The sequence below is a fragment of the Palaemon carinicauda genome, chromosome 18, assembly GCF_036898095.1.
Source record: "Palaemon carinicauda isolate YSFRI2023 chromosome 18, ASM3689809v2, whole genome shotgun sequence".
Taxonomy (NCBI): domain Eukaryota; kingdom Metazoa; phylum Arthropoda; class Malacostraca; order Decapoda; family Palaemonidae; genus Palaemon; species Palaemon carinicauda.
The window spans coordinates 1,329,824-1,398,109 of NC_090742.1; the positions used below are offsets into that span (position 1 = coordinate 1,329,824).

Sequence of the window (68,286 nt, forward strand, 5' to 3'; positions counted from 1 at the left end):
AATTTCTGTTGAAATAATTGATTTTATTTTTTCCCAGTTAACTATGCAGTTTTTCTTTGTTTGACTAAGAGTGCCAACGAAGCAGAGCTGTTCTGTTCATGCCTGGGGAATCTGCTATCACTGCCGTCCCTCAGAGGACGTCTTCATGGGCGTCATTCCTTCGCTTAGAAATACTCCCGTGACAACATGACCAGCACTTCAGATCATCTTAGAATGCTAAAGGAGGTTCGCCCTCAGGGGTTGGACAACTTCCCTTCTGAGGGAAAGTTTCCTCCCCAGGTGTGAGGTTGTTTCATCCTTCAGAGGGAGAACTTCCCACCTCTTAATAAACTCATTGTCTCCGACTGCTATTGCTCCCTTCGCTCAGACTTCTCTCCCCCCTTGCTGAGTTTCTCTTCCTTCAGGGGTGGAGCACGGTCTTGGCAAGTCTCTTCTACGAAGTGCTTACCCCTCTCGTTCGCGAGAGAGGCCACTCGTAGAGACTCCTCTTCGGAGGATCACTACTGTTTAAGGTCAGCTTGCTGATCCACAGGCCCTCAATGGGCGTCATCATGGGCGTCTTCTAGTCTCTTCTATGAAGTGTTCACCTCTCTCGTTCGCGAGAGAGGCCACTCGTAGAGACTCCCCTTTGGAGGATCGCTACTGTTAAAGGTCAGCTTGCTGATCCACCGGCCCTCATGGGCGTCATCACGGGTGTCTTCAAGTCTCTTCTACGAAGTATTCACCTCTCTTGTTTGCGAGAGAGGCCACTCATAGAGACACCTCTCTGGAGGATCAAGTAGACCTACCAGCGCAGCAGACCTACCAGCGCAACCTTGCGCTGCAACTTAGTCCGTGGACTATGGACCTTTCACGGTTGCCATCAGTGGATGTTCGCCCTTCCAAAGGTCACATCCCAGTTCCTGATCGTCCTACCAGCTGACCTGCCGATCTACCAACACATCCTTACGTAGCTGGTAGTCCTTGGACGTTGGTCCTGGACTCTTAACGCGGACCTTTTTACGGTCCCCATCGGTGGATGCTCGCCCTTCCAAAGGGCACATCCCAGTTCCTGATCGTCCTACCAGCTGACCTACCAATCTACCAGCGCAACCTTGCGCTGCAACGTAGTCCTTTGGACTTCGGTCCTGGACTCTAACGCAGACCTTTTTACGGTCCCCATTAGTGGATGCTTGCCCCTTCCAAAGGGCACATCCCAGTTCCTCATCGTCCTGCCACTGGTCTTCCTGCCAGCTGACCTGCCAACCTACTAGCGTTACCTTCGCGCGCGCATGCCAACAGTCTTTCGTGAGCATGCGTGAACCCCCTGACAATCTCCCGCGCGCGGACACCGATGATTTTCTATGCGTGCGAGCGCCAATGCTCTTGCGTGCGTGCCATTAGTCTTGCGCGTGCAAACGGCCTTCGGGCGCCGACGGCCTTCCGCGCGCCAATGGTCTCCCGCGTGAGCGCTCGATGGCTTTCCGTGCGCACGCGCGCCAATGCTCTTCCGCTCGCGACAACGGTCTCCTGCGCGCGGGCGCCGATGGTCTCCCGTGCCAATGGTCTTCCACATGTGCTCGCCAGCAGTCTCCACATAGTACTCTCACGCACGCGCCAATGCATCCACCCCTGCGCAACCAGTCACACGCTTCGGCGCATTCTAGGGAGAATGCACAGAACTACACAGTGCCTTACTGCGCGCCAGCGCTCTTCCGTACTTTCCTGCACCCTCCTGCTCAGTTACGGTCTCAGATTCAATGCGCCAGCTCTTGCCAAAGAGTCGGGGTTCGCAGATCCAATGCACCAGCTCTTGCCTAAGAGTCAGTGCTTGCCTGCTCTCCAGGCAGAAATTGAGCACCAGCATCATCCTGTGTGCCATCGCTCCAGTACTCTCCTACACACTCGCGCAATAGGCAGTAAAAATGAATAAAACTTTTTGGACAGGTCACCATTGCCCCATTCCTCCCCGCAAACCCATAAACATTGCCACCTGGAAAAGAGTAATAAGGCTTCACAGAAGGATTCAAGATCCCGAAGATTCCATCTTACAAGAGAAATCGAAACTGAGAATCCTTGGTCCCTGTCTCTTCTGAAATTTCTTTTTTCCTTGACAGACCACTGTCAGCAAACAGGAAAGCATCAACAGTCTGATCTCTAGATCAGTGTTTGCTGATGGCTACTTCACAGTTTACTGATCGCTGGGTCGCCGATCACCAGATCGCCAATTGCTAGCTCAGTGCTGATCTTTGACCTCTAGTCCCTCCAATGACTAAAACGATCTCCAATTGCTAGCGTTGCTAGCTAGTCAATAACCAGTCATCAGCTTGCTGATCACTAGATCACAAATGGGCAGCTCATCTTTCTTCGATCATTGAAATCAGCTCACTGATCTCTGACCAGCCCATCTTCAGCTTGCTCATCTCTGACCAACCAGGGGGGACCATAATCAGCTTGCTGATCTCTAACTCACCATCGGCTCACAGACCACCGATTCGTCGGTCATCAGCAATTTGCCAGCAGTTCGGGACTCGAACTTACTAGTCAACCTCTTCCTGTAGTTTCCTAGATCAGAAGGTGTACAACATACTTCTCGCTACTGGGTGTTCGCCATCACACTAAAGTGATTGGCAAACGTTCGACAACCCTCATCAACGGCTTGTCAACAGGGAACTACTTGCGAGCACGCTCCAACTGCACAGTAACCACGATACCCAACGGTTAACCATTGATTAACATTTGCCAGATTGATTCTATTCTAAGGAATAGCATCAATTCCATCAGGGCGCATGGTAAGGCTAAGCGTTACCTTCCTTCTGTTAGTTAAAGGAATTTTCTCTCAGAGAATAATTCTTACACTGGGTATCGCGCCTGATCCTTTACGACACGAGTCAAGACTCCAGCGTCGACAATCTTCCATGCAAAAGGATCCGCAAGGAGCTGTCCCTTTGGGTCGATGTCCATACCATGTTGGAGTTCGAACAAGGGCTAAGACCTCAGGTCTTCATTTGCACACTGTACCTAAAGGACACTTACTCCCAGGTCCAAACCATCCATCTAGGAAGGTTCTTCCCTACTTCCCTCCCAGAAGACTGGTGTATCTGGGAATGATTCTAGACACCAATCTCCACAAAACCTTCTCGAAATGAGACTGACTCCCATTCCAAAGGGACTTGAGTCAGAAAAAGAAGAGAGGAGGGACCATAGTGCTGCACCACACGACCTCCACCCTCTGGACAGAGTCCGAAAGTACCTTCACTTAAATCTCTTAAGAGATGAAGGCCAACTTTCTGGTCCTTCAGCAGCCTCATCGGTTTCTAACAGGCCTCTAAGTGATGTGATGGACGACACACCACACACCACATAGAGACTCGCATTGACAAGCAAGAAGGAACTTGCTCATAGCCTCTTCCCATCTAACAGTATAAACACTAAGATGGGCCAAAGTCCGTTCGGTACCACTATCAGCCTGCTTCATTCCAGACTAGAAGAACGTGCTTGCCGACAATATGTGCACAGCATCTCAGATAAGGTATACCGAATGGAATTTGGATCGCCTTGTAGCCGACAAAGTCCCGACTTTACGAGGTCCTCCAACTACGGGTCTGTTCGCAACGCTCCTGAATCTCAGGCTGCCGTTGCTCTCCAGCCCTAGACCCCAAGGCTCTCTGGCAACAACGGTGGGTACAACAATACGTTTATGTCTTGTCCCTGTTTCATCTGGAGAAGGGCACTCAAGAAGGCTAGAACATCGGTCAACCTCTCAAGGACTCTCCTAGCTCCACTATGGCATTATGTAGAACGGTTTCCAAACCTTTTGCAACTCCTGATAGTCTCCAAGAGAACCCTCTCCACATCACAGACAACCCACTTCGACACCTACCACAGGCTATAGCTTTGCTATGATTGTACGCCTGGAGACTACCCAATACCTCTTTACGAAAAGGTTGTCTAGATATCTGAGGAATTCCTCAGCATCAGTCTACCAGGCAGTATAACGTCTTGTGTGGTTGGTGTCATGTGAAAGTGTGTCTCTCCACTCGATACCTCGGTTCCAGCAATAGCGGAATCCTCGAGTATATACAGTACAAGAGGAAAAGACTCCTTATTCAGTTTTGACAGGTAAAGATGATCACTCAACCTTAATCCTTCACCTTCAAACTGAAAGAAAGGGACACCCTCTCATCGATAGACTTTTCCTAACTCATACGGACGTACAACTTGCCTTTCCCCTGTCGGAATTGAGACCTTCCTCTCGGAACATGGTTCAAATTCTCCGATCCCCTCCTCATGTTCCACTTCACCAGGCAACAAATTTTCTCCTGATTTAAGAACACAATGTTCCTACACACTCGGACAGCAACCATACGAGTCAAGGAACTTCGTGGTCTCTCTTTCGACATCGCCCATTATTGAGAAGGGCGAAAGACAATGTTCAGTTTTGTCCCTGAGTATGTTGCCAGACACCGTCTCCAGAGGTGACGGATCCTACACGTCTCCACTCGGTAACGGACGATCCAAAACATTATCTTGACATGACAACTCACAGTGTCGGGCATAACTATGTCCCTGGTCCTTCTTAGCAGATTACTTTGTGATGCAGGTTTTACAAGAAAGGATGTGAATGCTCCAGGTGACTTTCACAACCTTTCTCCTGCAAGACGTGACCCACAGGAACTCCATATAATCTCTTATCAGTCTGATGGTGGCTGCACAACAGCTGGTTGTATACCTCAAGCTCCTTATTGGACAAGTAGCAGAAGGTTGAGGGCACTGTTACCCGGTTTTAATCTGCGTGAATGAAAAGATTTGACTGGCTCTTGTTCTTTTCTTCATCCTACCCTCTCGTGCGGAAAGCAGCATCTGGGGTTGTCTGCATAAGCTGAACTCAAACCACTGCAGGTAAACCATGCTCCCTTGTGTACAGTACCTAGTATTCAGCTAATATTGTTCCGTCCCCATACCCTGGCGAGGTGGTACTGGGAAAGTCTTGGTTACATCAGGTTTTTCCTACATAGACTCGGAATAACTTTACCTAGACAGTCACACTTCTGCACGTCTCAACACACAGCTTGCGTAGGCCGCGGACCTTGCGTAGCAAGGTTTTAGCGAGGGCAGTGACTCCTTATTTTTGAGAACTAACATACTCAGATAAGGAGCCCCCGGGCAAAGCCAAAAGCCAGATTGGCAGGGACGTCCACCCTTCCTAATGGGTGAGTCACCCCTAATAAATAGCGTGGTTTGTATTCCAGTTACGGAACAAATGATAAATCTTAGATACCTGTAATTTGTATTTGTCTTAACTATACAAACCTTAGCTATTTATACAAACTTGCCCGCCATCCCTATCTCCCTTGAAGTCCTACCTCCAAGCAAAGTGACTAAATCACAGGTGTGTGAACGGGAGTGATAGCAAGCTAACCCCCCACCCCCGCTAACTAGCGGTGTGGGTAGTTAATCTTCACTAAATTTTAATGGCTCGTCATTTCAGCTTCCGCCAAAAGTATAACCCCTAATAAATAGCTACGGTTTATATACTGTAGTTAGGAAAAATACAAATTATCTACAAATTTGTCATATTTTTTAAAATGTTTTATTTAAATTTTTCATTACTTCTAAATTGTTTATTTCCTTGTTTCCTTTCCTCACTGGGCTATTTCTGGGTCGATCTGTGACGGCCGGTGAAAAGTCCTTCTTTTCTAATATAAATCTTCCAAATATACTAGAGAAAGATAAAAGCATGGAATGCAGAGGTTACAACCCTCGCGCGAGCACCTTGTTGGTGTCGTATATCTAACAAGGGCGTGTGTAAACCACTATTCACAGGCTGTCTTCCATTTAGATAATCCCTTCATCAAAGGGGAGGGCCGTGATAGGCCCTAGAGAATACAGTTGGGCTACCCTACTGACACCTACTACTCGCACTCTCCAGGTCATCCTTCTGTTTTGGACTTGCCCGCTAAGTCGTTTTTTATTTTGTTAGGTGTTTCGCAAGTGATTGTCGTTAATTCAACATGACTGACGTTGCTACTTCACCTTTACCAATGTTAAGTACCATAGTTTGTTTTGACAGTTTTTTTTCAGTACTGGGCATTTGTTCTCGTTCCAGTAATGTGGATTTTAATTTTGGAAGAGGATTGGCCGTCCTCGGTATCGGCAGCCATTTTGGTTTTGTTCGATTCGGTAGTTTTTCAAGTTAATATTGCCCTTCTGGTACTCTGTCATCTAGGTTATATCACTTACGTTTTATGACCAATATTATTATCATTATTTATTATTGTTTTTTACTATGGTATTTATTTGCTAGCAAGTCCAATTTGGACGAAGAATATCGATCTGTCTTTGTTATAGTTATGTTCACGCCTCAGGAAGGTGCTCGATTCAGACTATATCTTTATGTTTGTTACGTTGTCGTTATTCTTCGTTCTTGGTTATTACAATTTTATCATTATTCTTATCATATTATTGTGAGATTTTGGTTTTTTATTATGTAACCTTGAGAGCGTGAGCATAGAGTGCTCGTATTCTGTTTCTACTGATACGAGTTACCCCTTCTCTCGTTTTCTTTATTAAGCTCGAGTAGAGGAGGTGGATTTCCCGTTTTCCGTTATACGATCACGAGTTATTACTGCCTCCTCTTATTCTCCGAGTTGATGATATTACGTTTATTGATATTCACGTTTTACTGTATTGATGTGGTTACTGTTAATAGAGCTAGCGCTATTAATAGGTTACGTTAGTGTATGAGTCATTATTTGGGATCGCTTTATGACGACACCCTTAGCTCCGCCTTGAGTTATACTCCGCTATAATGGATACTCATTGGGTGAGAACTAGTCATATATTTGGAGTGCAACGGTGAAATCCGCCACTCAGACTCCGGCTGAGGCCTTTTGCACACGAACCTTTGTCATGATTGATCACAATTACATTATAACGGTCCCTTTTTTCATCGAATCTCCGGCTTCACTGGAGATAACACAGACATTCGGTATGGAGGAATGTTATCGTACCGATGAGGGTCACGATTTCACGATGACGGACCTTTGTCACCGCCCGGATCTCCGGTACAAACAGAGATCAATCAGACGATCAGAACCAGGGTACGAACCCCTTTTCATGAATAATCACCATTTCATTATTACGGTCCTTTTTATCGAATCTCCGGCTTAACCGGATATCACACAGATGTTCAGAATTGAGGTTAATATTATCTTACCTCTGATGTTCATGTTTTCACTATGACGGACCTTTGTCACAGGATCTCCGGTGGCAACAGAGACCACTCAGACCACGGGTGGCCAATCTTTTGTTTTAGATGTAAAGGAAAGGATTTAACATGAATACAAAGTAAACTGTACTTACTTTAATGACACTTTGAATTTGCATTGATAATATTCATTAGTTATTCTTGAAAATCCTAATGAAAATATATGAACATATTTAGCAATTTTAAAGAAAAGTCATTCAATTTACTATCTACGGGGTATAGTGCTCCGCTTGTAATCGTACAATGCGACACTGTTGGCGCATGAGTCATAGGTTGGCCACCTCTGACTCAGACGTTCAGAACCGGGGTTAATATTATTTTACCGATGAGGTTTATAATTACATGTTACGTGGTTACTGGATATTAGTATACTATTGATTCATCTGTTCACTGACCGGAGTCTCAAGGAACAGTAGATAGCCTCTCATGGCATGGTTGGTTTCGACCTGGCTTTTCATTAGAAGGGGCTAGCGTTCGATCCCAAGTACTGAGTAGAAATTTATTTCTATTTTGAACACGATGTTGTATGGATATTTATCCATTTTTGTACATATTTATACATATTTATAATTAAATATATGCATAAATATAACCGTTATTTTTAGTTATACTTCATATTTATAATTAAATATATGCATAAAAATAGCCATTATTTTTAGTTATACTGATTTGGTTGATCCCAGCCTGTGAATGGGATCACTAACCAGAGTTTCAAGGAACATCCAGACTTATGTCTCCTTTCTATTACAGAAGGTCCGCCTACATGGTATGGTTCCCGGAGTCATGCACGATCTGCTACGAGCTGTCCTCCCTACTCCTGACCCATGAGGTAAGTTGGTTCTAATGTTTCTATTTGGTATACTTGGGCGATGATTGAATTTGATCCAGATTTATGTATGCATTACTTTATTGAGAACAGTCTTCTCCTTCATCACTAATCCCCTCACTTCTTTCAGGACGATGGTGAATCTCTCCGGCCTGCGAGAGCGGCTCCCCGCCCTTGGGTATCAAGGTTTGGAAGGAATGCTCCTCTCTAGGGTTGGACATCGACCCCATGGATGGGCAGGTAGGTGGTGATGAGTTTGGAGCCTTCAGCTTTGCAATTACCTGCGGCACCGACCTAGGACCCTCAAAGGATCCTGATGTTCATATTCCTTGCATAAAACCGTGACTGCTAAAAGCCAAGGGTAGGGTTAAAGAGCAGATACAACACATTCTAGGGGGCTATGACGGAGCTCAAAGATATGGTGGTGAGTCGGATCCGTTCAGGAACTCGGATGTCTCCCCCTACAGCCCCAGGAGTATCGAAGTAACCTCCTTCGATAAAAACAACACATAGAAATTTGCCTTACATGTCCCATATATGGATGGTACCATAACTCTGGATGGCATAGACGTCCGCCCTCTGGAGGACCTAGAACTTACTCTCAGGGACTAGAATACCCATTCAACGGATTCGTTCGATTGAAAGAGCATGACTTGGTTAGGTTAGGCAAGGTACTGAAGGTAACGGTATTATTTCCTAAAGGGCAGGCCCGATCTGTCTGGACCAGGATGTTGTCGGTCTGGGGGGGTACGATAATTCCAAGATCACCCCACACAATGGGGAATACGCCATATCTACAACGGCTATCATTGTTGCCTTGCCTATTACGGATAATTGGACAGGTCTTACTATTCAAGCTGATAAGAGCCGAACCCCACCTCGGGGAGACCCTAGCCTCGGTTTATCCCACTGAGACTTTGTTTCGGATATTCATTTAGAACCAATCTCTGCCCTGCCAATTCGACCTACACGTTTGGTGGTCTGATCGGGTTAGTTGTAGGAAATACGTTCTGTCTGTGGCCTCTATCAGACAGGAATCGAGCAGGCTGATAGTTTCCCCCTGATGGGGTAAAACCCTCTTCCCTCAGGAGGAGGTGAACAAGGTTCTGCAAGATGATACGAGAAAAACCCAAAATTGCAGGAAAGGCGGGGCCTCACTGCCAGAAAGAAGGTCGAACACCAAAAGCAAGCTTTCTTCAAGAAGAAGCAGAGAGTTGCCCTCTACAAAACGAACCGGGGTCACTGCCATCAATAGTCGGTTACCCACTCGACATCACAGTCTTCCTCTGATTCGACGACTATGCATCCGGATCCCCCCTCATCAGGTGGGATACCTCACTGGTTCCCCAGGTACACAGCCCAACCCCGTTTGGATGCCCTCGCCTGCATTCAGCCCTAGTTCTGAACCCTCAGGTTCCTTTCGTGGACATCAGAGAGTAAGGTACAGGAGTAGAAGACAGTTCCGCCATCAAGGCGGACCTAGGAAAAGGGGGCTCGGGGAAGGAAAGGACCTAGGTTCACTCCTTCACAACGAGGTAGTCCCGGTAGGGGAGAGACTTTACCACTTTCAAGACCATTGGACCTTCAGTCCGTGGGCTCACAGCATAATCTCTAAAGGTTTGAGGTGGAAATGGCCACAAGGTCCTCCTCCTCCACCAGTGACCCTCTCCCAGAAATCCACTCCCATCCTGAAAGAGTACACCACAGAGTTACTCAAGAAGGAAGCAATCAAACGGGACCGATCACCGAAGTTCCAAGGCCGCCTGTTCACAATTCCGAAGAAAGGCTTGTCGGCATTGAGAGTGGACCTGGACTTGTCAAAGCTAAACTCTTACATTCTCTGCGGCAAGTTCCGGATGATGACTATCTCTCAGGTACGGACCTTACTTCCTCGTGGGGCCGTCACCACCTCTGTCGGTCTTACCGACGACGGTTAGCATGTGCCTATAGCTCGAAACTTCTCTTCTTATCTGGGTTTCCGCCTAAGCAGGAAAGCCTTTGCGTTCAAGACAGGCTCTTCAGCCTCAACATTGATCCCAGGATATTCACGAAACTGGGAGAGACAGTGTTAGAACAACTCAGGAACCAAGAGATACAGTTCATGGCTTATCTGGACGGTTGGCTCACTTGGGCCCGGTCGGCCATAGAAGGCAACAGAGCTACGAAGGAAGTACATCGATTTCTCGACAACCTGTGATTTCGGGTCAATCTCCAAAAGTCTCGCCTGCAACCATCAGGCCACTTAGAATGGTTAGACATTCAGTGGCACCTTTCGAAGCACACGTTGTCTCTCCCTTCCAAAAAGGTAAGAGGAATAGCTTCCAAGATCAAGAATTTTTTCAAACACAAACGGATGTCCAGAAGAACCTAAGAAAGTATCATCGGCCTTCTCCAATTCACTTCAATAACAAAAATTCAAAGACATCAATCGAGTTTGGAGAAAGAGAGCTACAGTACCGTTAAGAGACAAGGTCTCGAAGATCCCCTCTGTCTTGAAAATGAGACTACGCCCATGGTCCGAACCGAAGAACCTCTCCAAATCGGTTCCTCTACAATTCCCACCTCCACAAGAGACATTCCATACAGCCGCGCCTCTAAGTGGATGGGGGGATTACTCCGAACATCAGATGTTTCAGGGGTCTTGGTCACCCGCCATGATACAGACCCATATCAATGTTCTCGAAGTCATGGCAGTGTTCTTGACCCTGAAGAGACTCTCTCCTTCGAGGTCGAGCCACATCAGAGTAGTGTCAGACAGCACAGACGTGGTACAGTACACTGCGTCAACAGGGGAGGATCCAAGTCACCCAACCTGAATCGGATCCTGGTCACTATCTTCGCCTGGCCAACAGAAAAGAACTGGATCCTGTCAGTAACTCACCTTGCGGGAGTCCAGAATGTGAGAGCAGACTCACTAGCCAGGACGAAACCACTGGAGTCAGAATGGTCTCTAGACAATTTCATTCCGGTGGATACTCAGGAACCATTAGAAGAAGGTTTACCTATTTCCCCCAGTGAATCTTCTAATGAGACTTTTACACAAACTACGCTCCTTCCAGGGGGCAGTGGTTTTAGTACCACCTCACTGGCCAAGAACAGTTGGTTTCCTCTCATCCTCGAGTTGAAACTCCGTCCCTTCCGCATTCCGTTCCCCAAACTGACTCGAGTAATCCAAACTCACTATGTCAGATTGCTCAAGGGTAGCCGAAACTCTGACTTTGTGGACTACAGGAAGGTTGCAGCTCGTAGAGACGCGAAGATTGAACCGGAAATCGATCTCTTCATCGAATCAGACAAAAGGGACTCGACAATTCGCCAATATGATTCGGCCGTTAACAACTAGCAGATTCCCTAAGAGTTCAGACCATACTCGTATGTCTCCGAATATAGACATCTCTTTCTTGAGGTTCTTATTTGGCAAAGGCCTAACAGTTAGCACTTTAACCACCATCAAGAAAGCTTTGAAGATCTTCCTTGTTGGGTTTAACATTAACCTAGCTGATTCATATTTCTCATCTATTCCAAAAACATGTGCTAGGCTTTGACCTTCGGTTTGGCCACAAAAGGACTCTGATCTATGAACGGTGTCCTCAAAACTTGCGCCTGACACGACAATGAACCCTGCTTTGATCACTCTTCTTAGGAAGACTTTATTTCTAACGGCTTTGGCCTCAGGTGATGGAATATCAGAACTAGCAGCTCTCTCACGAATCTGGAAAACATAGATTTCCTCCCTACAGCCGAAGAACTCCTTTCTCCAGACAATGATTTCCTAGCTAAGAAATGAGGATCCGCAAAATAGATTATTCTTCTTCCGCAGGATCTTTTCTCTGTGTTCAGTCACTACTCTCAAGGCCCTTTTTAGCTAGAACTGCCACCCGCTCGTCTGGCCCCTTGGTTATCGGGGAACAAGGAGTTACTATTTCCATTCACGGCATCAGGCAACAAATCCTCTACTTCTTTAAACATACTAATCCGGAATCATTTCCCCAGGCTCATGATATACGGACAGTAGATACCTACATCAATTACTTCCAGAACAGGGACTTTGATGATTTTTAAACAAAAATATACGGGTTGGAAATCCCCTATGGTTGACTTATGCCACTATCTAAAGATTTTACAGGCCATTAATTCCCGACGATGGCAGCGGGGAGCCTATTCCCTCTCCATTAATCTCTGCTTCTTCCTTTCTTCCATCTCTTCTCTTCTCCCTCCTACCCGCCACTCACACCACGTCGTCGCTCTCCTGGGTAGTTCGTTAGCCCTATGATATTTGCCATGTTTAATTCCTATGGTTTAACTGTTATTGTAGTTACCATTCCTTTAAGGTTTAGATATGCTTAGACATGTAAGGTTTGATGCCTTTTGCGATTTGACACTCAGTTGATTCCTTGTCGTCTTAGTTATTTAGCCTTACGCTCCCGGTGTCATTTGGCTAGTTGGTAATTGGACGTTTCTTACATTATTATATTATATTATTGTCGAACATGGTGATTGTATTCTCCACATTATGTTATTACTTTGTTGGGCTTGGAAGGCATTCTCTGGTACATTTTCACCGGCCGTCACAGATCGACCCAGAAAAGGGATTTTGACGAAGGAAAAATCTATTTCTGGGGAGAGACCTGTGACGCCCGGTGAAACCCTTCCCGGTTATTTTTGTACGGACCCACCCTTTCCTTGCCAAGCCATATGTTCTTGCAGAAGGATGACCTGGAGAGCGCGAGTAGTAGGTGTCGGTAGGGTAGCCCAACTGTATTCTCTAGGGCCTGTCACAGCCCTCCCCTTTGATGAAGGGATTATCTAAATGGAAGACAGCCTGTGAATAGTGGTTTACACACGCCCTTGTTAGATATACGACATCAACAAGGTGCTCGCGTGAGGGTTGTAACCTCTGCATTCCATGCTTTTATCTTTCTCTAGTATATTTGGAAGATTTATATTAGAAAAGAAGGACTTTTCACCGGGCGTCACAGGTCTCTTCCCAGTAATAGATTTTTCCTTCGTCAAAATCCCTTTTTTCCTTGTTCAAGCCTTTGGGCTTATAACCTCTTGCTTTTCCAACTGGGGTTGTAGCTTGGCTAGTAATAATAATAATAAATGGAAGAATTTTAAGTGAAGAAATTAATACATACATACATATACCAAAGGCACTTCCCCCAATTTTGGGGGGTAGCCGACATCAACAAGAAACAAAAAAAAAAAAAAAGGGGACCTCTACTCTCTACGTTCCTCCAGCCTAACCAGGGACTCAGCCGAGTTCAGCTGGTACTGCTAGGGTGCCACAGCCCAACCTCCCACATTTCCACCACAGATGAAGCTTCATACTGCTGAGTCCCCTACTGCTGCTACCTCCGCGGTCATCTAAGGCACCGGAGGAAGCAGCAGGGCCTACAGGAACTGCGTCACAATCGCTCGCCATTCATTCCTATTTCTAGCACGCTCTCTTGCCTCTCTCACATCTATCCTCCTATCACCCAGAGCTTTCTTCACACCATCCATCCACCCAAACCTTGGCCTTCCTCTTGTACTTCTCCCATCAACTCTTGCATTCATCACCTTCTTTAGCAGACAGTTCGTTCCTAACCCTATCTACTCGAGATACACCAGCCATACTCCTCAGACACTTCATCTCAAACACATTCAATTTCTGTCTCTCCATCACTTTCATTCCCCACAACTCCGATCCATACATCACAGTTGGTACAATCACTTTCTCATATAGAACTCTCTTTACATTCATGCCCAACCCTCTATTTTTTACTACTCCCTTAACTGCCCCCAACACTTTGCAACCTTCATTCACTCTCTGACGTACATCTGCTTCCACTCCACCATTTGCTGCAACAACAGACCCCAAGTACTCAAACTGATCCACCTCCTCAAGTAACTCTCCATTCAACATGACATTCAACCTTGCACCACCTTCCCTTCTCGTACATCTCATAACCTTACTCTTACCCACATTAACTCTCAACTTCCTTCTCTCACACACCCTTCCAAATTCTGTCACTAGTCGGTCAAGCTTCTCTTCTGTGTCTGCTACCAGTACAGTATCATCCGCAAACAACAACTGATTTACCTCCCATTCATGATCATTCTCGCCTACCAGTTTTAATCCTCGTCCAAGCACTCGAGCATTCACCTCTCTCACCACTCCATCAACATACAAGTTAAACAACCACGGCGACATCACACATCCCTGTCTCAGCCCCACTCACACCGGAAACCAATCGCTCACTTCATTTCCTATTTTAACACATGCTTTATTACCTTTGTAGAAACTTTTCACTGCTTGCAACAACCTTCCACCAACTCCATATAACCTCATCACATTCCACATTGCTTCCCTATCAACTCTTATCATATGCTTTCTCCAGATCCATAAACGCAACATACACCTCCTTACCTTTTGCTAAATATTTCTCGCATATCTGCCTAACTAAAAATCTGATTCATACAACCCTACCTCTTCTAAAACCACCCTGTACTTCCAAGATTGCATTCTCTGTTTTATCCTTAATCCTATTAATCAGTACTCTACCATACACTTTTCCAACTACACTCAACAAACTAATACCTCTTGAATTACAACACTCATGCACATCTCCCTTACCCTTATATAGTGGTACAATACATGCACAGACCCAATCTACTGGTACCATTGACAACACAAAACACACATTAAACAATCTCACCAACCATTCAAGTACAGTCACACCCCCTTCCTTCAACATCTCAGCTTTCACACCATCCATACCAGATGCTTTTCCTACTCTCGTTTCATCTAGTGCTCTCCTCACTTCATCTATTGTAATCTCTCTCATTCTCATCTCCCATCACTGGCACCTCAACACCTGCAACAGCAATTATTTCTGCCTCCCTATTATCCTCAACATTCAGTAAACTTTCAAAATATTTCACCAACCTTTTCCTTGCCTCCTCTCCTTTTAACAACCTTCCATTTCCATCTTTCACTGTCTCTTCAATTATTGCGCCGGCCTTCCTTACTCTCTTCACTTCTTTCCAAAACTTCTTCTTATTCTCTTCATATGACTGACCCAGTCCCTGACCCCACCTCAGGTCAGCTGCCCTCTTTGCCTCACATACCTTGCGCTTTACTTCCACCTTTTTCTCTCTATATTTTTCATACTTCTCTATACTATTACTCTGCAGCCATTCTTCAAAAGCCCTCTTTTTCTCTTCCACTTTTACCTTCACTCCTTCATTCCACCATTCACTGCCCTTCCTCATGCTGCCTCCAACAACCTTCTTGCCACACACATCACTTGCAATCCCAACAAAATTTTCTTTTGCTAACTTCCACTCCTCCTCTAAATTACCAATTTCTCTTACTCTCACCTCGTCATATGCCATTTTCAACCTTTCCTGATATTTACATTTTACCCCTGGTTTTATTAGCTCTTCAACCCTCACTAGCTCCCTTTTACATCCACCTACTCTATTCCCCCACTCTTTTGCTACAACTAATTTTCCTTCCACCAAAAAATTATCAGACATACCGTTAGCCATACCCCTAAACACGTGCACGTCTTTCAATCTTCCAAACATTCTTTTAGTTATCAACACATAATCCATTAATGCCCTTTCTACTACTCTTCCATTTGCCACTCTTACCCATGTATACTTATTTTTATCTTTCTTTTAAAAAAAGCTAGCACTTATTACCATCTCTTGTTCAACACACATATCTACCAGTCTCTCACCACTCTCATTTTCACCTGGTACGCCATACTTCCCAATGACACCTTCTACCTCTCCAGCGCCCACTCTAGCATTTAAGTCACCCATAACAACTACATAATTCCTTCTACCCAGTCCTTCTACACACCTAGTTAATTCATTCCAGAACTCATTCCGTTCTTCTTCACTTTTCTCACTACCTGGCCCATACGCACTGACAAAAGCCCAACATTCCCTACCCATCCTAACCCTTACCCACAATAACCTAGATGATATCTCCTTCCATTCCACTACTTTACCTGTTATCCATTCACTCAGCAATAAAGCCAGACCCTCTCTCGCTCTTCCCCTTTCCATCCCAGACACTCTACCAGACATTTCACCAAACATCACTTCACCCTTTCCTTTCATCTTTGTCTCACACAAGGCCAATACATCCATCCTTCTGCTTCTAAACATACTTCCAATCTCACATCTTTTACTCTCTATCGTACTACATCCACGCACATTCAAACACCCCAAAACTAGAGTGCGGGGAGCAGTCACTCTCCCCCCAGCTCCATCTCTTTGTTGCTGTTTCACAGGATTTTTTTATACAGGAGAGGGGGTTCCCAGCCCCCTCGTCCCGTCCCTTTTAGTCGCCTCTTACGACACGCAGGGATAACGTTGGCACTATTCTAATTGTTTTATGCCCCCGCGGCCACGGGGCAAATTAATATGGAGAGCAAATAACTTTTTAAAAGCATTTTACGTATTAAGAACAAATAGGAATGGTTTAGTGTCTATTAGTACAGTCTATGTATAGACATCTGCTAGAGCTAGGGTGGTAAGCTGAAAACTTGATGAAGAAAAGAATTTGAAGTTGTTGGTTAGTAAAATGTGAAGAAACTCGTTAAATAGATTGTAGAGTACCAATTCAATTGATATCTAAATACAGGAATTCTTATATGCATAGCCTAGTTAGCCATCAATAGCAGGATCAACAGATGGAAAACAGGCCGTTTCCATTTTTCTAACCCTAATGATGTTGGACTGGCAAATTTTCCTCTTTCTGAACTCTCTCTCGCAATGCATCTGGTTTGTATGGTGGTGCATGACAGCTGTATATACTGTACAGTACTTCATAGACATCCTAAAATTAATAAGTCATAGTAACAGAAGGGGAACCTTTTATTTCAGGAATTGCAGTAAAGTACTGTACACGTTGGCATACTCTGTATTTAGTATGAATAATGTGACTTATAATTACTAAATAGTGAATAATTTTTGGAAATGTCTTAGGCTTAGGCTCAATTCTACTACAGTACTGTACAGCTGTAATTTTTTACTACAGTAAATCGATATACAGTGTACAGCAAGATCTGGGATGAAGTGTGTGGAGAGAGGGAAGTGGCGCAAAGTAAGCCCAGTGCAAATGAAAGTGGGCTATTTGAAATAATCGCGCTGGGAAATTTTTATCGTGAATATTTGATCTTTTATGTAATAGGTATTGCAGTTCTCTCTACTGTATCACATACTGGTGAAATCTCAAGATATAAACTCTCTTCAAGCGCGGGCTGACTTTATTACATCAGCACCAATATGTTACAAGACATCAGTTTTCATCCAGTTCGTTTAGAGCCATTATACATTCTATTTCTTTGTGTATTGGTGGTTCATTTTTAATCTTCATACAGTATTTAATTTAAATTATTAAGTCTTCATATTTCTTTAGACATCATTTTTTAATTGTGATTTATTAAAGCATGCGCTGTGAAATGAACTTGACAAAGAATGACATTCGAATTATGCAAAATCATTCTATTTTTCTTGCAAGAAAAGGTACTAACCTAGCCAGGAAAAGCATTTCATTTTTATAATGTAAAATTAAATATATTTAAGAAAATATTTGTCCTATTCATGTACTTTTATTAGATAAAAATCTTCCTAGTTGTAGTGTCAAATTTACGCTACGTAGTGCTCGTAACAGTTGGTAGACACGTGGAGTGATTTGTATTGTTACCCGATATTTCGAGTATGGGAATACTAACATTAACCGAAAGCCCTTTGAAAGGAAATTGTTATTTCCACACTCGTTTTCCTCGGCTTTGCCAGAAATATGTCAACAAACATGCAGAATGAACTCTTACAGCTATTAAAACTTTTAATATATATTTTATTTAAAATGGATACTGTATATTAATAAAAAGAAATTACTAACTTATAATTTTTTACAAGAAAGATTATTTCTTAGGAAATATCTGTCCTATTAGTGCATTACTTCCGACAGACTTGTGACGTCATCATAGTGAAAAAGCGGTTGTAAAGTCGAACAGTCATAAGTCTTAAGTTAGCGACTACCTGTATACCATTTCTATGCCATTCTTTGATAAAAGAGAATAGTGAGTTTGTTACTTATGAGTTTGTAAGAGCACTCATTTGAATGGCTTATCTACATCTGACATACAAGCTAATTTAACTGTTGGAAGACGAGGATTAAAAAAAAACCCAGTTATTCTGTTTCCATGCGAGTTTTATGTCAGACATTACCTATATAAGATGCTTGTCTGTCCAAAGAGGAGGCTTGAATAACAACTTGAGAAGCCACCACCACAGGACCAATGGAAAAAATGTTCAAGGACATGTCTGGTTATCAAGGTTGTCAAGTCACTAAAATGTGAACAAACTAAAGTGCATTCCTGGATATCATCATATTAACAGTACATTACTAAAAAAGTACAAATATAACTGTTTTAATAATAATTTCTAATGATGTTAAACATATTAATGATAAATGTCATTTTAGATAAGAAGTAAATTACATAAAGTTACTTGCTCCCTTATTTGAGTATAACCCCTATCTTTACAGCATGAACAATTAACACTTGAATGCTCTGCTGTTCTTGATACAAAAACTTTTTCAACCTATACTTGGATACAAATTTCACACAACCATAAAAACATGGTCAGAAATCCAGATAGAATATAAAGTAACTATCACATACAACAAACTATTCATAACAACCATGCCCAGAAAACAACATGAAAAATACAACTAAAAATTTTAAATGCGGTAGCAAAAAGACAAAACATTGAGGACATTTTTGAATCACCTGAGAAAAATACTATACTGTATATTGTTCATAATACAGGATTTAAAATCAAAACTATGCATATCATTGAAATAGAACTTATATCATACAATATTGCTAAGTTTTTATATTGATTTTTTCAATGAAAACTAACAATATAATTGCAATGCTAACAGGAAATACATAAAATTAAATATATTACTTGGAATGAGAATACAAAGAAAATACAAGGTGGTTATACAGTAATTTAAATCTCAGAATTTTTTTTATATTGCAATGAACTTTGTCCTATGATGAATGCATTATTTTTTGGGCAATAAAGGAATAATCATATGAATGTAAGGGCAATGCACAGAAACTTAAAATAATATTTGGGGTTTGAATCAACAAAATAGGAAAATCCTATATACTGTATGTAATTTCAGAGCTTAGTAAGCATATACAGTATATATGTTACGGTCATTTTACAAAATGCACGGCCATTATGCAAACCAAATTCATGGTCACTTTGCAAAATTATAGAAATATTCCAACATTTTGCAAAAGGGCCAAGATTTTGGTCCTCTTACAAAATCTTCGGTATCATCGTTGGGAAGGTTACAAGATGTCCAATCAGCAAGTAGTTAAACTAACCTAACCTATTTGCTGACTGGACATTTTGTAACCTTACCAACGATGATACTGATGATTTTGTAAATGGACCAAAATCTTTGCTCTTTTGCAAAATGTCGAGATATTTAGGTCATTTTGCAAAGTGACCACGAATTTGGTCTTTTTGCATAATGGCTGGGCATTTTGTAAAATTACCAATTTTCCAAAATGACTAATTTTTGGGCTCGGCCATGTCGTCCTGATGGAAGCTGCCTTTAGGTAGCTTTCTAAGGGATATTTGCTACAGTAATACTCCCAGAGAAATAAACCGAAGGTTTCCAGGATTCTAACTCCTGGCGTGAGTATCCAGTTAAGGATATCGCTAGGGATCAGGGACATATTTTTTAGATACGACACATAGCAATCTTCACCCCAAAGAGATTTAACTCTTTGATGTAAGGGGGAAGAGTGTGGAAGAGTGGCGAAAGAGAGGGGGTGCCGTTCTACGTACCCGGTGCACCTCCTATCCGTACAACTACCGGCCGCTATTCCTTTACTTGTAGCGTATAAGCTAGGTGCTTTCCCAAAGTTTTCCCGGTGTTTTGTTGCAAGTTTTCAGAATAATCATGCAATCTCCATCCTTTCAAAAGTGGAGTATTAATTCTTTCCTGTGTATAATTATAGGCTCCCTTCTTAGTTAAATTCCAATAATTCAAGTGGTTGGTTGAGCGTTGCCATGACCGGAGGCGGCCATTTTACGACCGCTGTCGCCGATTACCATTACATTTTATTTAGTTAGTAAGGCGACTTTTCCCGGTATTTAGCTATAATATTAGCTAGTTAGGCAAATTATACAAGTGAAGATTGTGCATACAGAAAAATTATTATTCCTCTTCCAATTATGTAACTTTACTTTTTGTATTCGGCGGGAGCCCCGGCCCTACCAACCATGCCGGGAATCCCGGCGGTATCAACATGGCCGTGGTTCCTACCAAAGCTAGGTTAGCCTCGCTCATATATACGTTAGTAAAGTAATTCCCCACGTTTAGCCTCACCCTATCGTTCATTATTAATTCAGGAGGGGACTTATATACTCTGGAATTACGAATAATGTTCGATATATATTCTCTTTTAGAGAATAGAGGCTAAACCCTTCCTCCCTCCCTGAGTACCGCCGCCATTACAGGCGGAAACTACTGTCTTTCCTCATTGCCGTCGAGTAGAACTCCGGCTTTGGGTTAGAAAGTAACTAAACACCGTCTTTCTTCATTACTGTCGAGTAGAACTCTGGCTTTGGGATAGATGGTAATTAATTCAGGGTGCCCTTGTCTTGCCGCCGACGATGTCGCCAGTGAAGGAATCCTGTTTCCTCTGCCACTGACGACATCATCGGCACAGGAAGCCGCGCTTCCCTAGTCTACTGTCGGAGGTAGGCGGCATACCTGCCGCTACCTCTCCTCCAGTGAACTATTAGACTCTTTCCCTTCCCCCTTCTGTCCTTTAGTACAACATTCTTTTGCCAGTATTTTGACAATCATCCTGGCTTGCCAGGTTGTCTGCGTTGCCGGCTAGCACCCTACCGGCGGCACTTAGGGCAGCCACCTCAGTCACATTCCTCCTTATGTCCTTCCTTCACCGGAAGTGAATGTCACAGGGGGAAGATTGAGCCGTCCCCGATGGCTGCCGATGGGAAACCCAACATACTTTTGAGAAGTCTTCAGCTCTCCCTTGGTCTGCCATCCACAATTATTGCCGTCGGATGGATGGAAGCTAGAATCAGAAAGATTCCTACCCCTTCCATTCGAATTAGAATTCTGGCAAGGAGACAGTTGGCATCCTGATAGTCCTCCTACACTTCCAATTGTTGTGCTAAACCATAATAATAGGAAACCACCTTCCATAATGCTTTCTCTCTCTCTCTATCAGTTAGTGCCGCCAGGTACTAACCTAACCCCGGTAGTACATCGGCTGAACTACAGTATATATATATATATATATATATATATTAAAAAAAAAAAAAAAAAAAAAAAAAAAAAAAAAAAAAAAAAAACAGTAGTACAATTATTTTCTAACATACTGTGTTTCCTTTCACAGTCTATTGTTGTGACCACAATATAATGTTGAGGTTGAGTAATCCCTCAACACCCAGATGAATCCTTTGATCATCGGGACCCTAATAAATCACCGATCAGTATTAATATACTACAGGTGGATAAGTTAGTATAAACACTTACTATCCCTAACTCTAAGTACTAGAGTTTCTTCCGACCGTAGTCTCCCTAACAGGGAATCTAAAATATTATTACTGACGGAGGTCTCAGCAATTGCCTGGGAGAGGAAACACAGATATGGGTCTTTCCTATTTCCTTTCCAGCTTACTATCCTAAGCTACCATTTACAATAGTGATTACTATTGCTAGTAAAATGTATGCATTTATATCAATGATATAAAAACCTTATACTCATTGAAACCATTTCTTTTGCAGGAGGAGCCAATGGTGAAGTGCGTGGCTATGTTCTGCAACCACAAGAGTAGGAATTCTTGTGGGCATACGAAGTGCAGGTCTCATGCACCCTGCTGCATCGTATCCGGATCCCTGAAGTATTGGGACCCGAAAGGTTGCTCTAGCTGCTCAACCCTGCTGACCAACAGTTTTGGAGAAGCCATCCCAGTTACTGTGGAGACTAGGGACACAGCAAGGGAAACACTTCGTAAATGGGTAAGAGGGTTCCAAAAGAACTCTCCGGGACCTTACCTACTTAATGAATCTTTAAGGTGCCTTCTGTTCCCCAAGGTGCTAGCAAACGCAGTAGTGCCCCAGGAACAGGTCCAGCCTCCTCTCATACAGCTGAAGATTGATGCGTACATCCATAAGGTTCTAGAAGGCATGGACATCCACCAAGAACGGATGTCAGAAGTGTCCACCGACACAGAACAGGACCTACTGCAAGAAGTCCCTGAGGAAGACGTGGATCTACCATGCACAGAGTAAGAAGGATCCGTTTCGACGGTAACTGAGGACTCTCAGTTCACCGTGACGGCATACCAACCTATGCTGTCAACCTCTTCAAACCCAACTCCTCAACCAACTACACAGGTCGACAAGAGCGAAGCACTCCTCACATTGATCCAGCAGATGTTGGAATTGTTCTGGATGGAACAGAAAGCGATGAAGCAATCCATCCAACAGAACAAGAGACAGATACAGGAAAGGGACCGCCCTGGAACTTCCAGGGGCTCTGTTAAGCCCCTTAGAGTATCAGACCTCCCTCACTGCTCCGAAACCAACCCCTGGAGGTACGTAGAGCACATGCCCATGATGAATGGGAAGCTATTTGTCTCAGAGAAGTTGGGGGCGAAACTGTTTGAAGATCTTGAGTTCTGGCTCAGCTTTTCAGCCTATCCAGACTTACGTGAGACTGCGGGATGAACTTGGGTCCCGTGAGGAAACGGTACCGAAGGAAGTCATTGTCTTGGAAACATGACAAGGCACAAGCCATCCTGGTAAAGTCTTTGAAAGGAGCCGGATACACCAACTCCAAAGTCTCAGCACTGAGCAAGAAGCATCCCACCTTTGTTGCTCCTTCCTCCATCTCTTTCCCCCTTTCGGAGAAAGCTCTTGAATTTGTCATTTAGGCAATCCAAGAGGGCAAACCCTGCCCATATCTAGAGGAATGCAAACCATTCTCTCTAGCAATGCCTACTTGCAAGAAGTTGAAAGACGTCCATCTAACTTTCTCCGTCTCGAAATTGAATCCAAAGATAGCAGGCTAGCAGTTCAATGAGAACCTCCCGAAGTTGCCAGACCATCTTCTGAGGAGAGAACAGGAGACGAAAGAGAGACTAGCGGCCTCCCTTTCTCATCAGAACTGCCTGCAAATGTGCGCAGGCCTACATAATGCCCCAGAAATGTACATTTTCCTCGTTAAGTCTCACATGGGTACCCTTGTGAAGAACTTATATGCTTTCATCAAGTCAAAAAGGACCTGTAGAGAGCACGTGTTTGCCTCGGCAACAGTGAAACATGAACCCAGTTAACTGATTTTATCGTGCATCTGGGGCAAGGACCTTTTCCCACAGGAAGCGGTCCAGAGAAGTCGTAGCCAAAGCAGCCACAGAGAATAGGAACCTTCTTCAAAAGTGGGGCATGATATCAAAGAGGAAATCCTCCTCAGACGGTCCTCAACCTAAGAACAAAAAGGTAAGGAAACCACGTAAACCTGCGTAACTTCCGGCCGTGACCATAGCCACGGTGCCTCAACTGGTAGCACAGCCTCAAACCACCTTCCAGATGGTCCCTCAACAGCTGGTAGCCCAGTTGCCAGCATTTAATCCTGGCTTTGAGAGGCAGTCGACCACCTTTCGTCCTTATAAAGGAAAAGGCCAAAGAAGAGGTTCCACCGGAAACCCCTCACGGGGCAGAGGAGGACACGGTCATGGACACAAGTCCTCAGGACCCCCCAAGCACTGAAGGGTTCCAGGTAGGAGGCAGATTATACCACTTTCGGGATCGCTGGACCTTCGATCCCTGGGCCCACAGCCTAATCACGAGTGGACTCGGGTGGAGATGGAACAGAATTCCACCCCGTTTTCCAGAATTCTTCCAACACTCCACCCCCTTGCTAGAAGAATATACCTCAGAACTCTTGAACAAGAAGGTAATAAGGAAAGCGAAGTCCATCAAATTCCAGGGAAGGCTGTTTTGTGTTCCCAAGAAAGACTCGGACGTACTCAGAGTCATTCTAGACTTGTCTCCACCTAAGTTCATCGAGAACAAGAAGTTCCGGATACTTACTTGGCAACACATAAGGACCCTTCTACCAAAGGGAGCAAACACAGCCTCAATAGACCCAACAGATGCTCACTGGCATCTTCTATTGAGCCACCCTTTCTCCTCCTACCTAGGATTCATGCTACAGAAGTGATTCTTCAGAGGAATGCTCTTCGGACTGAATACAGCCCCAAGGATATTCACGAAACCAGCAGACACAATCATCCAACAGCTAAACTCCGAAGGAGTTCAATTACTAGCATATCTAGAAGATTGACTGGTATGGGCAGCATCCAAGACTACTTGTCAGCAGGCAGTCAACAAGGTGATTCAGTTTCTGGAACACCTGGACTTCAACATCAATCGCAAGAAGTCTCCCCTTCCTCCAGCTCAGAAGTTCCAATGGCTAGGAATCCAATGGGACTTGAAGTCACACCATCTCTCCATTCTATTCAAGAGGAGGAGAGAGATAGAGGGATCTGTCAAGAGACTAATCCGTCACAAGAGAATTTCAGAACCCCAACAGTTAAGAGTATTGGACTCTCTCCAATTTGCGGCAGTGACAGACCCGGTGCTAAGAGCAAGACTAAAAGATGCGCATCAAAAGCTCTAAGAGATCAACCAAGGTTGACCCCGACCCTATTGCGCACGCAGTTAAGGCCATGGTCAACAGCCAAGAGCCTAGCACGAACAATTCCCCTACAACCACCACAACCTTTCATATCAAGGTTTTGGAAGCTCTGGCAGTTTTCTTGACGTTGAAGTAACTATCCCCTCGCAGAACAATCCACATCAGATTGACTCTGAACAACGAAGGGATAGCAAAATGTCTAAATCGACAAGGTGGCCATTCTCACAAGAGAAAAGTGCAAAGGAATTGGTCGCACCAGTTCAACAACAAAGGGATAGCAAAATGTCTGAATCGACAAGGCTCGAGATCATCTCACATAGGACATGTGATATTAGCCACTTTCCACCTGACAAGGAAGGAGGGATGGCACCTATCAGCAGTTCACCTACAAGGGTCCTGCAATGTGACGACGGATGCTCTATACAGGCGAAAGCCCATAGAGACAGAATGGTCCCTATACGCAGACCCATTCTCCTTCACCTCGGAAAAAGTCCTGGAACTGCAGACTGACCGCTTTGCAACGAGCGACAAGAAACTACCTCGTTACGTAGCCCCTTCTACGGACCCTCAAGCAGAAGCGATAGACGCCATGTCCCTTGACTGGAACAGGTGGAATCGCACTTACTTGTTTCCACCAACCAATCTCCTGCTAAGAGTCCTCGATAACCTAAGATCCTTCAGAGGGACAGCAGCAGTAGTGGCCCCCAAAATGGCCCAAAAGCAATTGGTTCCCTCTAGCTCTAGAGTTGAAACTGAAGCAGTTTCCTCTGCCGAACCCAGTTTTATCCCACCTGGTCCAGAAGTCGACTGTCTACGTTCATCCTCGAGAACCAACAAACCTACATCTCATGATTTTCTTGCCCTAGTAGCAAACTTTAAAGTTTGGAATCTCAAAGGATAAAGTTGACTTCATTGAAGAGTATGTCAAATTTGACGAGGAGACAATATGAATCATCTTGGAAGAATTGGGTGTCCTTTGTGAAAACAAGGAAACCAACAGAAATAACGATAGATATCTGGCTCGCTTTCTTCATACACCTACACGAACAAGGCCTGGCTTCCACCACGATTACCATGTGTAAGTCGGCCCTGACTAAACCACTTCTGTACGCTTTTGAGGTGGACCTCGCTAGTGAAATCTTCAATAAGATCCCAAAAGCATGCGCTAGACTCAAGCCGGCAACCCCTCCAAAGCCCATCACGTGGTCTTTGGACAAAGTCTTGCACTATGCTTCGAACCTAAACAATGATGATTATACTCTAAAGGATCTAACACAAAGTCATCTTTCTGTTTGCAATAGCCTCAGGGGCTAGAGTTAGTGAAATAGTGGCCTTATCCAGAGACAAAGGCTATATTCAGTTCCTAGACACAGGAGAACTGAACCTCTTCCTGATCCCGCCTTTCTTGCCAAGAATGAGCTACCCACTAAGAGGTGGAGTCCTTGGAGAATCTGCCCACTGAAGGAAGATGTGTCTATGCCCAGTAGTGTGTCTAAAGGTCTATCTTCGAAGAACTTCAGACTTCAAAGGATGACAACTCTTCAGAGGTGAGACTTCAGGATCAAACCTATCCCTAAGAAAACAGAGCAAAGCTCACCTACTTCATTCGCAGGGTGGATCCTGACAGTACACCCGCAGGTCACGATCCAAGGAAAGTTGCTTCTTCGTTGAATTTCTTTCAACACACGGAGTTTGGAAGACTCCGTTCATACACTGGGTGGAGATCATCCCGGGTCTTTTACAAACACTATGCGAAGCAAGTACATGAAATAAAACATTTTTTGGTGGCGGCGGGTAGTTATAAAACCTGTCATCTAGTGTTGCGATGAACAGTGAACTGCTTTGGGACTTTCCAGTGCATCGGGTGCATGGGTACACTTACCCTCAAGTGCAAATCACAACGATGATTAACACACTGTTCCATATAGGTGCCTATCTCACCAATAACACCAGTGCCGAGTGTGTTTGCGTCACAGGGTTTAGGCATTCCCAAAGTCTGTACAAGTCAGTCAGATTTGGTTTCACATTTCCAATGAGTGGCATTACTCCGATAATGAAATTACATATTTACAAGAGAAAATATGGACCCTGATGTGTTTTCAATGCTGGATCAGATTTTATACCCTATCATAACTACATTTGATAATATAGTTGCAAGGTAAAAATTCTAAACATTTTCGTCTTATTGCTGCTATCTCAGTTGCAGACAAATAAAACATGCTAGAGTTTTAATTAAACCCTAGAAGGGCCCAACCCTAAATCAGGATACAGATTTCCAAGATATGTGAAATGTAATCTTTTAAAGTTTTACGTTCTGTTCCTAAGGAAATTCAAGCCTTGAATCCTTATCATCGATGTTGACACTTTCCCTGCAGGGGGCAGGAAGCACTAAACCAGTTCCAGGTTTAGTGGAAATGACAGTTAATTGGAATTTCATATACAGGTCTAGGAGACCAAATAAGGAATCGATTCAAGGTAGAAGGCGCACACACAAATCCCCACATATAGTACTTTCAAGTTATTTCTCTAGTATGCTTCCATCAGCACGACATGGCCGAGCCCAAAAAACGGATTTTGAGCAAAGCGAAAAATCTATTTTTGGGGGAGTGCCATGTCGTCTTGATGGACCCACCCTTTTGCTGACCCCACCCGAAACTACTCTATCTGTGGCTATTCCTGCTTAAAGACAAGTAAAGGAATGGCGGCCGGTAGTTGTACGGATAGGAGGTCCAATGGGTACCTAGAACGGTACCCCCTCTCTTTCGCCACTCTTCCCCCTTACATCAAAGAGTAAAATCTATTCGGGGTGAAGATTGCTATGTGTCGTATCTAAAAAAATACATCCCTGATCCCTAGTGATATCCTTAACTGGATATTCGCGCCAGGAGTTAGAATCCTGGAAACCTTCGGTTTATCTCTCTGGGAGTATCACTGTAGCAAATAATCCCTTAGAAAGCTACCTAAAGGAAGCTTCCATCAGGACGACATGGCACTCTCACCCAAAAAGAGATTTTTCGCTTTGTTTAAAACCCAATATATACACAAAGTCCTCAACTTACACACTTAATAGGTTCCAAGAAGGTGTTTGTTGTCCTAGGGTAGGCTTCATCTTGCTCACATGCCTATAATTTCCAGCTGCAAAGGTCAACAAATAGTCCCGTTTCATATTGCAAATGCCGTCCTGCTTATTGCATTGAATTATATAATGTGTTATTACAGTATTTCATTATAAGCTTTTGATACAATATCTCAGATTTATGATTTCAATTGGATTTATGTTTACCTCCAAATGTTTGTAAATTGAGGACCTTCTGCATGTAATTGTGAGCAACACAAATACAGTATACAGTATGAATATAGGTACTTTACAAAAGGTATGAAGTCACAGCCTGTAAAATTACCTTGGCACCTTATTTTTCTAATTTCTTAAAGGTAAATTTAAATGTATAGAGGCCAGGTAACCACTGTACGTAACATCACAGAAGTAGCATTTAAAACTATTGTACCTCAGAATACAGAGCATTATTAAGTAATAACAGTAAATTTTTGTCATTTAGTAACATTATTTAGTTGAATAATATACAGTAACAGTTTAAATTGTATAATATACAGTAATATAAAATTTACTGATCATAGTTTGAAATTAAAACATCACAAACTTTTTAACAGCATAAACATAACATTGTTATAAAAATGTTATACATAGGAAAATTATTTTGATATTAAAACATTCACTTTAACTTTAAACAACAGTACACAACCATAATGTCAATACTGAATCATCATAGACCTATTTCAAGGTTTGAAGGATATTGCACCAACACATACAGCATACCCCCTATATTTCAATTTCTTTAGGGCTTTGATGTCAATTTTATTTATTTTTTTAATAAAATTGTTAATGTACAAAAATACAGACATGCAGTATCTATAAAACTCTGTACCTTGGTTTACAAAATAAATTATGTACAGTACAGTATATGAATAATTTCCTTAAGGCACATTTGTCTAAAATTAAAAGTAAAAATGTGATCACTGAAAAATTCTTATTTATGTATTTTCATCACTACCTTTCAGTAACTTTCATAACAGCTGTGAAAAAATTAATTGATCCTATAACTTACTAAAACTGAAATGCTGTTACAACTTGCAGACTTGGTCCCAATTATGTTACTGATCACTGTTAGGAAATATTTTCTCTTGGTCATTTAACTATCATGTTCATCTACTCCTGTGTCCATGAAGTCTAAGAAAGCCTTACGTACGCCAATGGGTAAGACACTGCAAGAATAAAAATTTAGTTATGAACCAAACTAAGTAATTTTAAATGTTCTAAAGATAATTTATATTGATTTTATAGAACAAAGAATTTATTAGTTACTGTACTTCTAAATGATTTATTTTTAATCAACATGAAAAGAAGCCTATCAAAGGAACAATTCTCTTGATATTTATAAAATGATATTTTCATAATAAAATAAATTTTTTAATATACTTACCCGCTGGTTATATAATAGCCTAAGTCCCCGACGCCTCGGCAGAAAATTCAAAATCTCTTGCGCAGCTTAGCGCATATAAGCCAGGTGTACCCCAGCGCCCTCGCGGTACCCCAGGTAGAACTATGCTCAACCAATTCAGATTTTCCATACTCCATGGTCTCTAGAGGGGAGGAGGGTGGATCTAAATCTTATATAACCAGCGGGTAAGTATATTCAAAAATTTATTTTATTATGAAAATATAATTTTTAAATATAAAACTAACCCGCTGGTTATATAATAGCTGATTGACACCCATTGGTGGCGGGTCAGAGACAGCTGCATAATTGGAAATTCACTTAAGAGTTACATAAACAACTTAATTGGTTCTAACCTGATAAGGAAGCCGACAGCAAAGCTCTGCCTCATTTTGTCTGCTATCCTTAGGAGATCCAGTGATCCACTCGGGGTTGATGATCTCTAGGAGCTGTCAAACGGTACAACCACCTATAACATGACAGGACCTCAACTAATACCCTTGTTCCGGGTGCTCTCTAGGAACAAAATGACCACCTGACTAGGTCAAAGATTGCTGAAGATTGCCGACCAATCTTCACGTACAATCATAAAAATATATATAACAGTTCCAAGAGAAGAACAGGGGTACTAGGAATTTAGGGAAAAGTAGTGGAGAATGTTTCACCTACTACTGCACTCGTTGCAAGTGATCCCAAAACATAGACGTCTTCATAGAGACTGGACACGGTAAAAGTAAAGCAAGACGAATACAGGATTACCCCTTCACAAGACTCTATACGCGATGCTTGCAGAGAACAGTATAGTTTAAAAATTACAGAAGTTTCTACAGCTCTAACTTCGTGAGTCTTTACTCTTTCAACGTCTTATGATCTGTCACCCAACCGTGTGGAAGAACCTTTGTAATCAAAGTCTATACAAGATGACAGAATGTTTAAACATGGATAGCACAGGCTTCTTGACCATGCACCTAAGAGTTATGAATAGACTCTTAACTTCTTTGTTCTTGTCCCAATAAAACTTCATCGTTTTAATCGGGCAAAAAACTCTTCTCAGCCCATCACAAACCAAATTCGAAAGAATAGTGATCCCGAAAAATTTAGGCTATGGATGAGAAAGATGTTTATTAATAACCGAGAATCCAGGTTGCAAGGTACCTATGGCTTAACCAATGTGAAGTCCATGTTCTTGCTAAAAGAGTGAACTTCACTGATTCTCAACTATGGTAGACTTACTCAGAAAGTCTCCAAAGTTAGGCCTTAAAAAGAAACCAAGTGTAAAGGGTCGGATCTGTCACTACCGCGAAGCTCCAGAAACGAACCCTGAATTTCAGGCTGGAGCATCTTGCTGATGCCTCCAAGTCCTCTCAAATGATCTGAGATGATCTATAAAGTCTCTATTTGATAGATCCAATCTTCTGCGTCTGAAGACAGATGCCCGCATACTCCTGTACCCTTTGATGGTCGAGGAGGGAAGAAAATGTGTTTTCTTCTAAGGTCTAAGAAAAAATAGGCCACTTGTGTTAAGAGTTACCTAATTTAGAACTGGCTCTAGCTCTACACCACTCCATAAAGCACTCTAATTGGGTTGGAAAACCTTGAGGCAAAAGTCCTTTGTACAAGCGAAAGCCTCAGCTGTCTCCTTCGAACAACCCTCTAGCTCTTAGGGGTTTTCCGAAATACTGGAGGCAGCTAGACCTAAAGCTTGATGGTTTAACATAAAACGTTCGTGATCCTGACACGGGGAAAAGGACTAAAGACATGCTTCCAGCATGGTCCCAGCATGAGTCCAGAACGGTTCCAGTATGCTGCCTACACTCAACATGTCGTGAGAGAGAATCGGGATCTAGAACCGCCTCCCAAAACTCGTCCATATCGGTCGCAAGAAACCGACATTAAAGCTAGGTGTTGAAAAGAAGCGTCAGCCATGTGAACCTCATGCTGTGAGGTTAAGACCTGATTCGTGTGTAATCAGCAAATGTTCAACAAACTTAAAGCCAAAGCTTGACAAGAGGGAGCGTTAGCTGCGAGGCCAGAGAGACGCAAAGGAGAGACAATAATCTGGTTAAACTGCTGTGAGAACAAGACTTGACTGTATGCGTCTAGCATGCGACCATAATGTCGCATGTGGTTGCATTTCCGTAAGGTGTCAGTGTGCTGTATGCGTTCACCTTGTCATGTGGGTACAGCGCTGTGTGTGCGCCCGGCTTGTTGTAAATCTACAGCGTGCAGGCCACAGCATCGCGTCCGGTCATTGACAGAAAGACGGAACTGATAGCCGAGAGTTGTCCACGTGTAGGATGCGTACGCATGAGTGATAGTCACGCGTCCCGCAGACCGCGTAAATGGGACAACTTGTTGAAAGGATCAACTTTGACTGTTAGCATCCAACATACGACCAGACTGGTGTCTGCGTCTGGGACTGCGTGAGGGAGAGACCAGAACTTGCGTCTGTGTCTGCACGACGTCTGCCGTAAGAGAGAGACCAGACTGCTACAAGCACCCGCTCTAACGCTTCTCGTAACACGAGCATATCTCTGCAAGGAAGCGTTACTAAGCATAGGAGAACTATGCCTTCCGACACTAATCGGAAAACCATTTCTTTGATCTATGGTAGTCCTTAGACTCTTTAGGAGAAAATTTTCTCCCCCCAGAGAATCGTAAACGTTAAACAAAAGAGGAAATAGACCTCTTTTAGCTCAGACCAAATCTACACTCGCGGGGTAGCGAGTGCGCCAACTCAAGCGTAGGCGAAGGCCGGGAGAGAGCATCAACCGCAGTCCTGTGAGGGACCTGGGAGAGTCCCTATGACATTTCAAGCGCGCCTTGTGCGCGAACTGAACGGATCCAATGCTGTGAGATACCGTCAACAGTAGTCGCTAGACCTCAGAAGAAAGTAATAGACCTTTCTCCAAACTGGGGAAGGAGAAGAAGTGTGAACAGAAGCAAACTGAGCACCTTTTCCCCCGAAGAACTGTGTGTCTTACACGATTCAGGTGCTGACACGTCGCCTTCTTCCGAAAAGAAAAAACTTACGGCGAACGTTAGATACTGCAGGATAAGTTAATAGAAAAACATACGACTCCTGAAAGGTCTTGGACAAATCGATTGGCGACTACCAATTCTAGGTTATGCGTCCTTCGATGAGGACAAAGTCCTTCCTCCCTGAAAGTGAGTCAGAATCCAGAGGAAGAGCTAAGATTGTATGTGACTTGTCTGAATTCCGCTTCTCTCGCGGAAGAAAAAACACACTCAATTGCTTCCTGTTCACGCATCAAAACCCGACTGCTGCGAAGGTAAGTTCTGTTCGCGTGCATACATGACGAGTAACTACCTAGTCTGGTCGACAGGGAAAACGTAGAATGTTATTCTCGTCAGGAAACTGCATTCTAATATGCAGAAAACAGTTACAAGATCCATGATACCATAACGATGACGATCTGATCGCTTCAAGACATTCCAACTCCGCTCTTTTCAAGATACTATGTCACATGGTTGTGATGTCATAGCTCGCCAATCATAGGCGAAGAAAAGAGCATTACCTCATCATTCCAAAGTGGAGAGAGACCGTCTTGGACTGCATCAACAATATTGCTTGGCGGAACAGACGTTTAATGCACAAGGTCCGCGAAGAACCTCAGCCTACCGACCTTCCTTCTCCCAAGGGTTGGAACGTAAGGTAGAGATATAGGACTAGGGGCAAGGTGAAAACGAACAAACACCTCCTCCAGAGCACTGTGCTATGTTTACGAGTCACTAACAAGAGCGGTTTAAAAACATAAAACATTAAATCATAAAAGATCTGCCCATGATGGGAGATATACTTTAACATTCTATTCTCATAAAGGCCTTAATGCCCTTTCTGTTGTAGCACCTGCAAGCGCTGTATCATCTCTACAGTAAGCTTCGTTATTTTCCTGAGAATGATTTAATGTTAATTCATTACTTTATTTTACCATTAATTTACTAGGCCATCGTTCCCTAAAGGAGCCCTTTGGGTTAAAGCATCTTGCTTTCCCAAATGGGGTTGTAGCTGGCTTGTAATATAAATAAAATAAAATAAAATAGCGACACCATCAACTCACGAAAACTCTGAAGTCGAAACGAGGAGCAGCAGGTAAAAAATATGAGGGAAACTCTTTAGAAAAATTCTCATGAGTTTCTGAAAGTTATTCCCTTCCTTTAACAATCTCTATCCTAGGAAGAGAAGTCTTGATTCTTAGGAATCCACTCCTTATGATTCTGAATTCGGACCTCAATACTTGGAGGTTTAATTCTAGTTCTCACAACCAAGAGTTAGCCCAGCAGACCTTGGACCGAGAATATAATATCTTTCTAGTTAAGATTTATTTCTTAATATAGCGCCTGGAGCAACAATAACTAAACACTAGACGTTCATGGTCAGGTAGACATCAAAGTCTATAGTCATAGGTAGCGAAGCGACCACCCCGACGCTGAAGCGTCCACACTGATGCTGAAGCACCCACACTAGCGCTGAAGCGTCCACACTGACACTGAAGCATCCACACTGGTGCTGAAGCGTCCATACTGATGCTGAAGTGTCCATACTGACACTGAAAGCGTCTACACTGACGCAGAAGCGTCCACACTGACGCTGAAGCATCCATACTGACGCTGAAGCGTCCATACTGACGCTGAAGCGTCCACACTGACGTGGCGCTTCGCTCCATTCCGTCGACGTTCCGTTTCCGTTGCCGCACCGTTCCGATGACGCTTCGCCGGCTCTGCTGCCTGGCGAACGTCGGAGCGTCTGTATAGACTAATACTAGGTGCTATGATCCGTCGGTTTGAGTCGAGCATTCGAAGTAAAGCATCCACTTTCCCCCACCATTGAACATTGCGGTAGGTAGGCCGCCTGTGTGACAACGAGTTCTCACCGTTAAAGACACGACGCCTGTGCGTCCGTGTCAAAGACCGGAATCGAGACACCCAACCGCACTGTTAACGGCAGGCAGAAAAGACTGCATAAACGAAGATAGATGCCGTTTCATGCCCAACTACAAAGATCAAGGATCAACCTTAGGCGAAACGTATTCAGCATTATCTTCGTCGATCCATAGCGCTAGTCACTGTCGAGAGACGACACCCATCAGGTGGGGTGGCGGCACTGCGTCTGCCCCGCATGAAACGTAATACACGCAGAACGAATCTAATTTTGTTTTCAGCTTAGCGCCTTTGAAAACACTAACACCTCGCTTTATCTATAGTGAGGGTGAGCGTTCTGGTGGTCGGCAGAAAACACTCGAGGGGACTTCAGTTCGGGTCTAAAAGACTGTAACGCCTGGTTACCCTCTCGATTCCTTTCGGCGTTTGACTTAACTTCTCCCCTGGGTCCGGGAGCTCGACAGAGGTCTAAGGCTAGGATAACGACAGGTCCGAATAGAAGCACTCTCCACTGAATAAAATTCACTGCACAATTTATCACTAAAAAAATTTGCACTTTACTGTTTGGCACAAAGATAGTTTCATAATTACCTGAAAGACAAAGTATACACTCTCTCAAAGGAAATGAACTCCGTAGGGAGAGACTTATAATTCTGTCACTGGACAATTGTTTGAATGGGAAAGCAAAAGTACCGAATCCCATATAAATGTAACAAAATATTAAATATAAAAAATTACCTTAATAGATATATTTATACATTAAAATAAACCCTTAAATTAAGGGGTTCCAATAAAAGATGAACCATCACTCGCATCATTGGAACATCTACAAATAATATACAAACAATTTAGTATTCCGAAAACCACCAAAGCAACAACGATACATAGAATTGTGCGCTACGACGAATGTAAAGAATACTGCATCGTATAAAATAAACTGAAGTGTAACTTCAATTAATCTCTGACTAAGGAAAAATACTGAAAGGACCAATTAATTGCAAAATAAAATGTTCCTTTTATAAAGTACAATTAAAAACTTGAGAAGTAAGAAGAAAGTACTATTCATAAAATCGCTACAATATATGTAACATCGTAACGATACCGATTACCGTAACAAAAATAAACTGAACGGTAGTTAATCTTTGCAAACAGATCAAAGATTATCTAAAGAAAAATATTAAAAGGATAAAATTTTCTCAAAACAATTCCTTTAAAACTCTAAAAGCAAAATCACTTATATTCTTAAAAGGCAAAATCACTTATATTCTTAAAAGGCAAGACAGACTTTTAGCCTACGGAAGAGGCTGTGATGTCATCCATGGACGAAATGTTTACATTTCGCCCCTATGATTTCGTGAGGTTTAAAATAGGTTGAAAAACCTTCCAACCCTACCTTTTAAGTTAAAATATGTGATCACAGATCAAACAAAACAAATATGCGAAAGCCAAAACTCAAAAACGTTAATACATCACCAAATAACGTCCAAACAGAGTAAGAAAACAAGAGAGAATTTCCAATAGTTCAGCCAGCTATGGCGGCAGAGAAAATCTGAATTGGTTGAGCATAGTTCTACCTGGGGTACCGCGAGGGCGCTGGGGTACACCTGGCTTATATGCGCTGAGCTGCGCAAGAGATTTTGAATTTTCTGCCGAGGCGTCGGGGACTTAAGCTATTATATAACCAGCGGGTAAGTTTTATATTTAAAACTGATGTCATTCAACCTGTAAAGCCTTGGAACTGCTAACATAAGCATTTAAAAACTTCCAACTCCCAGGATTTCTAATACAGTATGCTATTACTTTCCAAAATGCAGGAACAGCAAACAATGGGTAAAGCAACAGCACTAAATAAATTAAGATTACATAATATAATGACCTATATAGCAGTAACAGCTGAACTCGGTTGAGTCCCTTGTCAGACTGGGAGGAACGTAGAGAGGAGACATCCCCTTTTCTGTTTCATTTGTTTGATGTCGGCTAACCCCCAAAAATTGGGGGAAGTGCCTTGGTATATTTATGTATGTATAAAGACCGGTACAGTACTTGCACTACTTTCAACCACCAGAGAAAAACTGCCTTCTTGACCACAATATTATCTTGGAGTCTAGACTAATAGCAATAGTAAGTTAAAAAAAAAATATATATATTTCTCACTAAGTCTGTAATTATTTCATAAATAAAATCAACTAGGCTACAAATAAAATAATTCCTTACTTCATCATCTTGTGACCGTAGTAGTCTTTTGATGGAATGCATACCATTTCCTCTTCTCGGCGCACACCTTCAATGATCTTCTCTGCACATTCTGAAGGTGCTGTTATTGGATTAAAGGATGGGAATCTGAAAAATATAAGTAACAATTACCATCTATAACTACAAAGAAAAAGTACTCTTGAAAACACATTGTAGTATCCTACAAATAACTATTACAATGCCATTTTGCCTGCAAAACTACTTTCTAGTATTAATACAAAACATGAGCACTTAATAAGAGAGGATACCTCTGTTACTCAAAACTAAACAAGACAGATGAAAAAGGATACTTGAATCTGTACTAGTTATACTTCTCTACACAAATATAATACTACAAAACAATTAACATTATTAGGACTAATAAAGTTATTTCCATCTTATATTATGACTCTACAAAAGCTACTAATTTCTTTCAATTCTCATCAGCAATATAAAATAATTAAGGGCGAGGTGGTTTTTACTGAAAAAATTCCATATTGATGCATACAAAAAATCCTCTTGAGAGTTGAAGTGTTATGTTATGGTAACACTGTATGGAAAAGCAATGTTTACATGAAGCCCAAGCCAAGCCTCACTTTGGCTCATCTCTCACCTACTATTCACTTTAGATTATTAGGTAGGTTTAGCGCACAACTATTATTTTTGGGCTTAGGCCATGTCGTCCTGATGGAAAGTTCCTTTAAGTAGCTTCCTAGGGTATATTTGACTACAGTGATATTCCCAAAGAATTTAATCTAAGGTCTCCAGAAGCCTAACTCCTGGCGCGAATATCCTTAAAGTTTCCTTTAAGGATATCGCATAATATCAGGGGACGTATTCTTGACACGCCACATAGCAATCTGCACCCCGCATAGCGTTTACGCTTCGAGGGGGAAAGTGGCAAAATAAAAGAGGAGCCGTTAATAAGGTTCCCTTCCTCTGTTACTGTTTGAGTACTCAGATGATGCCACCATCTCCATTCCTTTTTTTGTAGCGAACTCGCTCAGTGATTTTCCCGGTAGCTCTCTCAGTATTTCGGATTTATCATGCAATCTCCAGTTTCTTCTGCCTCTGGAAAGTTAAGTATTTGATCTTTACGTTGTATAAATTTAGCTCTTGCCGTAAAGTAAAAAATTAAGTTAATTTTTGGCAGAGCTATTGCCTGAACCGGAGGTGTCTTCGGCGCTGTCGTTCGTAACGCATGAGTTACATGAATCCATCAAGTTGATATCTTCCAATATCTGGGGAAAGGACCTCTTCCCGAATGAAGTGGTCAAGGAGATAGTCGACAAGGCAGCCACGGAGAACAGGAATCTTCTCCAAAAGTGGGGTATGTCGACTAAAAGGAAGTCTTCCCCGGATGAGGGTCCCCAACTGAAAAGGAAGACAAAGAGGCCAAGGTTGCCCTCTCGCCCCGCAAGACAATAGCAGCAACTTCCCATGACCGCGGTGCCCCAGATAGTGGCACAGCCACAACCCACCTACCAGATGGTACCATAGCAGGTTGTGACTCGGTCACCAGCCTTCACTCCCGCCTATGAGAGGCAGACCACTACCTTTCACCCTGAAGGTAGAGGGTCAAATAGAGGTTCCTCTAGACGTCCATCAAGAAGAAGAGGGAGTAGGGGAGGACGCGGTCAAGGAGGCAAGCCCTCCGGACACCAAAAGCAATGAGATGCTTCCGGTAGGAGGAAGACTCCAACGATTCTGGGTTCGCTGGACCTTCGATCCCTGGGAAGACAGCTCCACCATCATTTCCTCAATTCTTACAACACTCCACCCCCGTTCTGGAAAAATATACAGTGAACCCTCGTTTATCGCGGTAGATAGGTTCCAGACGCGGGCGCGACAGGTGAAAATCCGCGAAGTAGTGACAGCATATTTACCTATTTATTTAACATGTATTTTCGGACTTTTAAAACCTTCCCTTGTACGTAGTACTGTTAACAAACCACCCTTTAATGTACAGAACACTTAATGCATGTACTACAGCACCCTAAACTAAAACAGGCACAAATATTAAAGGCGATTTTATATCATGTGTTTCCTAAACACCTAAAAAGCACGATAAAAAATGGCAACCAATGTTTTGTTTACTTTCATCTCTGATCATAATGAAGAAACAAACTCATTTAGTGTACACATATATGTATAGGTTAGTTTTTGCATCGATTATATTGATTATACAGTACTGTATGTTGATTTTTTTATTACCAATGTTTTAGTTTACGTATTTTTCTTAGGACTTCCAAATGAAATCTTTTTCTTTATGACGCCGCCTGAAACGACGGCGTGTACGCTCAGTAAACAACCACGCTCAGAACAAACAAGGCATTTAACGCGCATGATGATAGTGATAAATAATGATACAGTACATACAGTATTTACAGTAAAAGCATTTACAAAATATGTTACCTTACAAATATAAATTATACAGTACTTGTACGTAGCAAAGCAGGAAAACAATTTGAGAGAGAGAGAGAGAGAGACAGAGAGAGAGAGAGAGAGAGAGAGAGAGAGAGAGAGAGAGAGAGAGAGAGAGAGAGAGAGAGAGAGAGAGAGAGAGAGAGAGAGAGAGAGACTGTTTTACGTACGAATGTAAATTTTAAACAAAAAAAATATGATAGGTTACAACATGTAGACTTTTAAAACCTTCCCTTTAACTTAATGCATACAGTACGTACATTACTAAACTATAAAACAGGTTCAAGTAAAAAATAAAGATTGTTACTGTACTCACCACGAAAGAAGTTCAAGAAAAACTTGAATGACGATGGCGATGAATTTGCTGCACAGTAGAAATGATGATGATGAAGCTGATGATGTGTTCTACTGTGCAGTCAATGATAGTATTTTACGTCTCTTCAGACGGAGGTGTCTTTTCCTGGGACACCTCTTCAACTTCTTCAATTTCTTCCGAAGGCGTACTAGCAGGAGGAACTGGCTCTTTTTTGCGAGGCTGGAAGAACATTGTGATCGGAAGTTGTTGCCGCTGCTTCTTTTTTCGATCCAAGAGCATCCTGTAGGGAGTCATGATGTCATCGACCTTATTTGAGAATTGCATCGAGCGAACCATATCCTCGTCCCACTCTTGTAACATTTCTTTCGCCTCCTTCATATGGTTGCAGAACTTGGCAAGCCGTTCTAATGTTAAGCCCGTTTCTTCGACATTTTCTTGGGTCTCTTCCTGGGTACCCTCACTCTCTTCCTCACTTGCCGATTTCGTCAGGTCTTCGAGGTCTGCGTCAGTTAGGGGCTGGGAATGGCAGTCCAACAACTCGTCGACGTCTTCAGTCGTCATGTCGCCAAACCCGTCACCTCCAATTATGGCAGCCAACTGCACAGATTTCCGTATTGCAGAGTGTTGGATTTCCGACGGAGTAAATCCCTTGTCGTCGTAAACAATATCGGGCCACAGCTTCTTCCAGCTCGCATTCACGGTTGCAGGTTTCATCTCTTGAAGTGCCTTTTGAATATTCTGCAGGCACGTGGCTATGGTGTACTGCCGCCAGTACGCCTTCAAGTTGAAATCTTCATCCTCGTCATCTTGGGCAGCATCCACACACGCAACGAGGTCCGCCAAGGTATTCTTCGTGTAGAGGGCCTTGAACGCCCTGATAACCCCCTGGTCCATCGGTTGAATTAATGACGTGGTGTTGGGTGGCAGGAACTCAACCTGAACGCCCTCACGCGACAGGTCAGTTGCGTGTCCACCAGCGTTATCCATAAGGAGAAGGATCTTGAATGGCAAGCCCTTCTCTAAGAGATATTCATGGACTTGCGGGATGAAACACTGGTGGAACCAGTTGGAGGTCAGCATCTTCGTAATCCATGCTTTTTGATTATGCATCCAGTACACGGGAAGGAGATTCTTATTTTTATTTTTCAAAGCGCGAGGATTTTTCGACTTATAAATAAGCCCCGGCTTTAACAAAAATCCAGCAGCATTGCCACACATCACGAGGGTAACGCGATCCTTGAATGCCTTAAAGCCAGAGGCTTTGGCTTCCTCTTTGAACAGGAAAGTTCGCGACGGCATTCTCTTCCAAAACAAGCCGGTTTCATCCATATTAAACACTTGTTCCGGCTTGTATCCACCTTCAGCGATAATGTTCTTGAAAGTCTGGTTCACGTAAGTTTCAGCAGCGGCAGTGTCAGCGGAAGCAGACTCCCCATGCAGGGAAACGCTTTTCAGGGCGAAGCGTTTCTGAAACTTCGCGAACCATCCTTTGCTTGCGGAAAAACGTTTCTGAGGCTGGGAATCAGTGGATGTCCCTGGTTGAGGATCATCTGCATCATCATCATCTTCAGCATGGTTGCCGCCGTCGTCGTCTTTAGGTTCCTTTGCAGCAAAATTCTCATATAAGCTCAAAGCCTTTGTTTGGATGGTGTTCGTATCCAACGCTATGTTCTTCTTCCGGCAGTCGGCAATCCACACAGCTAAAGCACCTTCCATGCGTACGATCGTTTTATTACGCGATGTAACGACTCGCTTCGCTGATCTGCTAAAGGTGATTGCAGCAGTCTTTCTAATGTTCGCCTCGTCCTTCTTGATGTAGCGAACGGTGGATTCGTTGATGCCAAAATGGCGGCCGGCGGCCGCGTAACTTCTACCATCTTTTAACATGTCGAGAAGCGTAACCTTCTCAGCTATCGTCATCATCCTTCGGTGGCGTTTAGGCTCACTACCAGCCTTACTAGAAGCAGAACGCTTGGGAGGCATTGTAACAGAAAGTTCAACAAAAAGTTCAACTTAAAACAGTCGCACACAGCACAGATTAAACTTCACAAACTTTAGAACGTCTACTCAGCAATACGCGGAAAGAGAAAGTGAACGATCCAGCCCCGCGAGAACTTTGATGCTGCGGGTAGAAGATGCGGGCAAAACACCAATCACAGGCTAGATAACAAAACTTGAGTTTTGATTCGTCATCTATCAGCGCTTGAACCAATCACAACCCGTCTTACAGTACTATGGTGCGTTGGTTACTCATAGAAGATGCCCCCGCGCATACTGAACGTACGTAGATTAAGTACAATACCGTAATAATAATAAATAATTATAATAATACTGTACAGTAATAATAATAATAATAATGATTAATAATAATAACAATAATAATTTTATTAACAACAACAACAATAATAATAATAATAACAATAATAATAAAAATTTACGTACGCTATTTTACGCTCTCTCTCTCTCTCTCTCTCTCTCTCTCTCTCTCTCTCTCTCTCTCGTACGCTTACAGTATTCGAAATGTGATTTTTGCAACAAAGAATATTATTGGATGCAGTACTGTACTACGTACGTATACATACAAAAGATTCATGGAAAAGAAGCACATCCATTACAGTACACACCATTCTAATATGGTATGACTGCATCTGATTTGCGTTTCATGTTCGATTTAATTTTACTACGTACTGAATTATCGTATGATCACATTCTCTTTTCGTGTTTTATTTCTTTCTGTGCTGAATTATATATCATATGTAATGCAATGAACAATCAGTAAGAGCAGATATTACTAATTACAGTATTAATGGAATTACAGGTAACAAAATATCGTATTTGGTTGTCTTCAGATTTCGCGGTATTTTCGAATTTTCCGGAAAATCCGCGATATGTATATATATATGGGTTATGGGAAAACCCCGCGAAGTGGTGAATCCGCGATTGTCGAACCGCGAAGTAGCGAGGGTTCACTGTACCCGAGAACTTTATAGCAAACGGGTGATAAGGAGGGCAAAGTCCATCAAATTCCAAGAAAGGCTCAGACAAACTCAAGAGTCATTCTGGACTTGTCGCTACTCAAGTTCAAAGAAGACGACAAGTTCAGGATGCTGACCCTTCAACACATAAGGACCCTATTGCCCAAAAGGGCATACACAGTCTCCATAGACATGGCAGATGCCTATTGGCACATTCCGATCAATCGCCAACTCTCCTCCTACCTAGGATTCAGGCTACAAAAAAGAAAGTACGCTTTCAGAGCCATGCCCTTCGGGATAAACATAGCCACAAGGATTTTCACGAAGCTTGCAGATGCAGTCCTTCAACAACTATGCCTAGATGATGTCCAGGTGATGGCCTACACCTGGACGATTGGCTGGTGTGGGCAGCATCCGAGACAGAATGCATGCAAGCATCCAAGAAAGTGATCCAGTTCTGGAACATCTGGGATTCAAGATCAACATCAAAAAGTCTCGACTATCTCCAGATCAGAAGTGTCAATGGCTAGGTATACATTGGAACTTACAGTCACATCACCTCTCCATTCCATTAAAGAAGAGGAGAGAGATACTGGGACCTGTCAAGAGACTACTGAAATCCAACAGGATATTAAGATGCCAACAGGAGAGAGTGCTGGGCTCCCTTCAGTTTGCATCAGTGACAGACCCAGTGCTAAGAACGCAGTTAAAGGATGCGTCAGGAGTCTGGAGAAAATACGCATCAAACGCTTGAAGAGATCTAATGAGACCGATGCTGATTCGACTACGATCGCTTCTCAAGCCATGGTCGAAGGTCAAGAACCTAAAGAGGTTGGTGCCTCTGCAACCGCCTCCACCCTCAGTCATCATCCACACAGACGCATCAAAGGAAGGATGGAGAGGTCACTCTCATCAGCAGAAAGTCCAAGGAACTTGGTCCTCTCTATTCAAGACTTCCATATCAACATTTTGGAGGCCATGGCAGTCTTCCTCACACTGAAAAAATTGTCCCCTAGCCCTTCAGTCCACATAAGACTCATTCTGGATAGCGAGGTGATAATGAGATGTCTGAATCGTCAAGGCTCGAGCTCACCTCATCTGAACGAAGTAATGTTAGCCATCATCCTCTTAGCGGAAAAGAAGAGATGGCACTTATCAGCAGTTCACCTTCAAGGTTTCCGCAATGTGACGGCGGATGCTCTATCCAGACCAACGCTGATAGTCAGAATGGTCCCTAGACGCAAGATCATTCTCCTTCATCTTGCATCAAGTCCCAGAACTGCAGATCGACCTCTTCGCGACGAGCGACAGCAAGAAACTTCCTCGTTATGTGGCCCCATACGAGGACCCTCTAGCGGAAGCAGTGGACGCCATGTTCCTCGACTGGAACAAATGGACCAGGATTTACCTGTTCTCTCCATCCAATGTGCGGATGAAGGTCCTCAACAAGCGGAGATCTTTTCAAGGAACAGCAGCCCTAGTGGCTCCCAAGTGGCCCCAGAGCAACTGGTTCCGTCTAGTATTGGAATTGCAGCCGAGGCCGATTCCTCTGCTGGACCCAGTTCTGACTCGACAAGTACAGAAGACGACTGTCTTCGCTTCATTACGGAAAACCCAAGACCTTCATCTCATGATTTTCTCTCCTTAGCAGTAAGGAAAAGGTTTGGGATCTCGAAAGAAAGTATAGACTTCTTAGAGGAATACAAGTCTAAATCTACCAGAAGGTAATATGAGTCGTCTTGGAAGAAGTGGGTCTTTTGTCAAGGCAAGAAAACCAAAAGCAATCTCAACAGATTTCTGTTTATCTTTCTTTATTCTTCTTCATGAACAAGGTTTAGCAGCCAACACGATAACTACAGTACGTGTAAATCTGCCTTGACTAGACCCTTGCTTTACGCTTTCCAAGTAGACTTTTCTAATGAAATCTTTAAAAAGATTCCCAAGGCCTGTGCTAGGCTTAGGCCAGCAGCACCTCCAAATCCCATTTCATGGTCCTTGGATAAGATACTACACTTTGCCTCGATATTAGACAATGTGAATTGCACTCTGAAAAGATTTGACTCCAAAAGTTATATTCTTGTTTGCTCTAGCCTCGGGAGCTAGAGTTAGTGAGATAGTGGCCCTTTCTCGGGAAGAGGGCCATATTCAGTTTACTGAAGTGGGAGAATTGAATCTCTTTCCTGACCCAACATTTCTCGCCAGTCCCTGGAGAATCTGCCCTCTGAAGGAAGATGTCTCGCTGTATCCAGTGGAGTTTCTAAAGGTCTATCTTCGTAGAACTTCAGACTTCAGAGGAGGACAGCTTTTTAAAGGGGAAACATCGGGCTCAAACTTATCCCTGAAACAACTAAGGGCGAAGATCCCCTACTTCATTCGTAGAGCGGATTCTGACAGTACACCCGCAGGTCATGATCCTAGGAAAATTGCTTCGTCCTTGAATTTTTTCCAGCTCATGGATTTCGAGCGTCTTTGCTCGTATACAGGATGGAAGTCATCCAGTGTTTTTCAAGCACTAAGCGAAGCAAGTGCAAGAATTAAAGAGATACGTGGTGACGGCAGGTAGTGTACTAAAACCTGTCGCTTAGTGCTGTGAGGAACAGTGAATTAATTGGGACTATAATTCTATAGGGTGTACATGTTGGCACATTACAGTGCAACATGGTAAGTGAAATGTCATCAAGGTGACATTATGGACTGTTCCAGTGTCTAAAGGTGAAGAAACAGACTAAACACTAGTGCCGTGTGTTTTTACACAGTGTAAATAGACAGACCTTCTCAGAAATGTATTGGAAAATTACTGACTTTTCAATTGAGTGGCATGAACTTTTGTTTTCAGATGAAACAAGTATTTCTGATCTGGCCTGCATTTTCTATGTTTATTAATTTTATTCGCTTGCATCTTTCATGTTATTATGAAATGTATGCTGAATTACTATTTATTGATTGCCAATAAATATCTGATTGTTATTTGCGTCTTATTTCGCCCTAAACATATATAAATAAAGTTATGTACGAGCATTACTTTTTTATTCCTTATTATTCTGCATAATAACATTGAACAACTGTAGTAACTTTGTTCCTAAATGTATACAAACCTTTTCTGCCCATGCATACCTTGTTTTGACATGGATATAAACTTATCTGTTGTGGTATACAGGTGAGCTGATATACCTTGGATGCTATGGTGGCTTATGTGAACCTCGTTTTGAAAATACAAACTTTGGATAAAGGCATACAGCGAGACCTGTATGCCCTTTTTGTTGCTAGGTTGGTCACATGAAATATGCAAACTTTGAGACTTTTTCCCGAGTCTAGTATGACTCTTCCCTGTAGGGGGCAGGAAGCACTAACATAGTTCATAATTAGAAGCAATGACGTACAATGGTAACGTCATAGGTCTCTAAGGTCTAAGCGACCAAGGAAATATTGTCTTGAGGTTAAGGCACAATAGGAAAATCCACAGATACATTAATGCTCTGGTAAACTTCCATCAGGACGACATGGCCCAAGCTCAAAATACGGGTTTTGAGCGAAGCGAAAAATCTATTTTTGGGTGAGATAGCCATGTCGTCCTGATGGACCCGCCCTCCTTCCTATGAAAGGCCTTGGCAGGATCACTCCCAATAATACTGTATCTGTAGCACAACAAGGAATAAAGATGGTGGTGCCATCCGAGTACTTGAACAGTAACGGAGGAAGGGAACCTTATTAACGGCTCCTCTTTTATTTTGCCACTTTCCCCCTCGAAGCGTAAACGCTATGCGGGGTGCAGATTGCTATGTGGCGTGTCAAGAATACGTCCCCTGATATTATGCGATATCCTTAAAGGAAACTTTAAGAATATTCGCGCCAGGAGTTAGAATTCTGGAGACCTCAAGTTAAATTCTCTGGGCATATCACTGTAGTCAAATATACCCTAGGAAGCTACTTAAAGGAACCTTCCATCAGGACGACATGGCTATCTTGCCCAAAAATAGATTTTTCGCTTTGCTCAAAATACGTTTAAGGTATCGGGATCACATCGAGTCCATCAATTTATATCCAGCCCTCCATATTTTAAATTTAAGAGTGAAAAGTGTATATATTGTGGGTAAGGGTATCTTTATGCAGCATATATTTTTAGGGCCATTAATGCTCATGTTTTATATCATAATAATTCCAAAGCTAACACTCAAACTGCAATTAATCTATGTATATTTGTTCTCTCTCTCTCTCTCTCTCTCTCTCTCTCTCTCTCTCTCTCTCTCTCTCTCTCTCTCTCTCCAGTATATATTTTTAGGGCCATTAATGCCCATGTTTTATATCATAATAATAATTCCAAAGGTAAAACTCAAACTGCAATTAATCTATGTATATTTGTGTATCTCTCTCTCTCTCTCTCTCTCTCTCTCTCTCTCTCTCTCTCTCTCTCTCTCTCTCTCTCTTTTCTCAAGAATAAACACAGATTCTCATGACTTCACACACAAGAGCTAAAAATGCTGGTTGGGATAGCCTCCTAGGAATCAATATATTTACAATTCAAGCTTCAACCACCCATGACTGAACCTGAATCTATAGTTGAAAGCAGCCGACAGGCTCTAAGGGCAAGTCCACATACGTAACCATTCGGTAGGTGCTGACTGAAGCTTGAATTTAAAAAGCATCAATTCTAACAAGTGATCAGACAGCAATGAAGATACCAGAAGGATTGTTTTTATTGGAATAAATTTATTTCAAGCTTCAGCCTGCACCAGCCAAATCACCACCAGTGTGAGAGTAGCATAAAAAGGACTTTAGCATGACAATGAATCTACTATATTACATGCCTGATTCTAGGCTTCTGAGCAAGCCCCGTGTCAACCACAAATGGGTGAACACAAGTGAATTTTATGTCTGGGTGTCTCCCCGCGTAGCGTAACTCTTCATGAAGTCCATCCATCAACCCTGTGAAAATATTTTCTTCAACTTACAAGCATATATTATAGTCATATACAGGACTGCTGTACCGTATTATAAATTCATTTATATGTTGAAGCTACTGTACCAGAATTATCTAAATCACAAATTTCACTAACTTTTTACTATTCCCAGTAAATAAACAAGAGCAGGAAAACCCAGTAAATAAACAAGAGCATGAAAAAAATAAACGTTACTAAAAATTCTAAGAGGAAAAAAAATTCTAGAGCTTCAAGGGGAAAAAGAGAATACAGTGAGCCCTCGTTTATCACGGTAGATAGGTTCCAGACCCGACCGCGATAGGTGAAAATCCGCGAAGTAGGGACACCATATTTACGTATTTATTTAACATGTATATTCAGACTTTTAAAACCTTCCCTTGTACGTAATACTGTTAACAAACTACCCTTTAATGTACAGAACACTTAATGCATGTACTACAGTACCCTAAACTAAAACAGGCACAAATATTAAAGGCGATTTTATATCATGCGTTTCCTAAACACGCCAAAAAGCACGATGAAAAATGGCAACCAATGCTTTGTTTACGTTCATCTCTGATCATAATGAAGAAACAAACGCATTTACACATCTGTGTATAGGTTAGTTTTTGCATCGATTATATTGATCATACAGTATGTTGATTTTGTTATTACCAATGTTTTACTTAATTTTTCTTAGGACTTCCAAATGAAATGTTTTTCTTTATGACGCCGCTTCATAAAGTACGCTCCATCTTCGATCGTAATAAACAAACTAAGGCATTTAACGTGCATGGTGAAAGTGATAAATAATGATATTACAGTAAAAGCTTTTAGAAAATATGTTATTACAAATATTATTTACCGTATCTATATAAAATCATACAGTACATACGTAGCAAAGCAAGAAAAAAATTTGAGAGAGAGAGAGAGAGAGAGAGAGAGAGAGAGAGAGAGAGAGAGAGAGAGAGAGAGAGAGAGAGAGAGAGAGAGAGAGAGAGAGAGAGAAGAGAGAGAGAGAGAGAGAGAGAGAGAGAGAGAGAGAGAGAGAGAGAGAGAGAGAGAGAGAGAGAGAGAGAGAGAGAGATTGTTTTACGTACGTAAATGTAAATCTTAAACAAAAAAATATGATAGGTTATAACATGTATAAGATGTGATTTTTGCAACAAAGAATATTATTGGATGCAGTACTACGTACATATACATACAAAAGATTCATGGAAAAGATGCACATCCATTACATTTGTAGTAGTAGCCATCAGCAGCCTTACACCATTCAAATATGGTATGACTGCATCTGATTTGCATTTCATGTTCGATTTAATTTTACTACGTACTGTATACTGAATTATCGTATGATCACATTCTATTTTTGTGTTTTATTTCTTTCTGTACTGAATTATATGTCATATGTAATGCAATGAACCATCAATAAGAGCAGGTATTACTAATTACAGTATTAATGGAATTAACGAAATACGTATTTGGGGTCTTCATATATCGCGGTATTTTCGAAATTTCTGGAAAATCCGCGATATATGTATATACATGCGTTATGAAAAAAATCCGCGAAGTGGTGAATCCGCAATAGTCGAACCGCGAAGTAGCGAGGGCTCACTGTAGTAGGTACATAAACTTTTCTAACACTAGATAACTTTGCAAATACCCGTGCACTTATACTGTAAAAAGTGCAAGTCCTGAGTCATTACAGAAGCTTAAGACAGCATTCCCAAATGCTACAACATACAGTACGTAAAGATACTCAAGCTCAGAATAAGGTTCTTTTATTCTACACATTAAAACTGACTGGACCAATTGTTTGATTGGAGAAAAAAATATATCTTGATGCACATTGCATTTACTATACTGTATAGAGATTATTGTTATCAACCAAATTACAGAATTGTATACTAGGCTTATAGAACAGAAACAAAAATGTTGAACAGTCACTCTTAAAAGCAGGATGGAAAAAAATGGGAGATGAAATGGAATGAAAAGTAGGGGATAAAGCAATGGAGCTGAAGGACAAAGGGTTTCTGCAAAGTATACATAGTACAATACTTTTCATAGAGTATACCGTACTACAGAAAATAAATAACCCATTTTAAAGACAAAACAAAATTAGGAGAAAGGGTATAAGAAAAAATATTACAAATATAAATTTATTCTTTGGTATAAGTTAGCTTAATAAACCAAATGAGGAGTTTGAGTACATACTGATAATGCAAATATGATATTTTGATTATAAAATAAATTTTTGAATATACTTACCCGGTGAATATATAATAGCTGACGTCTCGGACGGCTCGACAGAAACACAAAAACTCGCGAGCGATCGCCATGAAGGTTGCAGGTGTGCCCACCAGCGCCGACTATCGGCCAGATACCGCATATACTTGTAAACAGCTCCAGTTCTTCTCATTCCGCTGGGTCTCTATCGGGGAGGAAGGGAGGGCCTTTAATTTATATATTCACCGGGTAAGTATATTCAAAAATTTATTTTATAATCAAAATATCATTTTTAAATATTAAACTTAGCCGGTGAATATATAATAGCTGATTCACACCCATGGTGGTGGGTAGAGACCAGTATTAATACAATAAAGGCGTATATGCTTAGAGTTTTTGACAGTTATATCATAATAAAACCCAAATAAATATAGGTACCTGGTAAGGAAGCTGACTCTGACGATTACTCTGCCTTATTAGTCCGCTTTCCTCACTAAGCCCAGCCATCCTCTCAGGATGCTGAAAGACTCCCAGGAGCTGTTGTATCCAGGGCGACCACCCATACAACAGGACCTCATCAAAACCCTTAATCTGGGTGCTCTCAAGAAACATTTGACCACCCGCCAAATCAAAAAGGATGCGAAAGGCTTCTTAGCCTTCCGTACAACCCAAAAACAAGATTAAAAACATTTCAAGAGAAGATTAAAAGGATATTGGAATTAAGGGAATGTAGTGGTAGAACCCTCACCCACTACTGCACTCGCTGCAACGAATGGACCCAGTGTGTAGCAGTCCTCATAAAGAGTCTGGACGTCTTTTAAGTAAAATGAAGCGAACACCGACTTGCTCCTCCAAAAGGTCGCGTCCATAATACTTCGCAGAGATCTGTTTTGCTTAAAGGCCACGGAAGTTGCTATCGCTCTTACTTCGTGCGTCTTGACCTTAAGCAAGCAACGATCTTTTTTACTTAAGTGAGAATGAGCCTCTCGGATTAAAAATCTAATAAAATACGATAAAGCATTTTTAGACATAGGCAATGAGGGCTTCTTAACTGAGCACCACAAGGCCTCAGATCCACCTCGTAAGGATTTGGTACGAGCTAAATAAAACTTAAGAGCTCTAACTGGGCACAGTACTCTTTCAAGCTCGTTGCCTACGATCTCTGATAGGCAAGGTATATCAAACGACTTAGGCCAAGGACGAGAAGGCAGTTCATTTTTGGCCAAGAAACCAAGCTGAAGCGAACATGTGGCTTTATCTGTAGAAAAGCCGATGTTTTTACTAAAGGCATGGATCTCACTGACCCTTTTAGCCGAAGCCAAGCACACTAAGAAAAGCGTCTTGAGGGTGAGATCCTTCAGGGAGGCTGAATGTAATGGCTCAAACCTGTCGGACATTAGGAACCTTAGGACCACGTCTAAGTTCCATCCAGGAGTTGCCATACGACGTTCCTTAGAGGTCTCGAAGGACTTAAGGAGATCTTGGAGATCTTTATTATTGGACAGATCTAAGCCTCTATGTCTGAACACAGAAGCCAACATGCTCCTGTAGCCCTTAATAGTGGGAGCCGAGAGGGAGCGAACATTTCTCAAATGCAGGAGAAAGTCTGCAATTTGGGCTACAGAGGTACTGGAAGAGGAAATGGATGATGACTTGCACCAGTCTCTAAAGACTTCCCACTTCGACTGGTAGACCTTGATGGTAGAAGCTCTCCTAGCTCTCGCAATCGCTCTGGCTGCCTCCTTCGAAAAACCACGAGCTCTTGAGAGTCTTTCGATAGTCTGAAGGCAGTCAGACGAAGCGCGGGGAGGCTTTGATGAAGACTCCTTACGTGGGGCTGCCGTAAGAGATCCATCCTTAAAGGAAGACTCCTTGGAACGTCTACCAGCCATTGAAGTACCTCTGTGAACCACTCTCTCGCGGGCCAGAGGGGAGCAACCAACGTCAACCTTGTCCCTTCGTGAGAGGCGAACTTCTGCAGTACCTTGTTGATGATCTTGAACGGAGGGAATGCGTACGCGTCCAGGTAAGACCAGTCCAGTAGAAACGCATCTATGTGGGCCGCCTCTGGATCTGGGACTGGAGAGCAATAGGTCGGGAGCCTTTTGGTCAACGAGGTGGCAAAGAGGTCTATGGTGGGTTGACCCCAAGTCACCCAAAGACTCTTGCACACGTCCTTGTGGAGGGTCCATTCTGTGGGGATCACCTGACCTCTCCGACTGAGACAGTCCGCCAAGACGTTCAAGTCCCCCTGGATGAATCTTGTCAACAGGGAGATGCCTCGATTTTTTGACCAGACGAGGAGGTCCCTTGCGATGATGAACAGTGTGTGGGAGTGAGTGCCTCCTTGCTTGGAGATGTACGCCAAGGCTGTGGTGTTGTCCGAATTGACTTCTACCACTTTGTTTCGAAGAATGCTCTCGAAAATCGTCAAGGCCAAGTGAACCGCCAACAGCTCTTTGCAGTTGATGTGCATGCTCTTCTGATCCGACGTCCAAAGACCCGAACATTCCAGACCGTTCAGAGTCGCTCCCCAACCCAAATCCGACGCGTCTGAGAACAACACGTGGTTTGGGTTCTTGACCGCCAGGGACAGACCCTCTCGCAGACTTATGTTGCTGTCCCACCAGTTCAGGCACGTTTTTACTGGCTCGGAGATCGCGATTGACACAGCTTCCAAAGTCTTGCTCTTGTTCCAATGGAAGTCTAGATGGAACTGGAGAGGGCAAAGGTGAAGTCTCCCTAGTGAGATAAATTGCTCCAGGGATGACAGAGTCCCTAAGAGGCTCATCCAACTTCTTACTGAGCAACGGTCTTTTTTCAGCATGAGGCGGACTTTGAGCAGGGCTTGCTCTATCCTGGTGGCAGACGGAAAAGCCCGAAAAACTAGACTGCGAATCTCCATCCCCAAATAGAGAATCGTCTGGGAGGGATTCAGTTGAGACTTTTCTAAGTTCACCAACAGTCCCAACTCCTTTGCCAGACCCAACGTCCATTGAAGGTCCTGCAGACAGCGATGACGGGACGATGCTCTGAGAAGCCAGTTGTCCAGGTACAGGGAGGCTCGAATTCCCGATAAATGAAGGAATTTTGCCACATTCCTCATGAGCCTCGTAAACACGAGAGGAGCAGGGCTGAGGCCGAAGCACAGTGCTCGGAACTGGTACACCACATTCCTGTAAACAAACCTCAGATACGGTTGAGAATCTGGGTGTATAGGAATGTGGAAGTACGCATCCTGCAGGTCGAGAGAGACCATCCAGTCTCCCTCTCTGACCGCTGCTAGGACGGACTTCGTGGTCTCCATCGTAAATTTTGTTTTTACAACAAAAACGTTGAGCGCACTGACGTCCAGCACTGGCCTCCGAGACTTTCACCACCGCTCCCTTCTCTAGCAACAGAGAAACCTGCTGATGTAGAGCTTGTCTCCTTGACTCCTCTCGATACCTGGGAGAGAGGTCTAAAGGAACTGTTACTAGAGGAGGTCTGCGTACAAAAGGTATTTTGTACCCCTCCTTGAGCAACAACACAGACTCTTGGTCTGCACCCCTCTTCTCCCAGGCCTGCCAGAAGCTGTTCAGTCTGGCCCCTACCGCTGTCTGAGGACGTGGGCAGTCAGACTCTGCCACGGGAGGACTTGGATCCTCTCCTCTTGCCTCTTTTACCGTCGGCACGAGCGCCTCCCCTGCTGGGGGCTCTGCCACGAAAGGGCGGGATAAACCTAGTCGCTGGGGTATCGATCTTGGGTCTCACGACATAAGACGATGAAGGAGCACCCTTGCGAGCAGAAGTCGCCATCAGGTCGTGTGTATCCTTCTGCACCAGCGAAGCCGCAATGTCCTTGATCAGCTGTTGAGGAAACAAGGCAGCTGATAAGGGGGCAAAGCGAAGCTCCGACCTTTGACAGGGAGTCACTCCTGCCGAAAGGAACGAGCAAAGAGTCTCCCTCTTCTTCAGGACTCCAGCCGTAAAGGTAGCGGCGAGCTCATTGGAGCCATCACGGATGGCTTTGTCCATGCAAGACATAATAAGCACGGAAACATCCTGGTCGGCCGACGAGATCTTCCTGCTTAATGCTCCTAGAGACCAATCTAAAAAGTTAAAAACTTCGAAGGCCCTGTAAACCCCTTTAAGGAGATGGTCAAGGTCCGAGGAGGACCAACAAACTTTAGAGCGTCTCATGGCCAGGCGACGGGGAGAGTCTACGAGGCTTGAGAAGTCTCCCTGGGCAGAGGCAGGGACTCCCAAGCCGAGAACTTCTCCCGTGTCATACCAGACGCTCGCTCTAGAAGCTAGTTTAAAAGGAGGGAAAGCAAAGGCCGTCTTCCCCAAACTCCTCCTGGTAACCAACCAGTCGCCTAGCAAACGTAAAGCCCTCTTAGGAGAGCGAGAGAGCACTAGCTTAGTAAAAGAAGGCTTCGAAGTAGCTAGGCCTAGCGCAAACTCTGACGGAGGCGAACGAGGAGCAGAAGTTACAAAATGGTCTGGGAAAAGATCCTTAAAAATCATCATGATTTTCTTAAAGTCCATAGAGGGTTGAGCAGCTTTAGGCTCTTCTCCGTCTGATAAAACACCCAAAGGAATATCAGTAGGCGGAGGATCAGCAACATCCTCTTCTGAAGGAACCTCGTCCGACAATTGTCGAGTCTCAAGAAAAGGAGAGACCTGCCGCGGTGGCAATGCTTGACAGGCAAAGTCCACAAGCAAAGGAGCAGCAGTAGCAGTCAAGGACTGACCAGCAACAACAACAGGAGTTGATGGACGCTCAACGTCAAGTCGAGACTGCCTTGACTGCCTAGACTGAGCAGTCAAAACAACCCTTGACTGCGGTGCTTGACGCTCAACGTCAAAACGAGGCAACTGAGCTGGTTGGCGAACGTCCTGAACGTCAACACGAGACTGCGGCAGCGGCTGAACGTCAACACGAGGCTGCGGCAGCGGCTGAAAGTCAACACGGGACTGCAGCGAATGAGGATCTAAGTCACGTGACTGACGTGACAAACTACCGACATCACGTTTCATAACGTCAAAAGGACGAGTAAAAGCTCGTCTGGGCGGCTGACGGCCAGTCTCGATCAGCGTAACGGCGAGGATCATCGTGAACCTGTTCAACGGTATTCTCCTTCATAAGGGAGGCAAGCTTAGTCTGCATATCCTGCAGGACAACCCATTTAGGATCAACGGGAGTCGGGACGGGCCGAGACGATGGTAATGTCTGTGTCGGCAAAACATTGCCTTTACTGAGACTCTCGGAGCCAGTGTTACGCTTACGTTAAATCGGCGAACAGTCTTCCGACGACTGCAAAGGGTCAGAGCTGTCCCAATGGCTACAGCCAGGACGCTGGACCTGTCCTGAAGGGACTGACTTCCGCTTCAAGGGTCTAGAAACCTTGCGCCAAGGTTTCTTTTGCGAGAAGCCTTCGGATGACGAGGAGAAAACAGCCTCGCTCGTCTTATGGTAGGGGCGATCTTGACGAGACAAGCCCGATACCAAAGAGGGAACGTCTGTAAGTTGGTTAAAGCCTCTCGTCCCCTTAAGTCCTACGACATTACTTCTCCCTGGTGCAGGGGAGCCTGAAAGAGGTCTCGGACTAGGGGAACGACAAGCACGAACAGACGAACCCTCGGTCGCAACACTAAAAACACTTTGCGCACTTATCACTTTATCCCCACGATTTTCTGATTTGGCACTCTGACACTTCAATAAATTCACATCCGACATGAGTTGATTACGGTCCGATGCTAAGGACTCAACTCTCTCGTCCAAAGCTTGAATGGCAAGCAACATATCCCGCATGGACGGTTCATGAGTGCTAGTAGAGGGTTCAGGAACAACTACTACAGGGGAAGGATTAGGTTCAGGGGCATGGGAGGAGGAAAATTCCAACGACCTAGAGGAGCTTCTCCTCACCCTATCTCTCTCCAGCTTACGAGAATAATTATCAAACTCTAGCCAGTCGAATTCCGACAAGACCACGCACTCATCACACCGATCTCCTAATTGGCAGGTTTTACCCCGGCAATTAGAATACACGGTATGTGGGTCGAGAGAGGCCTTGGGAAGACGTTTGTTACAATCCCTAGCATTACATTTGCGAAATTTAGGTCCAGGGATAGGAGAAGGGTCAGCCATATTGAACAGTCAAAGAAAATCCAAAACAAATCCAAAGTCATCAACAATAAACACTAGCCAAAAAAGGGTTCAAGAGTTTTAATTGAAGAGAAATACACCTGTCACCAAAAATGACGAAAACCCCAGGTCAACAGCGAGCGGAATCAACTTGTCGACAAGACCGACAGAGAAGAACTGGAGCTGTTTACAAGTATATGCGGTATCTGGCCGATAGTCGGCGCTGGTGGGCACACCCGCAACCTTCATGGCGATCGCTCGCGAGTTTTTGTGTTTCTGTCGAGCCGTCCGAGACGTCAGCTATTATATATTCACCGGCTAAGTTTAATATTTAAAACCTAATATTATAGGGAATAAAAGGAGGAAAAAAAGATGATGTACTAGAAATTTTAACCCCTTCGCTACGATGAAGTTGGTATACGTTAAAACTTCATTCTTCATTTATTAGCGTGCTTTTTTCCCATTCGTACATGCCTGGTAATACACACCGTGACGTCGGGATACATCATTATTACTATTACAAGCTAAGTTGCAAAAGAGTATAGCAGATAGTTGTACAGTATATCACACACACAGTTCATCATACATATACCAAGGCACTTCCCCCAATTTTGGGGGGTAGCCGACATCAACAATGAAACAAAACAAAAAAAGGGGACCTCTACTCTCTACGTTCCTCCCAGCCTAACAAGGGACTCAACCGAGTTCAGCTGGTACTGCTAGGGTGCCACAGCCCACCCTCCCCCATTATCCACCACAGATGAAGCTTCATAATGCTGAATCCCCTACTGCTGCTACCTCCGCGGTCATCTAAGGCATCGTAGGAAGCCGCAGGGCCTACCGGAACTGCGTCACAATCGCTCGCCATTCATTCCTATTTCTAGCACGCTCTCTTGCCTCTCTCACATCTATCCTCCTATCACCCAGAGCTTCCTTCACTCCATCCATCCACCCAAACCTTGGCCTTCCTCTTGTACTTCTCCCATCATCTCTTGCATTCATCACCTTCTTTAGCAGACAACCATTTTCCATTCTCTCAACATGGCCAAACCACCTCAACACATTCATATCCACTCTAGCTGCTAACTCATTTCTTAAACCCGTTCTCACTCTCACCACTTCGTTCCTAACCCTATCTACTCGAGATACACCAGCCATACTCCTTAGACACTTAATCTCAAACACATTCAATTTCTCTCTCTCCATCACTTTCATTCCCCACAACTCCGATCCATACATCACAGTTGGTACAATCACTTTCTCATATAGAACTCTCTTTACATTCATGCCCAACCCTCTGTTTTTATTACTCCCTTAACTGCCCCCAACACTTTGCAACCTTCATTCACTCTCTGACGTACATCTGCTTCCACTCCACCATTTGCTGCAACAACAGACCTCAAGTACTTAAACTGATCCACCTCCTCAAGTAACTCTCCATTCAACATGACATTCAACCTTGCACCACCTTCCCTTCTCGTACATCTCATAACCTTACTCTTACCTACATTAACTCTCAACTTCCTTCTCTCACACTCTTTTCCAAATTCTGTCACTAATCGGCCAAGCTTCTCTTCTGTGTCTGCAACCAGTACAGTATCATCTGCAAACAACAACTGATTTACCTCCCATTCATGGTTATTCTCATCTACCAGTTTCAATCCTCTTCCAAGCACTCGAGCATTCACCTCTCACCACTCCATCAACATACAAGTTAAACAACCACGGCGACATCACACATCCCTGTCTCAGCCCCACTCTCACCGGAAACCAATCACTCACTTCATTTCCTATCCTAGCACATGCTTTACTACCTTTGTAGAAACTTTTCACTGCTTGCAACAACCTTCCACCAACTCCATATAACCTCATCACATTCCACATTGCTTCCCTATCAACTCTATCATACGCTTTCTCCAGCTCCATAAACGCAACATACACCTCCTTACCTTTTGCTAAATATTTCTCGTATATCTGCCTTACTGTAAAAATCTGATTCATACAACCCCTACCTCTTCTAAAACCACCTTGTACTTCTAAGATTGCATTCTCTGTTTTATCCTTTATCCTATTAATCAGTACTACCATACACTTTTCCAACTATGCTTAACAAACTAATACCTCTTGAATTACAACACTCATGCACATCTCCCTTACCCTTATATAGTGGTACAATACATGCACAAACCCAATCTACTGGTACCATTGACAACACAAAACACATATTAAACAATCTCGCCAACCATTCAAGTACAGTCGCACCCACTTCCTTCAACATCTCAGCTCTCACACCATCCATACCAGATGCTTTTCCTACTCTCGTTTCATCTAGTGCTCTCCTCACTTCATCTATTGTAATCTCTCTCATTCTCATCTCCCATCACTGGCCCCTCAACACCTGCAACAGCAATTATATCTGCCTCCCTATTATCCTCAACATTCAGTAAACTTTCAAAATATTCCGCCCATCTCTTCCTTGCCTCCTCTCCTTTTAACAACCTTCCATTTCCATCTTTCACTGTCTCTTCAATTCTTGAGCCAGCCTTCCTTACTCTCTTCACTTCTTTCCAAAACTTCTTCTTATTCTCTTCATATGAATGACCCAATCCCTGACCCCACCTCAGGTCAGCTGCCCTCTTTGCCTCAAGTACCTTGCGCTTTACTTCCACATTTTTCTCTTTATATTTTTCAAACTTCTCTATACTATTACTCTGCAGCCATTTTTCAAAAGCCCTCTTTTTCTCTTCCACTTTCACCTTCACTCCTTCATTCCACCATTCACTGCCCTTCCTCATGCTGCCTCCAACAACCTTCTTGCCACACACATCACTTGCAATCCCAACAAAATTTTCTTTTACTAACTTCCACTCCTCCTCTAAATTGCCAGTTTCTCTTACTTTCACTTCGGCATATGTCATTTTCAACCTTTCCTGATATTTACTTTATACCCCTGGTTTTATTAGCTCTTCAACCCTCACTAGCTCCCTTTTACATCCACCTACTCTATTCCCCCACTCTTTTGCTACAACTAATTTTCCTTCCACCAAAAAATGATCAGACATACCGTTAGCCATACCCCTAAACACGTGCATGTCTTTCAATCTTCCAAACATTCTTTTAGTTATCAAAACATAATCCATTAATGCCCTTTCTACTACTCTTCCATTTGCCACTCTTACCCATGTATACTTGTTTTTATCTTTCTTTTTGAAAAAGCTATTACTTATCACCATCTCTTGCTCAACACATATCTACCAGTCTCTCACCACTCTCATTTTCACCTGGTACGCCGTACTTCCCAATGATACCTTCTACCTCTCCAGTGCCCACTCTAGCATTTAAGTCACCCATGACAACTACATAATTCCTTCTACCCAGTCCTTCTACACACCTAGTTAATTCATTCCAGAACTCATTCCGCTCTTCTTCAATTTTCTAACTACCTGGCCCATACGCACTGACAAACGCCCAACATTCCCTACCCAACCTAACCCTTACCCACATTAACCTAGATGATATTTCCTTCCCTTCCACTACTTTACCTGTCATCCATTCACTCAGCAATAAAGCCACACCCTCTCTTGCTCTTCCCCTTTCAATCCCAGACACTCTACCAGACATTTCACCAAACATCACTTCACCCTTTCCTTTTATCTTCGTCTCACACAAGGCCAATACATCCATCCTTCTATTCCTAAACATACTTCCAATTTCACATCTTTTACTCTCTATCGTACTACATCCACGCACATTCAAACACCCAAAACTAGAGTGCGGGGAGCAGTCACTCTCCCCCCAGCTCCATCTCTTTGTCGATGTCTCACAGGATGTAGATACAGGAGAGGGGGTTCCCAGCCCCTCGTCCCGTCCCTTTTAGTCGCCTCTTACGACACGCAGGGATAACGTTGGCACTATTCTAAAGCCAACCAACAAAGTCTTTTTAATTCTAGCTTTTATTTCTGAATATGCCAAGAGATCACCTCACCTCAACCAAAATACTTGCGATTCTAGTTTTTATTCATGATTATGTAAGGTCTATTTTAGTGTATTCCCATCTCACCTCACCATCAACCGAAATACTTGCGATTCTAGTCCTTATTCATGATTATGTAAGGTTTATTGTTTTTCTATGTTGTCATAGTATTCAAATTAAAGAGAAAGCCTCTCCACCTCTGACTATAAGTCCCACCCACACAAGACTAAAACCTACCAGTAATGCACATTGTTGACACAAGACGAGATTTGTCTTTTTCTTATTATTCCTTTTTTCTCAACTATCATTTCTACGATATAATAATTCTATACAAATCTGATAATTACATATATCAAATTTCTTAAAAGATATTGTATAATCACTTCACAATGAATGGAAAAATATTTCGGTTGTTTAGATAGACATATGGTGAAGAATAAAGCAAACATTTGAAAAATTTATTCTGTAATCAAAAGTAAAACAAATAAACATGGAAATGAAGCTTATTATAGAGCGAGCTAGTATATCCGATGGTGATAAATCTCCTATATAGCTTGAGTAGCTGATCCTTGGCCTCATCGCAAAGGGGTTAAGGGAAGAAAAATTACACAAATACTCTAATTTACTACAAAACACTACAATAAATCCTACTTACACATGCATAAAATATAATGAATTTATGAGTGCAAGCAGATATGAACTAAAAATAATTCTAGACATCTTAGCAAAACATACCTCCTCTTATCTTTTAAACCAATAACTCTTCAATGATAAAAAGAGCACAATAATTCCCTAAAAAGGCAAAATAGAATATAACATTGTCTTGAATAGTTTTCCTAATTCTACATACCTTTCACAGCATATTTACTTGAACAGTAAGGAACCAAATTGCTTGTTGCCATGAGACCTGCGATGGAAGATACAGCTACAATGTGGCCTTTGCTAGCTGCAACAAAGAGGGGTAGCCACTCTCTAATCATCTGGAGAATATAAATCATTATCAATAATAGTTTAAACTAAAAACCCTCTACTTTAATTATATCATTCACCCCATCTTCCTCTCTATTATTGTGGTTATCTGCTATACACTGGAAAAATTTCCTAACAGAATTTTTTGCTTCCTTGGAACTAATAAAAATAAAACATTGTGATAGAACTGACCATTTCCATACTTTATAAAATCTACAGATGTTCATTACATGCATTAGTCATAAATTTGTAATTTACCAATTAATGCATACTCTTATTTACTAAAAACTTTAAAATTGTCTATATGGTCTCATTAGAATAAGCATTTTGCAGGGTTCCTCTGACCCCTAGCAGCACCCAAATTTCAACTTTCCACTCCCCTCTATTCCTACTTTCTTTCTTCCACCTGGCTATCCAATCTATCATAACATTTATTTCACAGCGCAACAGTATGGTAATCTGCCCAATTACACCTTGGTAATGATTGACCCCTGGCCCAAGCACCTAGCCTTGTGAACTAAATTCTATAATCCAAATCTACTAGTACTGTATGCTGAGTTAGCCTAAACCAACTAGGCTAGTACACTATTAAATAAACATTTGTAATGCACATTCACATTTGAGATGTGAGATTGTGCATTGTATATCTCCATTATCTTTCCATTTTGTACTATTGAATAGTTGGCAAGCCTAAAATACTCTTAAATATGCGAGTTACATGTTCTCTATAGCCTTTGGGAGACGTAAGATTTACGAAAGCATACCCTCTACATCTACACCCAATAAAGCCAAGTATCCCCCCCCCCCAAAAAAAAAAGAACAGCTGATGAGACATTCTTTTTTTTTTTTTTAATGAAATGTAGGTTTTCAAATATTTCTTTATATTTAGGTACATACCACTCGTATATATTTGACTCATTTATCGGTAACCACGCTTGATATTCAAATGTGGAATCATTGCATAAGATTTCAGAATACCTTCCATATATGTAAAATTCTTATTACCTCCTCAATGATGTACAGGTACTCCTTGTACAACGACGAGATAGAGACCGAAAAAGCTGCCAATGACCGAATTGGTCATTAGTTGAATTATTCTCTTATTTTGACTAGTAGCCTCAACTTTCAGTCATGGTATACTGTAATATGCATACTTGTACCTTATAGGTAGTAGGTTGGCCAGGGCACCAGCCACCAGTTGAGATACTACCGCTAGAGTTATTGGGTCCTTTGACTGGCCAGACAGTACTACACTGGACCCTTCTCTCTGGTTTCTTGTTACGGCTTATTTTCCTTTTGCCTACACATACAGCAAATAGTATGGCCTATTCTTTACATAGTCTCATCTGTCCTTGTACACCTGACAAAACCAAGATTTTCAAGTAGGTAACTATTGCAATGTAATTGTTCAGTGACTACTTAACTCTTGGTAAGGGTAGAAGAAGATCTTTAGCTATGGTAAGCAGCTCTTCTAGAAGGACACTCCAATATCAAACCATTGTTCTCTGGCCTTAGATAGTGCCACAGCCTTTTTACCATGGTCTTTCACTGTTTTGGGGTAGAGTTCTCTTGCTTGAAGGTACACTCTGGCATGCTATTCCATCTTATTTCTCTTCCTATTGTTTATGAAGTTTTTATAGTTTATATATGAAAGATTTATGAAAGATGTTGTTACAGTTCTTAAAATAATTGTTAATTACTTCTCTTTTAGTTTCCTTAATTCCTTTCCACACGGCTATCTTCCCTGTTAGAGCCCCTGGGCTTATAGCATCCTGCTTTTCCAACTAGGGTTGTAGCTTAGCAAGTAATAATAATAATAATAATAATAATAATAATAATAATAATAATAATAATAATAATAATAAAAAAGTATATCAAATCCTTATTTTCTATTTTACAAAATGTTATTTTCATTATAAAATAAATTTTTGAACATACTTACCTGGTAGTTATATATATAGCTTACGTCTACACGGCTATCTTCCCTGTTAGAGCCCCTGGGCTTATAGCATCCTGCTTTTCCAACTAGGGTTGTAGCTTAGCAAGTAATAATAATAATAATAATAATAATAATAATAATAATAATAATAATAAAGTATATCAAATCCTTATTTTCTGTTTTACAAAATGTTATTTTCATTATAAAATAAATTTTTGAACATACTTACCTGGTAGTTATATACTGTATATAGCTTACGTCTCTGACGTCACGACAGAAAATTCAAAACTCGCAGCAATCTCCGATCGGATAGCCAGGTGTACCACCTGCACACCCTAGTGAGGTACCTTGGAACCATCCCCTGTTCCCTCATATTTTTTATGCTTCTAGTCTCTAGAGGGGAGGAGGGTGGGAATTTAATTATATATAACTACCAGGTATGTATGTTCAAAAATTTATTTTATAATGAAAATAACAATTTTAAACACAAGACTTACCTGGTAGTTATATATATAGCTGATTAACACCTTTGGTGGAGGGTTAGAGACAGCCAATATAGTTGTAATTCTGCTTAAGAGTTTAAATATAAAACAAGCTTAAGGGTTCGTACCTGATAAGGAAGCTGACTTCAATGATACTCTGCCTTTATGTCCGCTTTCCTTATGAGATCCAGCGGTCCTCTCAGGGGGCTGAAGATCCCTAGGAGCTGTCAAACCGGTGCCCACACCTCTCTGTGACAGAACCTCCTCTAATACCCAATTCCGGGTGCTCTCAAGGAACAAAATTGACCACCTGCCCAATCAATGATTGTGGAAGACTGTTGCAATCTCACAAGACAACCATAAAAACAAATTAAAAGTTCCAAGAGAAGAAAAGGTATTAGGATTAAGGGAATGCAGTGGTAGATCCTTCCCCCACTACTGTACTCGCTGCTACGAACGGTCCCAGAGTGTACCGGTCCTCATATAAAGTCTGGACACTTTTCAAATAATGTGAAGCGAACACAGATTTGCTCCTCCAAAAGGTTGTGTCCATAATGCTTTGCAACGAACGATTTTGTTTGAAGGCCACTGAGGTGGCTACAGCTCTCACCTAATGAGTCTTGACCTTTAAGAGACTAAAGTCTGTCTCACTGTAATGTGTATGAGCCTACTTAATTAAAAGTTTGATAAAGAATGACAGGGCATTCTTAGACATCTGCAAGGAGGGTTTTTTGACCGAGCACCACCGTGCTTCCGACTTGTCTCTTAACTCCTTCGTTCTGTTCAAGTAAAACTTAAGGGCCCTTACCGGACATAGCACTCTCTCTAACTTATTGCCAACTACATCCGAAAGATTTGGAATTTCAAAGGCCTTAGGCCAAGGATGCGAAGGACGCTCGTTCTTGGCGAGAAAATCCAACTGTAAAGAGCAGATAGCTTTGCTATCCTGAAAACCCACGTTCTTACTGAAGGCATGGACTTCACTAACTCTCTTGGCTGTTGCCAAGCTAACCAAGAAAAGGGTTTTCATTGTGAGGTCCCTCAGAGATGCAGACTGCAAGGGCTCAAATCTGTCATTCATAAGGAACTTCAGGACTATATCCAGATTCCAAGCTGGTGAATCCTGGTGATGTTGCTTTGAAATCTCAAAAGACTTAAGAAGTTATTGCAAGTCTTTATTATTTGATAGATCCAAATCTCTGTGCCTGAATACAGTCGCCAGCATGCTCCTGTATCCCTTGATAGTGGATGAAGAAAAACTGCGGTTCCTTCTTAGGAACAAAAGGAAATCAGCAATCTGAGTTACAGAGGTACTGGAAGAGGAAACGGAGTTGACTCTGCACCATTCCCTGAAAACTTCCCACTTGGACTGATAGACTCTGATAGTCGAAGACCTCCTTGCTCTTGCAATTGCTTTAGCTTCCTCCTTCGAAAAGCCTCTAGCTCTTGTGAGTCTTTCGATAGTCTGAAGGCAGTTAGCTGAAGATTTTGGAGACTTTGATGGTGCCTTTCCAAGTGGGGCTATTTGAGTTAGTCTACACTCAAAGGAAGGCTTCTGGGAGTGTCCACCATCCATTCCAGTACCTCTGCGAACCATTCCCTTGAGGGCCAGATGGGGGCTACTAGGGTCATTCTGGTCCGTTCGCTAGACACAAACTTTTGAAGAACCTTGTAAATGATCTTGCAAGGCGGAAAAGCGTACGCGTCTAGATTTGACCAATTTAGTAGGAACGCGTCCGTGTGTGCGGCTTCGGGATCTGGCACTGGGGAGCAATATGTCTCTAGCCTCTTGGTCTTTGAGGTCGCAAAATGGTCTATGCAAGGCCGACCCCAAAGTTTCCACAGACTTTAGCATACTTCCAGATGGAGAGTCCACTCTGTGGGTAGGACTTGCCCTCTCCTGCTGAGACTGTCTGCCAAAACATTGTTCTCCCCCTTGGATGAACCTTGTCATCAAAATAACCAGTCTTTCGTTTGCCCAGATGAGCAGATTTCTCGCCGTCTCGTAAAGGGAGATCAAGCGAGTTCCTCCTTGCTTGGCAATGTAAGCCAATGCCGTGTTGTTGTCGGCATTGACTTGTACTACCTTGTTCTGGACTGACCCTTTGAAGCTTTCTAGGGCGAAGAGGACTGCTAGCAGCTCCTTTTGGTTTATGCGGAAGAGCTTTTGAGTCTCCGTCCACAACGGAGAAAGGAGAACATCAACCTCTTCATCAGATAAAGTCCCTTGACGCTCAGGAACACGCTCGCGGTCCACGCGATCAGAGCCAAGGGGTTCTGGATCTTGCGCGACGTCGCGTCCTGGAGGGCGCTCGACGTCGCGTCCTGGAGGGCGCTCGACGTCGCGTCCTGGAGGGCGCTCGACGTCGCGTCCTGGAGGGCGCTCGACGTCGCGTCCTGGAGGGCGCTCGACGTCGCGTCCTGGAGGGCGCTCGACGTCGCGTCCTGGAGGGCGCTCGACGTCGCGTCCTGGAGGGCGCTCGACGTCGCGTCCTGGAGGGCGCTCACTCACGCGTCCTGGAGGGCGCTCACTCACGCGTCCTGGAGGGCGCTCACTCACGCGTCCTGGAGGGCGCTCACTCACGCGTCCTGGAGGGCGCTCACTCACGCGTCCTGGAGGGCGCTCACTCACTCGTCCTGGAGGGCGCTCACTCACGCGTCCTGGAGGGCGCTCACTCACGCGTCCTGGAGGGCGCTCACTCACGCGTCCTGGAGGACGTTCGACCTCCCAACTTGCTGGACGCTCGACGTCCTGGATAGAAGGACGCTCAACGCCTTCTTAGATAAAGAAGAACGCTCGCCGCCTCACTCCGGAGGACGCTCGGCATCGCATCTTGCTGAACGCTCGAAAGCACTTGCAGAAGGACGCTCACTATCACTCCTATTAGATAATTCAGCGCTCTGTTTTGAAAGACGCTCGACTTCCTGGAAAGCAGGGCGTTCAACGTCGCGTGAAGTAGGGTGTTTAAAGTTCTGTTCACCAGAACGCTGGACACTACGCATTGTAGAATGCTCAACGCGTCCCGAAACTAGCCATTCGTCTACAAGAGTCTCGTAACTCATCGTCTTGCCTCGCTTGGCGTCCAGAGCGGAAGCTTCCATACCTTGGTAGCTTTGCATGAAGGACGAAAGCTTTAGTTGCATCTCCTTCAACATAATATTAGGGTCTGCTATCGAAACAGGAGACGACACATCAAAGTCAGGCCAATCTGAAGGAGGCAGAGGAGCATGAACCAAGGGCATACTTGGTTCAGCAACTGCTCAACAACAGGACGATTATTAAGAGAATCTAGCGTCCTAGCAGGAAGCTTGGTAGGAGAGCTCTCATCGTTGGAATGAAAGCGTTCTGGGCTACTCCAATGGCTACAGCTTGGACCTTGAGACGTCCTGAAAGGACGCAGGTTGCCAGAATCAAACTTCCTCTTAAGAGGTCTGGACGCTTGACGCCAGCCTCTCTTAGGAATATTGTCATCCGAAGATGAATAAAAAACCTTAACCTAACTTTCCTATGGTGGGGGCGAACGTCCTGGGAAACGTCAACAGGAACGCTCGAGGGGACGTCTGCTCGGTAGCTAAAGCGTCTCGTTTCCATTTGTCTTTCGACATTCCTTCTCCCAGGGGTTGGGGAGCTTGGAAGAGGTCTAGGACTAGGAGAACGACAAGCCCAAGCAGGCGCACCCTCCACAGCACTAATAACACTCACTGCACTTCTCGCACTTTCACTTTCCAGCTGCTTAACATCAGCCATTAACTGCGTCCTATCAGCACCTGAATAGCCAACATCATGTCTTTAAGTGTAGGCTCATTAGCGGTACTCATAGCGGGATCTGGTACTACCACTACAGGGGAAGGAATAGTTTCAGTGATGTGGGAAGAGGAAAAATCTCTAGAAGAGCGAGAAGAACTACGCCTTCCTATCTCTTTCTAACCTTCGCGAATAGCGATTGAATTCAAGCCACTCACGATCAGATAATAGAAGGCATTCATCATATCTATCATCTAGCTCGTAAACCTTACCTCTACATTTAACACAGAGAGAATGAGGATCAATGGAGGCCTTTGGCAACTGGGTCTTACACCCATTCACACACACACTAAACGTTACAGGGGGGTGGCCATTTTGAAAAATTGTTAGAGAGATCACAACAAGCAAGGGTCAAAATATCAATATCAAATCATAAATCAAGAGTATCCAGTCAAAAATCCAATCAAGCGTGAGTCAAAAATCCAATCAAGCGTGAGTCAAAAATCAAATTATTGTACTTCACCAAGTGACAGCATTACAATCAGGAAAAAAGGGAGGAAAATCTCTAACAATGTTGTCGCTAGCGGCGACAGAGAAAATAGAGGGAACAGGGGATGGTTCCAAGGTACCTCACTAGGGTGCGCAGGTGGGTACACCTGGCTATCCGATCGGCGATTGCCACGAGTTTTGAATTTTCTGTCGTGACGTCAGAGACGCAAGCTATATATATAACTACCAGGTAAGTCTTGTGTTAAAAACTAGTGGGTATAATTAAAGCTTTACTTTTTATTGCACATAAAAGGTTTGTTTATCGGCAATACAGTAAATAGCCTTTCTCTGTAACGAGTAGGCAATATTCTTTCACTCCAAACAGTATAGCTTTTTATACAAATTGAAGGGTACATTAAAACATTATTTTTTTGTTTAGTACATGATAAATAAAAGCTTTACTTTTTGTTTTCCCTGAGGGTTTTTCAAGTTTTTCACAAGTAGACTAGGTTCGTTTATCAGCAATGAATAGCCTAACTTTCGTATCGAGTCAGAAAATTTTTTTTCATTCATATATTTTAAACAATATAGATTTTCTTTACAAAGATTTATTTTTGTGTAGTTAATGGTATACAAGTCAATCTCTCTCTTCATAACATTTCTCTCTGCATTTTCATATCTACCTCTCTCTCTCTCTCTTTTCATACCCCTCTCCTGTTCTCTAACAAATTAAATCTTAGTTTACGAATGAAATTAATATGATATTGTTAGTTATGGTGAGCAATTCCTTGCTTCAGGTGGTACAAGAAACTGATATAAAAACACTGCATACGATTACACCAGCTAATCTCTCTCTCTCAGGTGTTATACAATACTTCATATAGCAGAAGAAAAAATCTCTTCTGGTAAAACACTGTGTATAAATTCAAAAGAGAGAGAGAGAGAGACGAGAAGAGAGAGGAGAGAGAGAGAGAGAGAGAGGGAGAGGAGAGAGAGTGAGAGAGAGAGGAGAGAGAGAGAGAGAGAGAGAGAGAGAGAGAGGAGAGAGAGAGGGAGGAGAGAGGAGAGAGAGAGAGAGATAGAGAGAGAGAGAGAGGAGAGAGAGAGAGAGAGAGAGAGAGAAGAGAGAGAGAGAGAGAGAGAGAGAGAGAGGAGAGAGAGCATCTGCCATGTTTTTTTTTTTTTTTGTTTGTTTTTTTAATTC

At 43.0% G+C, this 68,286-nt stretch overlaps 1 protein-coding gene across 1 annotated transcript; it reads right to left on the bottom strand.

Annotated features, from left to right (window-relative positions):
- Nucleotides 1-27,747: 27,747 nt before the first annotated feature.
- On the bottom strand, nucleotides 27,748-60,469 carry LOC137657584 (retinol dehydrogenase 10-like). The gene is made up of 4 exons (XM_068391930.1): nucleotides 60,309-60,469; nucleotides 47,016-47,133; nucleotides 36,478-36,603; nucleotides 27,748-29,128 (listed from the first exon to the last, which is right to left on the bottom strand). Exons 1-4 carry the CDS (start codon nucleotides 60,454-60,456, stop codon nucleotides 29,056-29,058), a joined length of 465 nt encoding a protein of 154 aa, XP_068248031.1. The 5' UTR covers nucleotides 60,457-60,469; the 3' UTR covers nucleotides 27,748-29,055.
- Between the last annotated feature and the right edge of the window lie 7,817 nt (nucleotides 60,470-68,286).

What these genes read in the sequence shown, in the direction of transcription:
- LOC137657584 (XM_068391930.1), bottom strand. Translation starts at nt 60,456, where the DNA reads ATGATTTATATTCTCCAGATGATTAGAGAGTGGCTACCCCTCTTTGTT. An exon ending in GCTCAGAAGCCTAGAATCAG is followed by an intron (nt 36,604 to 47,015) that starts GCATGTAATATA and finishes TATATTTTTCAG; the next exon opens with ATTCCCATCCTTTAATCCAA. An exon ending in TACGGTCACAAGATGATGAA is followed by an intron (nt 29,129 to 36,477) that starts GTAAGGAATTAT and finishes TTATTCTTGCAG; the next exon opens with TGTCTTACCCATTGGCGTAC.